This window comes from Schistocerca cancellata, chromosome 5 (assembly GCF_023864275.1).
Source record: "Schistocerca cancellata isolate TAMUIC-IGC-003103 chromosome 5, iqSchCanc2.1, whole genome shotgun sequence".
In the NCBI taxonomy this organism is placed as follows: Eukaryota; Metazoa; Arthropoda; class Insecta; order Orthoptera; family Acrididae; genus Schistocerca; species Schistocerca cancellata.
The window spans coordinates 456179659-456251747 of record NC_064630.1 but is presented as its reverse complement, the minus strand read 5'-3'; positions in this window follow the sequence as shown (position 1 = coordinate 456251747).

Genomic DNA, 72089 nt, shown 5'->3' with positions numbered 1-72089 from the left:
TAATACCTAGACAAAGACACGCACGGGGTCAGTAGGTAGATGACTGAAGATAAAAATTATCTGGTTAATTTGTACCGTTGTCAGGGACGTGAAGCTTTTCTTCCCGGTTTCGCATTACTTATACACTTACGGAACAAAACATTATGACTACCTGCTTAATAACTTGTTTTTACATCTTTGGAACGAAGTACAGGGTGATTATAAAAATGGCTCTGAGCACTATGGGACTCAACTGCTGAGGTCATTAGTCCCCTAGAACTTAGAACTAGTTAAACCTAACTAACCTAAGGACATCACAAACATCCATGCCCGAGGCAGGATTCGAACCTGCGACCGTAGCGGTCCTGCGGTTCCAGACTGCAGCGCCTTTAACCGCACGGCCACTTCGGCCGGCTGGTGATTATAATTAAAGTTAAACTTTCAAACCGCTGTAGTAATAACATCACTGGTCAAAATGACGTCAAATTGCAAGGGGATATTATTGGAGAAGCGGGAAAACGTATGGCAGAAGAAAATTAAATAGTCACAAAATGTAGCAATAAATGGCACTGTAAGCATCATATTTTAATAGTGCTCGACTAGAAATGATAAATGAATCTTACAACAATGCCTAAGGTGTACGTTTGACGTTAAACAAACTGCACTACTCAGTGTGCTTGGGTGCACAGGAGTGATACTGTTTGTTACGTAACCTTATCCACCACGGCAAGGTCGTATCACATCGGATGGGAAAAATCCGTTTTTAATTGTTCTGAGACCAAAAACTGCACAAAAAGCATCAATCAAAATCAGAATATTAATTTCCGTGTGACTGGCGCAAGACATGTTCCATAGGCTAGCCACTTCTTTGTGCAACAAGTTGAAATCGGGAAACAGCATGTTCCACAACTGATCGAAGTGACTCCGGGGTCATGTACAGAATGTGTTGCGCAGTGCGTGCCATCAATGCAGCTATGTTTGCAATAGGAACACTGAACGCAACATCTTTCAGATAGCCCTACAGCCAGAAGTCACACGGACTAGATCAGATGTTCGAGGCGGCCAGGCTGTAGGGGAAATGGTGGCTCATCATTCTAGCTTTTCCGAAATGGCGCTTCAGCAGCTGCTTAACTGGATTTCAATGTGCGGAGGTGCGCCATCTTGCTTGAAAATGATGCCGTAAAACCGCTCCACACAGTGACCTTTTCAGGATGAAGTGGTACTGGTTCATTTGCGTGTGGATTTTCCGCTGTACATTTTCGACAATTCTGTGAATTGGCATATCCTGTCAGATGGAAATGGGCTTCGTCTGTCCACAAAATCTTTCACGGCCAATTATTGTCCAATTCCATGCGAGCACGAAATTCTAAAGCAAAGGTCTCTCTCTTGCTGGCAGGTCAACAGGAAACAACTCGTGCACATGGGTAATTTTGAATGGATACCAAAGAAGGATGTTTCGTAGGATTTTACGCACCGTGCTCACGGGTCTGTCCAACGTTCGGGCAATTCTCCGTGCACTACACTTTTGCACACTACCGCTCCTGCATTGCTGTGGCCACCACTTCCACTGGCGTCGAATCAATTCGTTTCCTCCCTCTACCAGGCTTCACTCCAAAAAACCTGTCTTTTAGAATTTCCGAATCATTTTCTCCAGGCCCAGGGCAGTAATCGGACCAACGCCTTTTTTCAAACTCTTCGGTGTCCGGAACTTCTGCAGAGCGACGTGTGCACAGTCATCATTCTTGTAATACAGCTTTACAAGCAGAGCGCAATCCTGCGTTGAGGAAGTCATGGCGATTGTCGAATACGCGAAAGGAGGAAAAGCCGTGTACCGGGCGTGTTTATACCATCTGCAATGGGTTGTGCGCAAGGTGGGTGTGTTCATTTACGTATTCTGACACATACAGAGCCATCTATTGATCAACTTTCACACTATTTTTTCTTCCACCAGTGGTTTTAATTCTACAGCGTTTTGAAAGTCTAACTTCAATTATAATCATCCTCTACATCACCGATTCGGGGTCTCACAGATCCGGCAATTTGTTGGTATATTTGTGGAGGTATGTGGCATTAGATGTCTACGCACAAGTCATGTAATTCACGTATATAACGGGATAACGGGCTGCTGTTTTGCGAATGCCGTGATGGCCTCCAATAGCGATACAGACGGATTCCATTGGATTTACATCAGGCGAATTTCGACGCCGAGGCATCGACGTGAGTTCACTGTATCGCTCCTCAAACCACTGTAGCACGGTTCTGGCCCAGAGACACGGATAATTATACAGGTGAAAAATGACGTCACCGTCGGGGAATATATCGAGCACGAAGGGATGAGGCGACACCCCCGGGATAACAAGGCCGTCCAGCAGTGTTAGTGACGTCACACTAAGCGGCCAATAGCCGACGCAGCAGTCCACGGACACCTCCGTACAGACGCGCCTGATGCTAACGATCTTCTGTCCGTCATACAGAAAGGAGCGAACTATAATTCGAACCAAAGACCAAATTATATATATTCTTGTAAACAGCATAAAGGTTCATAACGAAATACCGATTACATATACGGGCAGGAATAAGTTTAATCGATTGAGGAACTTTGCCACTAGTTTATAATTGTCAGAACACTATTTAGCTTCAAAACTCATATACAGGTGGTGACAAATGCCAACTGACAGCAGGACTTAACATTTTCAAGCTATTACACTGAAAGTAAATTATCTTAAACACTGTCATACATAGCAAAACCCTCACAACTTTCGTTTACAATAAGGTAACAAGAGTTCGCTTTATCTCATAAAACACATGACTATTGTGAATTTACTCATATGTTCACGGTGACAGCTCTTTTCAAGAATTTTTACAAGTGTATCCCCAGTAATAAAGAATGGAAACAAAAGATAGATATCAAATATTCTCCTTTTAACATAGACATCACTGAACACAAAATTCTGTCTTGCACTGTGATACTAAGGGACTGCTCTTTCCTTTAAGAAAAACCTGACAATTTGAAGTTCACTCTGCTATTGAAGATACACTTCTTGAAACAATATTAGAATGTTATGAAAGGTAAGGAAATGAAAAACAACCAAGTGCATTACATGTAAGAATGTGAGCAAAAGGCTGATGCTCTCTTTACTTACCATTTTCAATCTCTCTTCAGCTTATTTCCTTTTCCACGTAGAAATCCCCAACTGCAAGTCTCATTATTGCTGTCTGTTAATAACAAAGTGCTTTTCTATTTAGAAAACCTGACAATTTGATGTTCATTCTGGTACTGAAGATAAACAATTTTCAGAGGAGTTCTAGAACTTATTCCTGCCCGTATATGTAATCGGTATTTCGTTATGAACCTTTATGCTGTTTACAAGAAGATATATAATTTGGTCTTTGGTTCGAATTATAGTTCGCTCCTTTCTGTATGACGGACAGAAGATCGTTAGCATCAGGCGCGTCTGTACGGAGGTGTCCGTGGACTGCTGCGTCGGCTATGGGCCGCTTAGTGTGACGTCACTAACACTGCTGGGCGGCCTTGTTATCCCGGGGGTGTCGGATGAGGTGTCAGCGTGTCTTCGATTACTACCGCAGGTCCCATGCAAGTGCAGGAGAACGTATCCCATAGCATAATATTGCTCTCACCAGCCTCGGTCCGTGGGGTGCTCGACGTTCCGAGCCGCCGTTCACGTAGATGAAGGCGTTTGTTCAAACGACCATCGACCTAGTGAAGCAAAAATGTGATTTACCCGAAGAGCCGACACGTTTCCACTGATCGACGGTCGAATGCCAATGCCCATGTGCCAACTTCGACCGTAACTGACTATCGTTGGGTCAACATGTGAACAAATAGGGGTGGTGTGCTGCGGAGCTCAATGTTCAACAATGTACGATGAACACGTGTTCTGAAATCCTTGTGCGCGCACCAGGATTGTGCTCTTTCGCCAGAGATACCACTTTACAGAGCAGACAAGCCTGCGAACCCCAAGTGCTGTGAAAGATCATGGACATCCAACCATGTAGCGCCTAGTGGTAGTTTCGCCGTCCTTTTACCTCTTTCACGACAGCAGCAAGTGAACATTCGACCAGCTTCGACGTTTTCGAGATACTAGTTCACAGCTTCTGCGAAATAATAATCTGCTCTTTGTCAAAGTCGCTTGTATCAATGTATATCCCCGGTTTCAGCCCATTTCTTCGCTAGGTTGATCCCCCGTCCGTGCCTGTGCGCCTTACGTCCTTTTGTTAGTGCGTCACGTGGCCGCAATGCCACCAGGCGAGATCCAGTGTCACGTTGGGCAGTGGTCATATTGTTTTTGCTCATCAGTTTGTAAATCAGTTTCCTTTCTTAGCAGACGTTAATATTTTGAAAGTAGATTTTGCTGGTTTATTCTTCAGAAATAAGAACTACTTTTCAGTCAGTATTGAAAGGAAAATTCTTCACTGACTTTTTAATCGATTAGTCAGTGCCTAAAAAATACTCTTATGACAGAAAACTCGCCCTAAATTTATAGCTGGTGATAAGGGTGGTCGATAGACTACAAGTAGTTAACTCTTTGAAACCCAAAGGAAGCCACACTGTTCTTACCTCTACCCCATACGCTTCTGTATTACTCCTAACTTCAAGGAAGAGATTTTCATTTATTAAAGTAAATCGAATATTAAAATGCAGATTAAGAAGGCTTCCATATGAAATTATGAATAACTAAGGAATAAGTGGTAAGTTATTTTCGAAAAAATTGAAGAAAATTGATGAATATTAACAGAGAACACTACAAAATTCAAACATCTAAGAGTATCTAGTATTCAGTAAGAGTTTGACGTCAAATTTCATTTCCATGAAATCGCTGTTAGATGTTAGTGCCCTTAATAAGACCATTTTCTTTACTAACAACATTATCTGAATTGGAAATAAGTAAATACATTAAAATGAAATTTGAAGCAACTAGTTTTCTTCTTTCCTTCAAGAGTAAACTCTCTTGTGGTGAACGTGTCAGACGTACCCACGTTCACACGCGTCATGAAAATGCATACAACGATGTCTAGATTTGTGGACGTACTTCCCAGCAGAGTAATAACACCGTCTCCTTTCCCTATAAAATCGTTGCCAAGAATGCTGAACTAAAATTCTGAACTAAAATGGAAATTACAAGCTTGTAAGCACGAAGCACTTCGTCGTAATGGTCATAGGTGCTCTGCTGAACTACTAGATGCAACGACGCTTCGGTATCTTTGGCATGATCGCATTCCTGCCTTCTTAACTCAACAAGAATGCTTAGTTTTTTAGATGCACTCGACCTACTTTCTCAATTGCCCGTGAGTTTGACGTCTAAGTTAGGTAGATGATTACCGTTCCATAAATTACATGCTATCGAAAAAGAATGAAGTAGCTATCTCTGAAACCATAACTCTTGACAAGATTAACATTTTCATCACAAATAAATTCACGTACAGCACTCAAAGTTATACTGAATGAGAAACAAACTTATTGTTACTATGTTACTATTAGCTTAAAGGTCATGCACACGTTAGACGAACATGGAGCCAACGCTACGTGACTGGGAGCAGTTTTCTGAAGCTATAACCTATGGTAACATTAACCTTATGAGCACAAATAGCTTTTATCAGATGCATCGTTCCACTTGATACTAGTGGCATATATTGTTGGAATTATAGGTCATAGACACCACTGACAGCGGACAAGGAGCCATCGGTACGTGTCTAGCTGCAGTTAGCTGTGACCCGTTTTGTATGCTGGAATGCAATAATCAAAGAAATGGGGAAGTCTAGAAAGAGACATGCAGTCAATACCGCGGTATTACTAGACATCCAAGAACTAGTAAATCCGTTGTATATCTTCACTGCAACAACGTAATACGGTGAACAATGTGATTACAGTTGACACGTAGATCACAGAAGAACAAACACTTTAAGCGTTGAAATACAAATTCTATATGTGAAAAAAGTGCCGATCCTTGATGTTATGATAATGGTAATAGAACGAACAGTAATACTATCCCCGTTGCCGATACACAGCTGTTCTCTAGAAACTCCTCTTAAAATCTCTGTGACGCTGCTAATTTTCAGCTTTCTGTCAGTTCAGCCACACATTTCTTACAGAGTTGGAGAGTAATGTCGTTAATCTTACTTTTTTAGTTAATTGTGGGATGCTTGACAACGAAAAGTGGCTGTTAAAAATATTTCTGTGCAAGTGACACAGTGTACACCTGAGACATTTCAGCGATACATCATAGCACATGGAGAGATCTCAGCAGTTATGCAGTCCAGTCCCATAAAAGAAAGACTGTTTAATATGTTAATAATCACGTTTCCAATAGTGGATTAATGCAGTACACTTGATTACGAATCCTATGACAGTAATCACGTTCCTTTTCCATCGTTAATTAACAAGTCGACAAACTTAAGAGGCAAACGTATGCAGTATTATCAGTTTTCCTCAGCTATCTGGATCACCGATGTGTGGCGTAGGTACAGGAACTTCGGATGGTGGCGGCGGATCGTTTTAAAACTTGTTTAGTAGGTCGCCTACCTGTCCATTTTTTCGCTAAAATTTCCATACTAAATTGCTGATGAACTAGATAACTGAAATTTTCAATAAAGCTCAGAACTGGTCGACAACGCAATACTGTGAGAGTAGAAGCACCTGCAGTAGAAGAGGGGCAGGGGTGGGAACGGGGCGACAAAGGAACTTAACACAGAGCACCGTCTGTCCAGTTGGAGTTTGTGCACGATGACTATGACAAGCAGGTTGCGTCAAAACCCCTACAGCCGATTTGTGCGTAAATTGCTCGCTGCAAAAAGAGTGTGCAACAACTCATTTGATTTACAGATGCACCATAGTAATGCCTGAAGGAATATATAGCAATCTGGACATACTTATTACTTGCGTAAGGGAAAAAATTATTGTGACTGCAAGACACCCCTAGCACCCCTACGACTGAGGGTGGGGTGAGAAAGGGTGGTATGAAGAGCAGTCAAATCAAAACCCGCCACAAAGAGACCACGGAATGGTTCCATTCAAAAGTGGTCACCGTACGCGTTAACCATTCAAAAGTAATAATTGCACGCGTTACAACATACACTACCCGATCAAAAGTATCCCGACACATCCTAAACCATAAGATTTTCATATTAGGTGCATTCTGCTGCCACATACTGCCAGGTACTCCATATCAGCGACCTCAGTAGGCGTTAGACATCGTGAGAGATCATAATGGGGCGCTCCGCGGAACTCACGGTGTCCGAGCGTGGTCAAGTGATTGGGTGTCACTTGTGTCGTAAGTCTGTACGCGAGATTTCTACACCCCTAAAAATATCCCCAGGTTCACTGTTTCCGATGACAGTGAAGTGGAAACGTGAAGGGATACGTACAGCACATAAGCGTGCAGGTCGACCTCGTCTGTTGACTGACAGAGACCGCCGACAGTTGAAGAGGGTCGTAATGTATAATAGGAAGACATCTGTCCAGACCATCACATAGGAATTCCAGACTACATCAGGAACCGCTGGAAGTACGATGACAGTTAGGCAGTAGGTGAGAAAACTTGTATTTCTTGGTCGAGCGGCTGATCATAAGCCGCACATCACGCCAGTAAATGCCAAACGACGCCTCGCTTGGTGTAAGGAGCGTAAACATTGGACGATTGAGCAGTGAAGAAACGTTTTGTGCAGTGACGAATCACGAGACATAATGTGGCGATCCGATGGCAGGGTGTGGGTATGGTTAATGACCGGTGAATGTCATCTGCCAGCGTGTGTAGTGCCAACAGTAATATTCGGAGGCGGTGGTGTTATGGTGTGGTCATATTTTTCACGGAGGGTCTTGCACCCCTTGTTGTTTTGTTTGGCACTATCACAGCGCAGGTCTACATTGATGTTTTAAGCATTGTCTTGCTTCCCACTGTTGAAGAGCGATTCGGGGATGGCGGTTGAATCTTTCAACACGATCGGGCACCTGTTCATAATGCACGGCCTGTGGCGGAGTGGTTACACGACAATAACATCCCTGTAATGGACTGGCCTGCACAGAGTCCTGACCTGAATCCTATAGAATACCTTTGGGAAGTTTTGGAACGCCGACTTCGTGCCAGGCCTCACCGACCAACATCGATACTTCTCACCAGTGCAGCACACCGTGAAGAATGGGCTGCCATTGCCCAAGAAACCTTCCAGCACCTGATTGAGCGTATGCCTGCGAGAATGGAAGGTGTCATCTAGGTTAAGGGTGGGCCAACACGATGTAGAATTCCAGCATTAGCGATGGAGGGTGCCATGAACATGTAAGTCATTTTCAGCCAGGCATTGATCGTGGCTCCCAATGTAGTAAATGCCTTAACGAGTGTGTTGATAACCTTTGAATGGAACCATTGCCTGGTCCCGTTATAGCGGGTGCTCAGTTTTCACTTGGCTGCATAACCTAGTGATCTCTGGAGCAATTTCAGCCAAATTTGGCATATACCGGACTCACTTTAGTACGCTTTTATTAACTCGCTCACTTATTTGTCTATCAGAGACAAATTTGAAACTACTTCACCGAGAGCCAGACTCTTGAGACTTTCAACACAGCTCACGATAACAATGCAATATTAACGCGCTTTCTTGTCTGGTGTATGGTGGAGGCTACTTTGTGTATCATTGCTATTTCTCCCCTTTCCCGTTCCAGTCACGAATAAGTCATAGGGAGAACGGATGCTGGTAAACCTCCTGGGAGCTCGAATCTCTCTCATTTTTACCTTCACTGTCTTTTGGCGACATATGCATAGGGGGAAGCAATATTTGCCGGACTGAGATGAACTGAAACAAAACTGAAATTAACGTAGTATTATATCATCCAGATATTCGAAATCGATTGAAAAAAATTCACGCAGACAAGATTAAATATCAGAAAATAATTATTTTTATTTAAATCTTTTGATGTAAGACACTTTTATATCGGGCTGTGAAGTATAAAATAACTGTCGCAGCCAAAAGCAGATTACTAACCATAAAGAAAATTCTGAAAATTTATCGTTGTGAATTTTTTAATAACTATGAAGGTTTACAATGCAAAATGTGGGGTGCATGCAATAGCGAATAGTTAGGTGAACTATTTATGCAACAATTATGAATTACGTGCACTCCACGTTTTCCGTTACAAACACTATAAGTATCTTCAGAGTTACGAAAAATTCAATCACATATTTTCGGAACCATATACGTGAGGTTGAGAATCTGTATTGTCCTAGGAGACTTTAATTTATTGTTTTTAGCGCGATATAAAAACTTGCAACGTTAAAAGTTTCTTTTTATTTAAATAGTTACTACTCACACACATTATTTCTTTTCGTCGGTACGTCATATCTCCAGCGTTTCTTAATCATAATTAATGATTGACGTATTATTTTCAATATTTAGTTCACCACTAACGATAAAAAATACGCGATTAATTTATAGTTCTTGTATTCGGTAAAAAACTTTACTTGGAAAACACTTTTGTAAATTCAATGTCAATCTATTGACGCTCTATTTAACTAACAAGCACTAGAGCTGTTGCAGTTGCTTAGATTCTTCACGCAAACCTAGTCTATAACGTTATTTCGATCACACAACTCGATGTAAAGAATTTCATCCATTTCTGTCTGTGATTCTTCTGTGACTGCACTACGGACTACTGACAATCTAATTTTATTATCATCCTCGATAGCGCTTGAGATTGTTTGCTTTCCGTAAATAAGCGTTGTGTGCTCCGCGTATAAACTGAAATACATCAACGTTCATCGTCATAAGATAGTACCGTTTACTTTAATGATTTAATTTATTAAAGTGTTAGTTCGCCCAGCGTTTTCAACGTTACATTACATGTCTCCTAAACTCAATATCATTAATCTACATATTTATGTATGTAACTTAATGCTGCATTACTTTACAGTGTTCGCAACGTTAGATTACACTTCTCCTAACATCAGTCTTTTTTATAATTACGATAGTTGTATCACCAAAATATTCAACGCCACATAAATCACTAAACAAAATGTTTCGTAATTTTATTCAAAGGCGATTCTAAGTCCAAAAAATTAAGATTGTGCAACAGTTAATCAGTATGTCGTTTCAAATATGGTACTTGGAGAGGCAAAGGCTTACGTTCTGAATCTGTGCAATTTTAAGCAATAAACAACGACAGGTTTACCAACTCACCAGTTGCTTTCAAAGGAAAATGCTATTGTGATGTTAATTTGAAATCTTCGACGGTACTCTAACATTAATTAATGTTACAGGAGTCGTGCAGAGTGGCCGCGTGGTATGAGGCGCCATGTCACGGATAGCGCGGCCCCTGCCGCCGGAGGTTCGAGTCCTCCCTCGGGCATGGGTGTGTGTGTGTGTTTTCCTTGGAGTAAGTTAATTTAAGTAGTGTCAGTCTCGATGAACTCAGCAGTTTGGTCCCTTAGGAATTCACATACATTCGAACATTTTGTTACAGAATTAGTGGTAACACATCTATCCCAGTACATTATTGCTGCTAAATCCACGGACTCCAATAATAGTGCTTATAGCCGCATTAACCTCACACCTTTTACTTTCGTCATATTTCCAAATTATAAGACAATAATTGCCAATAAAGATATCCTTTGCTATGGCCGTTGACAAAGCATCAGCTGAAACGCTTCAAAGGGCGGTTTGTATTTACCAGAAACTGTTGGTTTGCATGGACAGTTATACGTGGCTTTTTCACGACTTCACACTTTCTTTGATTTATTAACATTCTTTTCAAAGAAGTTTTAAATAACAGAGAGGTTTATGAAATAAAATTAGTCTGGCAAAGACAATATCTGCTATTTGTATGTTTACAATTAATCATATTGTACATAATGACGACGAATTTTTACAGTAAGACCAACATTTGTTACTACTGTTCAAAGTATAATACATTTTATTGGTAAATTCTTGCTTTTACTTATTTCTCCAAGACTAGGTTACCTATCGGCGGCTCATCAGGATAGACTGCGAGCTATTTGCATGAGTCAGTTAGTATAATTTACCTTAATTTTATCCATTTCTATCTGTGTTTCTTCCAAGACTCTACTACTTTTGTAAAATAAGGAATAACCGCCTTCAGTCAGAATCGAGATTTTATTGCAATGCATTTCTAGTCCTGCGCTCTGACCTTCAGGTGCTTTGACAGTCTACATACATTATTTTCTCCTCAATGAATTACTATGTAATCTTAATAGGACCGGAATTAAACTAAATCAGGAAAAAATAATAGATGTAGACTGTCAAAATATCTAAAGATGAACCCCAGAGCTCGAAATGTATCTTGTTGGCCGAGCGGTTCTAGGCGCTACAGTCTGGAACCGCGAGACCGCTATGGTCGCAGGTTCGAATCCTGCCTCGGGCATGGATGTGTGTGATGTCCTTAGGTTAGTTAGGTTTAAGTAGTTCTAAGTTCTAGGGGACTGATGACTATAGAAGTTAAGTCCCATAGTGCTCAGAGCCAATTGAACCATTTGTATCGTATACTGCAATAGAATCACGATTGTGACTGAGGGTGGTTGTTCTTTATTTTACGAAAGTTTCACTTATTCTGGTGACAGAAAGACCGGTAGAATGAAAAGGAGTCCGGTAACTCCACATTCAGTGGGCAGAAGAATTCTTTTACGTGATAATAGGAAAATTGTAACAGCCAGAATAACGGATCCACTTACTTAATTTGTAACTCTACTAATTGTTGATGAACACTACAGTCGCACTATGTACTGTAGGAGTACATTCCGGTACACATCAGCGTACAAGTCTCTCTACGAAGTACAGGTCGGTACTTCGCTGCCCACACTTCGCCGGCCTGACTACGAGGCTTGTGTAACTTTGGCGTCTCAGATGAGTACAGCCAACCCCCTGCCGTGCCATCACCGAACAACAAGAACAGCAACAACAAGTGACGAAGGCCGCTACAGGTCAGGAGAGCTCGCACCTACGGCAGCGTTCATCAGACGGCTCCATTGGAGGAATTGGCGGCCTCGGCGCGTGATGGCAGCGTTCGCGACAGACGGCCGGCCGCCATGAATAATGTAACAGGGCGGGCCGGTGGATGGCGTCTGAGGCGGGCGGGCGTGGGTGCTGGCCCCCCGCGGCAACGAGTCGCAGCTGGTAACACCAGCGCAGCACAGTGAGGCGCGCCACGCGCTAATGTCGCCAATTAAAGCGCGCTATTTCCATACGCGGCGCGCCGATACAATTGGGGCAGCGAGGCCTTGTTAAGCAGCCGATCGCGGTGGCCGCTGCTACGCTAGGGATGGCGGTTATAGCTGAAACAATCGGTTTTCGCTTATACCGGTTTTTATATTAAAAATAAAATACCAGTTTTTATACTAAAAATAAAACAGTCGCGGTAGCAAAATTATTTTTATTTAAAAATGACGCGTTTCACGGTGGTTAGGGAACATCAGATTATCTAAAAGGAAAAGGGGGATAATTAAATAAAAATGCAGTAAACACTACAACGTCTGCTTCTAAGCCGTGACAAAAATTTAATTAAAACCATAAGCAACTCTCACGTAAAACTATCAAATGAAGCTCATTGCACCGAGCTACAAAAGCTGTTCGTCAGCCACATACACATACACTATTGGCCATTAAAATTGCTACACCAAGAAGAAATGCAGATGATAAACGGGTATTCATTGGACAAATATATTATACTAGAGCTGACATGTGATTACATTTTCACGTAATTTGGATACATAGACCCTGAAAAATCAGTACCCAGAACAACCACATCTGGCCGTAACAACGACCTTCACACGCCTGGGGAATTGAGTCAAACAGAGCTTGGATGGCATGTACAGGTACAGCTGCCCATGCAGCTTCAACACGATACCGCAGTTCATCAAGAGTAGTGACTGGCGTATTGTGACGAGCCAGTTGCTCGGCCACCATTGATCAGACGTTTCCAATTGGTGGGAGATCTGGAGAATGTGCTGGCCAGGGCAGCAGTCGAACATATCCTGTATCCAGAAAGGCCCGTACAGGACCTGCAACATGCGGTCGTGCATTATCCTTCTGAAATGCAGGGATTCGCAGGGATCGGATGAAGGGTACAGCCACGGGTCATTACACATCTGAAATGTAATATCCACTGTTGACAGTGCCGTCAATGCGAACAAGAGGTGACCGAGACTTGTAACCAGTGGTACCCCACACCATCACGCCGGGTGACACGCCAGTATGGCGATGACGAATACTGTAAACAGAACCTGGATTCATCCGAAAAAATGACGTTTTGCCATTCGTGCACCCAGGTTCGTCGTTGAGTACACTATCGCAGGCGCTCCTGTCTGTTCAAATGGCTCTGAGCACCATGGGACTTAACATCTATGGTCATCAGTACCCTAGAACTTAGAACTACTTAAACCTAACTAACCTAAGGACGTCACACAACACCAAGTCATCACGAGGCAGAGAAAATCCCTGACCCCGCCGGCAATCGAACCCGGGAGGGGTTGTTTGGCGGAAGAGACCAAACTGAAGGGTCATCGGTCTCATCGGATTAGGGAAGGAAGTCGGCCGTGCCCTTTCAGAGGAACCATCCCAGCATTTGCCTGGAGCGATTTAGGGAAATCACGGAAAACCAAAATCAGGATGGCCGGACGCGGGATTGAACCGTCGTCCTCCCGAATGCGAGTCCAGTGTGCTACCACTGCGCCACCTCGCTCGGTTCGCTCCTGTCTGTGATGCAGCGTCAAAGATAACCGCAGCCATGGTGTCCGAGCTGATAGTCCATGCTGCTGCTAACGTCGTCGGACTGTTCGTGCAGATGGTTGTTGTCTTGGAAACATCCCCATCTGTTGATACAGGGATCGAGACGTGGCTGCACGATCTGTTACAGCCATGCGGATAAGATGCCTATCATCTCGACTGCTAGTGATACGAGGCCGTTGGGGTCCAGCACGGCGTTCCGTACTACCCTCCTGAACCCACCGATTCCATATTCTGCTAACAGTCATTGGATCTCGACCAAAGGGAGGACCAGTGTCGCGATACCGCAATCGCGATAGGCTACAATCCGACCTTTATCGAAGTCGGAAACGAGATGGTACCCATTTCTCCTCCTCACACGAGGCATCACAAGAGCGTGTCACTAGGCAACGCCGGTCAACTGCTGTTTGTGTATCAGAAATCGGTTGAAAGGTTTCCTCTTGTCAGGACGTTGTAGGTGTCGCCACTGGCGCCAACCCTATGTGAATGCTCTGAAAAGCTAATCATTTGCATATCACAGCATCTTCTTCCTGTCGGTTGAATTTCGCGTCTGTAGCACATCATCTTCGTGGTGTAGCCATTTTAATGGCCAGTAGTGTAAAACCGTCTCAATGAAAAGCCGGCTGTCGAGAATAACTAAAAGGAACTACATTTATACTCCGCAAGCCACCCAACGGTGTGTGGGAACCTAGACAGAATTTCGGAAACGTGATCTGACAAACTTATAAAGGAAACTAACTATGAATTACAGGCACTTTTCAAATGATATAGCAGCAAGTAGAGCATGGCGTCCAGCCACACGTACATGTTGTGTCTACTCGAATATGGCTGACGTAGATCTTTGGTAGTCTATGCAATGAGCTTCGTTTGACAGTTTTACGTATTGTTTACTATTTTAATTTAACTTTTGGCGCAGCTGGAACCGTGCCTCATTATGTTTACAGAATAGGTATTTAATGAGGCTTCTTTTTCTTTTCAGATAATCTGATGATGCCTAACGATAGCGAAACGTATTATTCGTAAATAAAAATAACTTTGGAACAGTGATTGTTTTATTTTCAATAAAACCAAGAAAACTAGATGCTGTATCAATCAGCCAAGGATGGAATGGAACGAATTATACTATTTTTTTTCATGTCCAATTTAACCTGACTGTTAAAATAGCTCAAAATAACCGGTTCTGACACAATTCATTTACCGCTTTGTGGCCGCCTGCTTAGCTGGGTGGCAACGTGCTTGCCTCCCGTGCAGTGGGCTCGGGTTCGATTCCCGGCCAGATTGGAAATTTTCTCCTATCGTGGAGTGGGTGTTGTGTTGTCCTTATTTTCATTCTATCCTCATCACCGGCGCGCAAATCACGCAATGTGGCGTCGACTGAAATAAGACTTGCATTTGGCGGCCGAAATTACCCAGACGGGGCCTCCCATCCCATAATGCCTTTCATTAATTTCTATTTTTTTAATTTCTTATTGCTGTTATTTCCAGAAATAAAGGTAGACATCGAACAAAGATTTAAAAAATTCTGTGAGACCCGCAGGATTTTGCATTACGCATTTCAAGTTACAAAGAAATCAAAATACAGAATAAAAAAAGAAATAAAAGCAAACTTAGATTATCCTTCGTTCACTGCTTTCCTCAAAAGGTAATTATGGGTTGAATGCTGCAAAAAGTTTACCAGTATTGTCCTATTGATCCTAATGTTTTAAATCTCTGCTAGAAAATCATGTTGTAGTCGGGGATCGTACCACTATTTGGATATTCTGAACAGCAAATGCTACAGCATGAAAACTGTGGTTGAAGAACTCTATTTTTCGACAATAAAACGGGAAAGTAGCCAGAGTTGCACATTTCACTTTTTTGATTTGCTTGATGTCTGTTTCGAGCTGGGGCCCATTTTCAAATCATTCAGATAGTGAAAATGATGTTTCCAAAAATCGAGAACCATGTCAAGATAAGTATATACGTATTCTGAAATGCAAATGAACAGTAACGGCGCATACCGATATCTGTATATTGACTATGTGGATGATATCAAAATCGTTCTCGGTCAAAAACTAGTCACAACTAAACAAAAAAAGTAAAATTTGCGACTTTAGTTGGTTTCCCGTTGTACTGATTATCTGAAGTTGCTTTTAACTTCTTATTATTCCCGTAAATTCCTTTATCTTTTATTATTCCATAGAAATGACTACCAAGTAATAAACCTTAGCGCAAATTTGTAGCGTTCTTTTCCTTTAAACATCACGACTGAAAAACCCAATTTTAGTCAAATATATATCATTACTTTTTAACGTGTGTTTGAATGCAATTAATGTTTTACTAACAAAACCAAAAATTCACTTCCAAAAATTCAGATGAGCATTTTAAATTGTAGGCGAAGTATAACATCCGTCAGGAATAATTACATAACAATACTTAATATTACAAAAAGATGTGTGTGAAATCTTATGGGACTTAACTGCTAAGGTCATCAGTCCCTAAGCTTACACACTACATAACCTAAATCATCCTAAGGACAAACACACACACCCATGCCCGAGGGAGGACTCTAACCGCTCCGGGACCAGCCGCACAATCCATGACTGTAGCGCCTCCGACCGCTCGGCTAATCCCGCGCGGTAGTTAAAATTACAATAATGAATTAATTAGATGGCCAATATTTATTGTCAAGTCTAGTGATAGAGCTCGTTTGTAATGTGTTGATCTGCAAGTTGACTCCTTTCATCAGATACAGACGATACAAATCCCTCAGAAGCCAAATAACGTCCTAGGTTAGGTGAGGTTGTTTAGGGGAAGAGACGAAACAGCGAGGTCATCGGTCTCACCGGATTAGGGAAGGATGGGGAAGGAAGTCGGCCGTGCCCTTTCAAAAGAACCATCCCAGCATTTGCCTGGAGTGATTTAGGGAAATCACGGAAAACCTAAATCAGGATAGCCAGACGTGGGATTGAACCGTCGTCCTCCCGAATGCGAGTCCAGAAAGAACGTCCTACCAAAACAACTATTTTCTTAAAAAAAGTTTTATTTGAAACCCAAAAATTCCAGCACCATTGCTATGACAAATTGGTATGCCAATGTTATACCCGGTTATCAGTGAAAAATGAATGTATCTGTTATAACTGAGAAAACACACATACGGAAAAATAATGTTACTCAGAATTAAAATACCGTTATCGGTTTTAACCGGTCGGTTTTTCCCATCCCCATGCTGCACGCGCTGGAAGCTGCCATGTGGCTGCAGGAATATATCGTGCGAGAATAACAGCGCTTTCTGGCCAGCAAGTATATCTTCTTTCCGTAGTTGTATACGAGGGATAATCAGAAAATTTTAATTATCACATCGGAAAAATAAAGTTCCGTAACGAATGTTTTGTATGTTTGCAGGTGCAGACCTGGTTTACACAAAAATCCCTGCGCCACGTTACCGTAGGACGCCACTAAGGCTAGTACAACAGAATGGTGCAGCTCATTCGCAAGACTTCATGTCTTTCGAAAGGTTGAGTTGCTTACAAATAATGTTCACCTACATATTGTGTACACCCCGTTACTATAAGGGGCGGCCAAAAAGTTCCTGTTTCAAGGCCGTACGGTCCAATCGAACAAAATGGTCGTTAGCATTCAGACGGTGCACATCCCCCTCAGACCGGAATCGTAGACCCTTCAAGGCCTTTTATAAGGGACAGAAGGAGGAATAATCGCATGAGAAGAGATAAGGATTGTAGGTATGAGGACGTACGTTATCGCCGCGCGGGGTAGCTGTACGGTGTTGGGCGCCTTGTCATGGTCTCCGTGCGGCTCCCCCCCCCCCTCTCCCCCCCGTCGGAGGATCGAGTCGTCCTTCGGGCATGGGTGTGTGTGATGTCCGTAGCATAAGTCAGTTTAAGTTAGATTAAGTAGTGTGTAGGCTGTGGGAACGATGACCTCAGTAGTTTGGTCCCATAAGACCTTACCACAAATTTACAAATTTTCCATGCGTTATCATGAAGCAACGGCACCCCTTGACGCACCACTCCACGCCGGTTGTTTACGACAGGCGTGCTGCCTCATACACATTCTTCATTCTCCGATGGATGTCTGCCGTTGCTTGTCCTTCGGCACGTTGGGCCTGTTTGACCGCATTTGGTAAGCGGACAACTATTAATTATGTGAGGGTTCTTCTTTAAAATTTGGACCCCCTTCCCCTTAGTGCGATTTTGTGAGACGTGGTGGATGCCCCCTCCTCACCCCCCCCCCCCCCCCGAAGTTTACAGTCGGGTAAGAAACACGTCTGTCTTAAACAATAAGTAAAATACCTTAGTAAAACCATGTTTTATTTATAAACCAGTTAAGCAGAGTTGATTCTGACCACTATGCGACTTAACTTCTGAGGTCATCAGTCGCCTAGAACTTAGAACTACTTAAACCTAACTAACTTAAGGACATCACACACATCCATGCCCGAAGCAGGATTCGAACCTGCGACCGTAGCGGTCGCTCGGCTCCAGACTGTAGCGCCTAGAACCGCACGGTCACTCAGGCCGGCTGTTAAGCAGAACTTTCAACATGTAATTAGAAATACTGATGTTGACCTGATAATCCTGAGCAGTGTTCGGGAGGACAGACAGACACACACCCAGACAGAGACAGACGAACAAAAAGTCTCCACGAAAATAGTATTAACCGTTTTGACATATCTCTAAAAACTGGTCTTTTATTGGTATGTTACATACATTAAATGTAGTTGAACGTTTGCTTACTTTGCAGAATAAAGACAACATTATTTTTTTCTTCCCTTCACCCGTGTGATTATTCAGTTTTGTAATGCTGTAATTAATATGATCACTAAGACAATTCTAGTCTGTGACCTTAGCTTTCGTCCACAAACGCTCAACAACTTGCTCGCACGAATGTTTCGACTCTTCGGCATGCCACTTAACAGACGCACGGTAAAAGTTTCGACACAAATTTGTGTTGGACACTCAGTTTTATACCCGTTGCAGAATATCACGATTGACTCAACGACTGGTAGTGGTTTCGACCAGTGTGATACAGGACTCCCCGAATGAAATCCAACACTTGTATGGCACTTGTTTCAAATCGCTGAATTCCGACCATACGCATGTGTAATGCATTCAGTTCAGAGAGGCCACAGAGCTTGATGCGAGCTTTAATATTGCCTATACTGGGGATTAATTACATAAAACATAATTTTATCCGTTACAATAATAGGAATAATAGTGCATTCTCTAAATTAAAAAGTTAATACGAGATTTTCTTTGCCCCTACCCTATCCCCCCCCCCCTACCATACGCGATTTGGTGAGATTTTGCCAGACACCCCCATTCTGAGCTCACGTAATTAATGGACGTCCTCTAATAACGTCACCATAATTTACGTCTCCGCATTTACCGCACGCACATCGGAAAGACGCTAATGCAACATTAATCTCTTGCTTACTTGTCGGTGCTTATATACCGGCATCGGAGTCGCGCTAAGTTGGATATATGCTGCATCAACGCTCTCAAACAGAATCCATTTGATCGCCCCTTGCGCTGATGTTTACTCAAGATTTAATTTTTGCCGGCCGCGGTGGTCTAGCGGTTCTGGCGCTGCAGTCCGGAACCGCGGGACTGCTACGGTCGCAGGTTCGAATCCTGCCTTGGGCATGGGTGTGTGTGATGTCCTTAGGTTAGTTAGGTTTAAGTAGTTCTAAGTTCTAGGGGACTTATGACCTAAGATGTTGAGTCCCATAGTGCTCAGAGCCATTTGAACCATTTTTTTTTTAATTTTTGTACGTCTACTTCAATCTGTAAGGTATTACACTGCTTTACAAAAACAGTGAAGCATCCACAAGACATGGTCGGGTTACACTGTAGCTTTGTACACCCACACACAACATCGGCAGGCATGTTAGTGATTAGAGTTGTAATTTTCTATGATAGCTGGAATGGCCGTCAGAATGCATTAGTGTTGTTCGTGGTTAGTGTTGCTAACACGCCTGGTACGGTCTCAAAGGGACGCGAATATCGTCAGATGTTGAGCGACTACTTTGAAGGACGAGGAGATGCCGCACAAGCCTGTCAGATAGCATTGTCAGCACCTGACAGTGTTTGAAAGAGGCCTCGTTGTAGGTCTCCATTTGGCCAGCTCGTTGAACCATGCAATACCCACATTTATGGGGCATTCAGAAGTGACAATGGCTCGATGTTGAACTCCAAGGGAAACTGGTGCCAGGCATACTCGCCGTCAGAGTTCCAATCGATTACGCGTAACCATGACGAGAAATGATCACCATATTGGGTACCAAAAGCAACCCAACGTTGAGTGTATCAATGACGGAGTGGCGCACCATGTTTACTTCGTAATTGTAGTCCGATGCCTAGGTTCCCATTAACACTACACCTGTGGCCCCGTTTGGAGTGGTAAGGCGACCAGGAAGCATGGACTGTTAGTGACTTCGTAATTGTCCAAGACCACCATTCGTAAATGCCAGTGTCACTTTCAATAAACCTCTATCCCATGGTTCAAATGGCTCTGAGCACTATGGGACTCAACTGCTGAGGTCATTAGTCCCCTAGAACTTAGAACTAGTTAAACCTAACTAACCTAAGGACATCACAAACATCCATGCCCGAGGCAGGATTCGAACCTGCGACCGTAGCGGTCTTGCGGTTCCAGACTGCAGCGCCTTTAACCGCACGGCCACTTCGGCCGGCTCTCTATCCCATTTCAACGATAATTACCCATATAGATAACATTATTAATCCCATGGCATTCAGCTATCCAGTTATTCACTTATAAATCATCTCGCTACCCTGCCTACATTATAAAGACCTAAGAGCTAGTTCTTTAATAAATGCAACAGAGCGTTGGTGTACGACCAACCGCCACGACACTGAAGTGAACCAGGTTAATAGCCTACGACCTACGTGGTACATTGCCCACACCAAGAGCGGACTGGTAAACTACTGATGCAGTCGTAGACAGTCCCCATCTGCTCCATCTTTGCTGCTCGGATTCTTCCCATCATGTAAATGTCGTGACTCCATCCTTATACTTTCCCTTTTCCTGTCTGCACACTAGAATAGCGGGCATTCTAATCGAAACGGGACAGATGAGAAAAAAGTAAACAAATTGTTCACTATTTCAGGAGTGATAGTCGTAACTATTAATACATTTATACCACTGTGAGACAAGTAGATCAATGCCTTCATGGAAAAGTGTTTGCCATTTCCTACGGAACCATTGTTGTCCTCAGGCGTGCACCAGCAAATCGAGACCACGAATGTCTCTGTTTAGGGCTCTATGGAAATCGTAAGCGGAGAGTCCGAGACTGTATGGAGGATTTGTAAAGTCTTTCCAGGGAAGCTGCTATAGTGTAGTCGATACAACCTTGGCAACACATCCCGCCGCGTAGTGACGGATGAAAACATTACCGCAGTGGAAGAGCCCTCAGGGACTGGGTGTTGTGTTGTCATATTCATCATCATTTCATCCCCATCGACGCGCAAGTTGCCGAAGTGGCGTCAAATCGAAAGACTAGCACCAGGCGAGCGGTCTACCCGACGGGAGGCCCTCGTCACAAGCCATTATTATTATTATTATTATTATTATTATTATTATTATTATAGCACACGATCATCTGCTACGATTCAATACACTGTTTGCAAGAAGAGCGCTACGAAACAGATGTCTGACTTGCATAACAATAATTAAAGTTTTCATTTCAGTCACCCTTGGAATTCCAACAAACACTCCTACAGGAACTAAATAAAAGCTGCATCTATGTCTATGTGTATTCCGAAGGTCACCTTAAGGTGCGTGGCGGACGGTGCTTTTCGTACCACTGTCTCTTCTCACCTCTCCTGTTTCGGTCGCGAATGGTTCCCGGAAGAACGGTTGTTGGAAAGCCCCCGTGTCAGTTCGAATCTAATTTAATCTTCATGCTATTTTCGCTAGGAACAATATTCAAATACTGGTAGAGCGAGAGCTTTGCGCGCTGCCTCCTTTCTGGTTGGACTACACTTAACGAGTATTCAGTCTGTCATCTGTCTTGCTGAGATGGTATGCACACTCCTAGTTCTTTTATGGACCCGGCCGCTTCCACTGACTATTCTTCAATTGTGCAATCATACAATAATTGGTCTTTCTGCCTATTTATGCCCAGTACGTCACATTTGTTTATGCTGAGCCCCAACTGCCAATCCCTGCACCAACCATCGAAACTCAGCTTTAAATTACGGTACAATTTTCAAGTAGTGAGACTTCTCTGTATGCAACAGTATTATCCGCTAAAATCTCATTGAACTTCTGACCTAATCCCCTAGTTCATACACTAAATAGCCAAAGAAACTGGTACACCTGCCTAATATCGTGTAGGGCCCCCGCGAGCACTCACGAGTGCCACAACACGACATGGCATGGACTCGACTAATGTCTGAAGTAGTGCTGGAGGAAATTGACACCATTAATCCTGCAGGGCTGTCCATAAATCCGTAAGAATACGAGGGGGTGGCGATCTCTTCTTTACAGCACGTTGCAAGGCATCCCACACATGCTCAATACTGTTCAAGCCTGGGGAGTTTGGTGGCCAGCAGAAGTGTTTAAACTGAGAAGAGAGTTCTTGGAGCCACTCTGTAGCAATTCTGTACATTTGAGGTGTCTCATTGTCCTGCTGGAATTCCCCAAAGTCGTCGGAATGCACAGTGCACATGTATGAATGCAGGTGATCAGACACATGCTAACGTACGTATCACCTGTCTGAGTCGTATCTAGACCTATCATGTGTCCCGTATCACTCCAACTGCATACTATTAGAGGGTCTCCATCAGCCTAAACAATGCCCTCCTCACATGCAGGGTCCATGGATTTGTATGGATTCATGAGGTTGTCTCCATACCTTTTACACGTCCATCCGCTCTTCACAATTTAAAATGAGATTTGTACCTTCAGATAACATGTTTCCAGTCATCAACAGTCCAAAGCCGACTGGATTTGTATGGATTCATGAGGTTGTCTCCATACCTGTTACACGTCCATCCGCTCTTCACAATTTAAAACGAGATTTGCACCTTCAGATAACATGTTTCCAGTCATCAAAAGTTCAATGCCGACGGGCCCAGGTGAGGCGTAAAGCTTTGCGTCATGCAGTCATCAAGGCTACACGAGCGGACCTTCGGATCTGAAAAACCATATCAATGATGTTTCGTTGAATGGTTCGCGCGCTGACACTTGTTGATGGCCGAATATTGAAATCTGCAGCTATTTTCGGAAGGGTTGCAGTCCTGTCACGTTGAATGAATCTCTTCAGTCGTCGTGGGTCCCGTTCTTGCAGGAACTGTTTCCGGCCACAGCGATGGTGGAGATTTTATGTTTTCCAGCTTTCTGACACTCTTGAAATAGTCATACGGGAAAATTCCGACTTCATCAAAAAATGGCTCTGAGCACTATGGGACTTAACAAATAAATGGTTCAAATGGCTCTGAGCACCATGGGACTCAACATCTTAGGTCATAAGTCCCCTAGAACTTAGAACTACTTAAACCTAACTAACCTAAGGCCATCACACACATCCATGCCCGAGACAGGATTCGAACCTGCGACCGTAGCGGTCGTGCGGTTCCAGACTGTAGCGCCTTTAACCGCTCGGCCACACCGGCCGGCCTACTTCATTGCTACCTCGGAGATACTGTGTCCCAACGCTCGTGCTCCGACTTTAACACCATGCTGAGAGTCACTTAAATCTTGATAGCCTGCCGTTGTAGCAGCAGTAACCGATATAACAACTGTGCCGGACACTTGTCTTACAAAGGAGTTGCCGACAGCAGCGCCGTATTCTTCCTGTTTACATATCCCTGTATTTGAATATGCATGCCTGCACTAGTTTCTTTGGTGCTTCAGTGTATATGCATTGCGAAACTAATGATTCTACAACACTGTTTTGGGATATCCCCCAATGACACATCTGAAGACGTCTCTCTGGTGAGAATCTCGTACATACTGTGTCTTCTCTGTTAGTCTCTAATGTAGCCACACAGCTGTTCTGTATGCTCTTATTTTTTTCACTCAACTGCAACGCAGAGCTGTATCGAAAGACCTCGGGAAGTCCAGGATCACGGCATCAACCTGGGCGGCGGTAGTATCTATTGCGTTCTTGGTCTCACGGCTCTTTCAAACTTATTACAATAGATGTCAATCGTTGATAACACAAAATATGTAGTGACGCTTTTGGTAGCTGATAAAGAATTTTGTGATTGCTGAGTATCCGAGTGATGTCAGAAACGTGAGAGGATATTTCCGTGCAATTTTCTAGGACGACGGGAAAGGGAAATTCTGTGGAGAGTCTAGGCAAATACAGTCGTATAATAAGGCCGCGGTGGGAGTTGCCTCTCCTGGCCGAAACGTTCCTCGCTCGCCTTTTCACTCGGCCGAAATAAGCCCGCAGCAAGCGTCTGCTTTGCCAAGTGCCCCAGGGTGAAGCTCTCCCGACTCGGTGGTGCGCTGCTGCCTTGTTCGCTTTCCTACTCACAGTTTGGCCACTCACCCCCTTACTGCCTGGCGCCCCCCACCCACGGGACGGCAGCAGTTCGGCGGAGCCCTTTGCTCCGTGTCTTATGTCCTCGGTGTAGCGACCTCCTCGTATGTTGATTTTTCCGTGTGCCAACAGGGATTGAAATGGTTTAATACCGTGTCTCTTGCCAGGGAACACTGCCTCCGGCGAGAATGTCGAAGTTATAAACGGAAATTCTTCAGCAATGGAAGCAGAGGTAAGTAAAACTGACTTCCTGAGTGAAAAAGACCTGTTGACACTGTTTTAATTAAATGCTTATTTATTCAGCGGGAGGTTAATTTGCTTTTACGCTAATTGGACGGAAAGGCAGATTACTTTCGTCAGGGTTTTAAACACGACAGCTTTAAAATGTAGTGACAGAAGAGGTAGGCAACCTTGCTATTCCACAAAAATGTTCGCTGAGAGTAAATAACCTCTGTTCTGGCTCAACGGATTTGTGAATAGAATGATAGCTACACAGTTTTGTCGAAAACTGGTATTTTGAGACCGCAGATGTGTACTAAATGAAAACTGATTCTTAGAAAGAAGAAAACAGCAGCCTGTCATTGTTAATAATGCTATTTATTTACACAAATAACGTCGTTACCGGTTTCGAAAACGCAGGTTCATCTTCAAATGGGCGTTCAGCTTTTGATTACATTCATTGTTTCCATTTTTAATTAAATTCTGAAATTAAACTTTCAACTAGCTATGACATGTTAATATACTGTAATTTTCACTATCGCAAAATATATGTAGATTTGTTTGTCATCATTTAATTCCTTTCCTGCTGCATACCAAGGTATTTACGTAATACCTATTAAAGTAATATTTTCTTTGGTCTTTAACTGTTATTTTGATTGCAATCAGTGCATATTCCATGTAAATTGCGTGCAATGAAACGTTAATAGACTTTAAATATAATGCTGGCACATCAGCGTACATATTGTACCACCTTCAATCGAGCAGTTCTATGGCACTGTATTGTCTGTGATATTGCCATCTTTGTATACAGTCTTCCATGTGACAAAAAATATTTCTTGTGTGTGTGTGTGTGTGTGTGTGTGTGTGTGTGTGTGTGTGTGTGTGTGTGTGTGGCGCTCTGCCCTATGTCCGTACTTATGAGTCAATCAAGTCCTTCATATATTTTTAATTATGTAGTGAACAAGAACAGTCAACATTGCAACATCATGACGCGAGGGTTCAGACGTAAGTAAAATAAAATTTAAACATTTCTGCGTTACAGATTTCTTTACATCGATTTCGTTCGTTATTAGGGACACTTACACAAAAATAGACCGTTTCTCACAGAGTGCAGGGGCACCATCACCCCACGTAACTTTCACCGCAAGCTAGAAAAGCAGCAGACAACTGAAGTGAACAACAAATGTAATTTAAAGGTGAACAACCGCTGCAAGATAGATCTGTCGGTTCGAAACTTGTAACGGAGGTATTTGTGTAAATAAATAGTATTATTAACAGTGCCGGGTTGCTGTTATCTTTTTTGTAAGATAACAGTACCATGTGAACAGCACAAGTGGTGTGTACATGGTAGTTATGGACAACATGCAAGACTAAAGTATGAATGGCCAATACTGAGTAAAACTCGAACAGAAAAGTTAAAACTCCGAAACCAAACGAACTTTAAGGATACCACGACAGCCGTTACTTTAGCTGGATTTATCAAACCGAGGCCGGTTTTCATTCTGTGTGAACATACCAGGTGAGCTGCAGTTCAACGAGTTATTATATTACATTGATACTTGTTCCATAGATCATGCATGTGACATTTCGTAAAGATCTAGAAAGTGTCAGTTTAACATAAGTTTTCTTTAGACAATTTATTTTTTTACAGTTACTATTTCATACCTAAAAATTCATCCATCTAGTAGAAGGAGTTGTCATTCATAAATTCTTTTTAATTTTTTTAAATGTTGGTTGGTTGTCTATCAGCTATTTGGAAAATGACCCAAGATTTTTGTGGCAGCATAATTCACCCCTTTCTATGCCAAAGTCAGATCTGACCTAGAACAGTGAAGATAATCCTTCCTTCCAATTATTGTAGCTATGCAGTTCGCCAATATTTTTGAATTGGGTTGGGTTATTAATAACAAATTTCATAAGTGAATGTATATATTGGGAAGGTACTGTGAATGTCCTGGCCGCGCGGGATTAGCCGAGCGGTGTAGGGCGCTGCAGTCACGGACTGTGCGGCTGGTCCCGGGGGAGGATCGAGTCCTCCCTCAAGCATGGGTGTGTGTGTTTGTCCTTAGGATAATTTAGATTAAGTAGTATGTAAGCTTAGGGACTCATGGCCTTAGCAGTTAAGTCCCATAAGATTTCATACACATTTGAAAATTTTTTTTTTATGTCCTGAGTATCTTAAATGAAAAACTGCAAGGTGATCTTGGGTTCTGATTACATGCTTTTGTGCAATGAGTATTTTTTTTCTAATGATGAATTATCCCAAAATATGATGATATATGAAAGCAGAGAATGAAAAAAGGCATAGTAGGCTAATTTACTGATATGTTTGTCACCAAGAATTTGAAGTAACCCTAACAGCATAAGTAGCTGAAACTAACCGTTTCAGCAGATCATCAATGTGTTTCTTCTAATTCAATTTCTCAACAATGCACACACCCAAAAATTTTAAATATTCTGCCTTCTCAACAGACAAATGTCTATATACACATACACACAAGCCCAACTTGAAAGTCAAATTTAAAATTACCTAATACGCTAATTACCATACGCATGCGCCAAAGAAATGAATTAAACAGTTGACAGATATTTGTAAAAGTACGTGGTCGAGACTAAAATCCAAAATTGCAATATTGCAAAGTTGCGGCGCTTACATCCGGAAAAATGAAACTTTCTTTAAAAGCAAATTTATGAAATCAAAATACAGTTGAATGTCAATCCTTTTACGTATAAGTAGTGGTATCTTTCAAGGGTAACATCACTCGATGTAGCCGGCCGGAATAGCCGAGCGGTTCTAGGTGCTTCAGTCTGGAACCGCGCGACCGCTACGGTCACAGGTTCGAATCCTGCATCAGGCATGGATGTGTGCGATGTCCTTAGTTTAGTTAGGTTTAAGTAGTTCTAGGTTCTAGGGGACTGATGACCTCAGATGTTAAGTCGCATAGTGCTCAGAGCCATTTGAATTACTCTATGTAGCCCCCTTCAGCCGCAGTGACCTTCTCCAATCTTGTCCTGAAGTGATCGGAAGCACTCTTTGAAACAGCGCTGTGCGTATTCGCGAGTGAATGAAAATGCTTCGACAGCAGTGCATAGAGATGCGACGTTAGGGTGCCTCGTCTTAATGGTAACTCTTTCGATTACGCTCCAAATATACACTCCTGGAAATTGAAATAAGAACACCGTGAATTCATTGTCCCAGGAAGGGGAAACTTTATTGACACATTCCTGGGGTCAGATACATCACATGATCACACTGACAGAACCACAGGCACATAGACACAGGCAACAGAGCATGCACAATGTCGGCACTAGTACAGTGTATATCCACCTTTCGCAGCAATGCAGGCTGCTATTCTCCCATGGAGACGATCGTAGAGATGCTGGATGTAGTCCTGTGGAACGGCTTGCCATGCCATTTCCACCTGGCGCCTCAGTTGGACCAGCGTTCGTGCTGGACGTGCAGACCGTGTGAGACGACGCTTCATCCAGTCCCAAACATGCTCAATGGGGGACAGATCCGGAGATCTTGCTGGCGAGGGTAGTTGACTTACACCTTCTAGAGCACGTTGGGTGGCATGGGATACATGCGGACGTGCATTGTCCTGTTGGAACAGCAAGTTACCTTGCCGGTCTAGGAATGGTAGAACGATGGGTTCGATGACGGTTTGGATGTACCGTGCACTATTCAGTGTCCCCTCGACGATCACCAGTGGTGTACGGCCAGTGTAGGAGATCGCTCCCCACACCATGATGCCGGGTGTTGGCCCTGTGTGCCTCGGTCGTATGCAGTCCTGATTGTGGCGCTCACCTGCACGGCGCCAAACACGCATACGACCATCATTGGCACCAAGGCAGAAGCGACTCTCATCGCTGAAGACGACACGTCTCCATTCGTCCCTCCATTCACGCCTGTCGCGACACCACTGGAGGCGGGCTGCACGATGTTGGGGCGTGAGCGGAAGACGGCCTAATGGTGTGCGGGACCGTAGCCCAGCTTCATGGAGACGGTTGCGAATGGTCCTCGCCGATACCCCAGGAGCAACAGTGTCCCTAATTTGCTGGGAAATGGCGGTGCGGTCCCCTACGGCACTGCGTAGGATCCTACGGTCTTGGCGTGCATCCGTGCGTCGCTGCGGTCCGGTCCCAGGTCGACGGGCACGTGCACCTTCCGCCGACCACTGGCGACAACATCGATGTACTGTGGAGACCTCACGCCCCACGTGTTGAGCAATTCGGCGGTACGTCCACCCGACCTCCCGCATGCCCACTATACGCCCTCGCTCAAAGTCCGTCAACTGCACATACGGTTCACGTCCACGCTGTCGCGGCATGCTACCAGTGTTAAAGACTGCGATGGAGCTCCGTATGCCACGGCAAACTGGCTGACACTGACGGCGGCGGTGCACAAATGCTGCGCAGCTAGCGCCATTCGACGGCCAACACCGCGGTTCCTGGTGTGTCCGTGCGTGTGATCATTGCTTGTACAGCCCTCTCGCAGTGTCCGGAGCAAGTATGGTGGGTCTGACACACCGGTGACAATGTGTTCTTTTTTCCATTTCCAAGAGTGTAGTATTCGAAGTAGTTCAAATCCGGGCTATTCGGGGGCCAGAACTCCTTTGACCAGAACATGTCAATGTTATCTGAGAGCCAGTTTTAGACTAATTGTCTCGTTTGAGGCCCTCCTGTGCTATTCTACGCATTGTTCGCTCTCTGACATTCAATACTAACTTCAATATCCTCAGCGATTGCCCCGGTTCCTCCGAAGACGGCGCCTGAACCTTTTCGATGACTGCCGCAGTTCGTGACACGCGTTTCCTCGAATGAAGTTTCCTCGCCGGGTAATCGTAACCTTCCCGAGACTTCTCCGAACCATTACACTTGGCCACAGTATCATAAATCGTTTGTCTCGGGTACCCGAAGAGTCCAACTAACTCATGCACATAAATTAAGGATAATGCCGATATATGGTGGTAGGCGGTTTGCGGGTTGAAATCACCTCGGGGTATAACCATGCACTGCATTTGATCTGTCGCACGGTGAAGTTGGCAGCAGTCCACATACGCAGAGCTGTGTTGGTGTATGTCAAAGCACGGCGCACCGAGTAAGTGTGCAGACGTTTTCAGACGTGCTAATGGTGACGATGTGTTGAAAATGGCTCAAATAACACAGATTGATGTTGTTATGAGGGGTAGAATACAAGGGCGACTGGAGGCTGGTCAAACACAGCAGGTCGTAGCACGGACCCTCCGTGTGCCACATAGTGTGATCTCAAGATTATGGCAACGATTCCAGCAGACAGGAAACTTGCCCACGCGCTACAGTACGGGACGTCCACAGTGTACACCACCACAAGAAGACCGATATCTCACCATCAGAGCCCGCAGACGGCCACGGAGTACTGCAGATAGCCTTGCTCGGGACCTTACGGCAGCCACTGGAACATTTGTCTCCAGACAGTCTACAGACGACTGAACAGACATGGTTTATTCGCCCGGAGACCTGCAAGGTGCATTCCACTGACCCCTGGTCACAGGAGAGCCCGTAAAGCCAGGTGTCAAGAACACAGTACATGGTCATTGGAACAGTGGTCCCAGGTTATGTTCATGGACGAGTCCAGGTATAGTCTGAACAGTGATTCTCGCCGGGTTTTCATCTGGCGTGAACCAGGAACTAGATACCAACCACTTAAATGTCCTTGAAAGGGACCTGTATGGAGGTCGTGGTTTGATGGTGTGGGGTGGGATTATGATTGGTGCACGTACACCCCTGCATGTCTTTGACAGAGGAATTGTAACTAGTCAGGTGTATCGGGACGTCATTTTGCACCAGTATGTCCGCCTTTTCAGGGGTGCAGTGGGTCCCACCTTCCTCCTGATGGATGATACCGCACGGCCCCACCAACCTGTCATCGTGGAGGAGTACCTTGAAACGGAAGATACCAGGTGAATGGAGTGGCCTGCCTGTTCTCCAGACCCAAATCCCATCGAGCACGTCTGGGATGCTCTCGGTCGACATATCGCTGCCCTTCAAACTCCTAGGACACTCCAGGAGCTCCGACAGGCACTGGTGCAGGAATGGGAGGCTGTAACCCAACAGCTGCTCGACCACCTGATCCGGAGTGTGCCAACGCATTGTGCGGCTTGTGTACGTGTGCATGGTGATCATATCCCATACTGATGTCGGGGTACATGAGCAGGAAACAGTGGCGTTTTGTAGCATTTGTGTTCCGGGATGGTTTTCTCAACTTACCATCAATACCGTGGACTCACAGATCTGTGTCGTGTGTGTTCCCCATGTGCCTATGCTATTAGCGCCAGTTTTGTGTAGTGTCATGTTGAGTGGCACAACATTCTGTAATCATCCTTAATTTATGAGCATGAGTGTATTTCAGTGGGCGAACGCCCAGCGCGAAGACTTTCTATAGTCACAACTCTTCGGCTTTACTCCCTCGGTTACTTTTAGGATCTGATGCCTATGGCTTTCAAGAACATCAATTAAGTCCTCCAGCGGAACTATGTCATGGCGGGAAAGTCAAATTGAAATTCGTTCGGATTTAAGCGCCGCATCCTGTATTTCGCAGAGACAGCGTGTCAATAGCATTCCCAGTCTAACCATTATTCTGCATGTCTAGAGGAATCTAACTACATGCCCTTCGTGACTCTTGGTTTTACTTCAACATGTATGTTAATAAGTAAGTCGAAAATTACAGTAGGTAGAGCCATTCATTTTTCGATCGTAGCCTTAGTCACTCTCAAGTACACACTTGCAAAGACGGTCGAAACGTCGGTTGTATATTTGTTTTAACGTTTTGTAATGACGCAACTTAACAAATAAAACCATTCTGTTTCAACATAACTGTTCGTTGTTGCGAACCTATGTACGAACGTTGTGCAAAAATATAAAAACGCCGCGAGAGCTGCATACATGAACCGAAAACCAAATAATTTCAAAACAGCATGATAAGGCGTTAACAGCGGTCTATTTTTTATGATCAGTGAAAAAAAAAAGAAAAAAAAAACCGAAAGAGAGACAATCAAGACAGTTTAAACGGCCATCTTCAGATTATGATCAACAAAGTTATGAAGGTGACCGTTACTTAAGGAAGTCAGCCTTTATATAACACATACAAAGACCAGGAATATAATAGCGTGAAATTTGGCTGGAGCTTTACATATTGTACCAACGAAAGGGTAACCGTATACGTTCAAATGGCTCTGGGCACTATGGGACTTAACTGCTGAGGTCATCAGTCCCCTAGAACATAAACCTAATTAACCTAGGGACATCACACACATCCATGCCCGAGGCAGGATTCGAACCTGCGACCGTAGCAGTCGCGCGGTTCCAGACTGTAGCGCCTAGAATCGCTAGGCCACACCGGCCGGCTAACCGTATACGTGTCGGGGTCAGAAATCACAGAATGTTGAACGTGTTAGGCAAGCCAGAAAGCCTGAAAAGGCTAAGACTACAAATAATGGGGGTCAGTGAAGTGAAATGGAAAGAAGGCAAGGTTTTCTGGTCAGGTGAGTACAAGGTAACATCGACAGCGGCAGAAAATGTTATAACGGAAGTAGAATTCGTTATGAATAGGAAGTTAGGGTGGAGAGTGTGTTACTGTGAACGGTTCAGTGATAGGGTTGTTCTCATCAGAATCGACGGCAAACTAACAACGACAACGATAGTTCACGTCTACATGCCGTCGTCGCAAGCTGAAGATGAAAAGGTAGAGAAAGGTTATGAGGATACTGACGGAGAGTTTAGTACGTAAAGAGAGATGAAAATCTAATAGTGATCGGGGACTGGAATGCAATCGTAGGAGTTGAAGAAAGGCTCACGGGAGAATATGGGTTTGGTAATAAGAATGAGAGGGGAGGGAGACTAATTGATGTCTGTAATAAATTTCAGCTAGTTATAGCGAGTACTCTGTTCAATACTCACAAAAAGAGGAGGTATACTTGGAAAAGGTCAGGAGATAGGGGAAGATTTCAATTATATTAAATCATCCTCAGACAGAGATTCCGAAATCAGATACTGGATTGTAAATACATCCAGGAGCAGATATAGATTCAAATCACTATGAAGTAGTGACGAAGAGCAGGCTGAAGTTAAAGAGATTAGTAAGAAAGAATCAATACACAAAGAAATGGGATACGTAGGTACTAAGGAATGACGAGATATGGCGCCTTTACCTTTCCTAAAACCAAAGTGATCGTCATCGAGCAGATTCACAATTTTCTCTTCCATTCTTGTGTACATTATTTTTGTCAGCAACTTGGATGGATGGGCTGTTGAGCTTATTGTGAAATAATTCTCGCAAATGTCGGCTCTTGTGGTCTTCGGAATTGTACTAATGATGTTTTTTTTCGAAAGTCTGATGGTATATCACCAGTCTCAAACATTCTACAAACCAACGTGAACAGTCGCGTTGTTGGCACTATCTTCAGTGACTTTAGAAATTCAGATCGAATGTCATCTATCCCTTCTGTCTTATTTGATCTTAAGTCTTTAAAATTGTAATACTGGATGTCCCGTCTTTTCCTTATCGACTACCGTTTGTTTCTCCATCACGTCCTATCCCTCATAGAAGCCCGCAATGTACTTGAGCCGTAGTAAAATTACTGTTTTGAAAAGCGCGCCGCAGCGTGTAGCGTAAAGCAGTCGCTCTCCATTTCTGGCGGTGGCGCCGCTGTGGCAATCGCAGATTTGGTGTCTCGCTCTGGTGGGAAAGCGGAAAGGTTGCCTGTTCACGTGCATTTAAGGGGCGCTATGAACTCTATAGGTGAGTGGGTCATTCGAAGCGAGTCTAGTCAGTTGGTCAGCCGGCTCAGTGTAGGGCAGTCAGTGTCTGTCTGTCGTCGAAGTGCGAGTATGTCTGCCGTTTGGATCAAACTTTAAGCCAGAAAATGAGAGTCTTGCCACTCCACCAGTAACAGAACTCAGCTAGTGGTCGCCTGGTCGGGGCTGAGTACCTGCATATGAGTCTGCGTGTTAGGCCGCCAGTCTGTTCGAGTTGCTCACGGTCATTGGTTGGACTGGTCGGTTGGTTGGTCGCGCACTGAGACACGACATGACTTGTCCGCCTTGAGCGCCGGCGTATGTGGGATCCCCACGTGAGTCCAGTGGGCAGCGCCGTATAGAAATGGGTAGTGGTTCACAAGAGAGCAACAGGAGCGGAACCACGACATCGGGCTGGCCGGGGCGAGCTGCGACGCCATGGGACGGGAGATCGGCGCGCCTTCCTGCGTCTGTTGAAGCGTCTGGTAGCGGACGGTTCGGGAGAGCGTTGGGGGTGCTACCCCAGGTCTTCGCCAGAAATCGCAGTTTATTAGAAGTTAAGTGATTGGAGATATGTCGTTTCATTTACTTGTTAAATTCTACTTGTTTTCTTGGGGAGCTCGTCCCACCATTCTTCTCCATTTGCCACCCGCGTGAAGGTGGTTACTGTGAATCTGTGAATTGGGTGGTCCGTTTTTCCCTTGTGGAACTGGGGAGGTTTAGAGCGATCTGCGGTTCGGGTTGTTTAGTAACCCCCCCCCCCCCCCCCCCCACCCGGTCAACCTGCCATACGTTAATAGTTGCCTCTGTCATGTTTGTCGGATTCGGTGTTAACGAATTTATTACTTAAAGGCCGAATTCTTGAAAAATGTTTCTATCTTGCTTATCATCTTGCGAGGTGGTATATGTGTAATGTAGAGCATGTTGTACATTTTATGTAAGTCTGCATTTTATGGGTTTTATGTAAATAGTCGTTTTAGGTTATAAGCTTGCCACCCTTCCACCGTAAGAGTCCTTTAAAAAAAATATTGCACTTTCGGTGGCAGATAATTTGAGGGTTGTACAATTTCCATTCCTCTTACTGGGTGCATAGTTTACATGTTTGTATGAGTTGTTAAAATTTTTGTTTAAAGTAATCTGGTGTGTTGCAGATTTGCACCAGTGTAGTCTTTCAGAGGTTGTTGTGATCGGTCGTGACTACGGCCGTGTTGAGAGGGAGCAGGCAAGCTTCTCAGCCCGAAGGCTCCTACTGTTAATATTGTTCTTGATTCTAAATAAAACTGTTACTTGATATTTCGAGTGTGCTTTTCTGCTAATAATTTTAAATTTGTTTTGAAAAAGCTTTTAGAAATAAATTCACTTTTGTTAAAGGTAAATTTCCATCAGTTACTTCATGGGAACTACTTCCACGCTCACCTAGTGTGATAAATGTCCAAATGTTCTTGATGAATCGCCAGTAAATAAAGTAATTCTTTAAGAAAAGATTTTGAAAGTAAATTCACTGTTCATTAATCTTTTCACATATTCGCTCTCTTCTCTGCGTTTAACAGTGACATTCCCATCGCAAGCTCAACGTTACCGCCTTTGCTGTTAAGTTCACTGTGAGTATTTTCTATATGCTGAACCTGTGCTTCCGAGAACAGTTCATTTTCGATTTCTTCACATTTTTCAAGCAGTGGTTTCACCTTAGCGTCTCTGCACTTCCTATTTATTTCACTATTAAGTGAGTTTTATTTCTGTATTCATGAATTTACCTGCACATCCTTGTAAGTCCTCCTTCCGTTGAACAGTTGCAGTCTAGATATACGGTGCATAATGCGGGATTAACACTGTAGTTCTGCAGCTATGCAATGAACACAGGTAATCATCACTAGTTTCACCATGTTTCTTAATAAGAACTGATAAAAGAGAAACCATTAAGGCACTCTTTGTTGGATACGAACATGAATCTACTCTCATTATGAGGCTAGAAGCGGGTACTTAAACCATGACGAATTCCAAGTTCTTGGAATTGTTACACTATCCCACGAAGAGGCCTCAGAGGTCCGTGCGCGGTAGCTTAGGATGTGCATAGGGGAGCAGTGCGGTTAAGGCTTGCCCGCCGAGTTCTCGGGAACGTCGCTAGCAAGTGGCGTGTGGGAGCGAGTGTTCTCTCCCGTGCTGCACGGGAAGGAAGACAGAGGCGCCGTGATGGAGCGCACCGCCGGGACCGCCCCGGCTGCGCGCCGTCCCGCCCTCCCCGAGCGGCCATTCCTGATGGTTATGACGGCGCACGCCACAACTCCGCTTTACAATAACGCGCAACTTGGCCTGCGAACTTACAGTTCCCCAAACTGCGTGGCTCTCGCCCGCCCACTGGCACGGATAATGCGGCCAGAACGCAGTCGGGGCCAGGGCGAGAGGTTACTTCCAACGAAAGTGCTGTTCCGCAGGTATCCGGCAAGTGAGAAACGGCGATGGAGGAGCTTAAATTTGGACCGCCAGCGTGGCCGGTCGTGGCGCGAAAGTTGGGCGAGCTGTCTAGATGATGTTAATTAACTTGGGCAAGGGGTAGAAAACACCTCCAGCCTTCTGATCTACCCAATTAATGACGCGAATAATGCTAATTGGCGTACGCAACGCAAGTTGTAATGGGTGTAACTGCAAATAATTGTATATGTGGTACGTCGATATGTGTGCCCATCAGTGTTCTTTTTTTATATATTTTTTCTGCATCAGTCTTCCCACTAACATGTCACACACTTTACAGCCTGATATTTTGTGAACAGTCATAACAGCACCCTTAAATGGACTCTGTCTGTCAGTATAGCCAACTATTTTGCGTCCACACTTCAACACCTGACATGCTGCCCGGAGTAAAGATAAGTGCTAATATCTTGCTCTTGCCATATTTTCTTGGTGGTATTAAAGCACCTAAAAAAGTACTACTCCTAACAGCAATAATTATTAGTCAGCAAATGAAGTAAATACTGATGTTGTTCAGTACACTGTTCGTAGTCATCAATAAAAATGTCTGCGCTTATACCCGTGACACCCTGAACAGTTCTGTGCCTTTTCACTCTAACGAGAATTCTGGGATACGTGGAAGATGCGCGACGACATTTATTCGTTCTTAACCAGACAGGAAAAATTCTGTACTTGCTTGTGAATGTATATGACGCTCCACGCTAAACATACGCCAGTAATGGCACAATTGTTGTATTGTTCTCTAGTTCAAAGACTGGTCTGATCTAGCTCTTTATTATATCCTCCGTTACCATACTGAACATTCTGTGATGTCTCAGCATGCATCAAATCAATCGATTCCTTCTTTTGACCAAGTAATGTCAGAAATTTCTCCACAGCTGCCATATTGTTGATACAGCGTAGCAGAGAGGGCACTAGACTATAGAGATTAACAACCAATATTCATACACTACTGGCCATTAAAATTGCTACACCAAGAAGAAATGCAGATGATAAATGGGTATTCATTGGACACATATATATTATACTAGAACTGACTTATGATTACATTTTCACGCAATTTGAGTGCATAGATCCTGAGATATCAGTACCCAAAACAACCACCTCTGGCCGTAGTAACGGCCTTGATGCGGCTGGGCATTGAGTCAAACAGAGCTTGGATGGCGTGTACAGGTACAGCTGCCCATGCAGCTTCAACAGAATACCACAGTTCATCAAGAGTAGTGACTGGCGTATTGTGCCGAGCCCGTTGCTCGCCCACCATTGACCAGACGTTTCCAATTGGTGAGAGATCTGGAGAATGTGCTGGCCAGGGCAGCAGTCGAACATTTCCTGTATCCAGAAAGGCCCGTACAGGACCTGCAACACGCGGTCGTGCATTATCCTGCTGAAATGTAGGGTTTCGCAAGGATCGAATGAAGGGTAGAGCCACGGGTCGTAACACATCTGAAATGTAACGTTCGCTGTTCAACGTGCCGTCAATGCGAACAAGAGGTGACCGAAACTGTAACCAATGGCACACCATACCATCACGCCGGGTGATACGCCAGTATGGCGATGACGAATACACGCTTCCAAAGTGCGTTCACCCCGATGTCGCCAAACACGGATGCGACCATCATGATGCTGTACACAGAACCTGGATTCATCACAAAGAATGACGTTTTGCAGTTCGTGCACCCAGGTTCGTCGTTGAGTACACCACTCAGGTGCCCCTGTCTGTGATGCAGCGTCAAGGGTAACCGCAGCCATGGTCTCCGAGCTGATAGTCCCTGCTGCTGCAAATGTCGTCGAACTGTTCGTGCAGATGGTTCTTGTCTTGCAAACGTCCCCATCTGCTGACTCACGGATCGAGACGTGGCTGCACGATCCGTTAGAGCCATGCGGATAAGATGCCTGTCATCTCGACTGCTAGTTATACGAGGCCGTTGGGATCCAGCACGGCGTTCCGTATAACCCTCCTGAACCCACCGATTCCATATTCTGCTAACAGTCATTGGATATCGACAAATGCGAGCAGCAATGTCGCTATACGATAAACCGCAATCGCGTTAGGCTACAATCCGACCTTATCAAAGTCGGAAATGTGATGGTACCCATTTCTCCTCCTTACACGAGGCATCACAACAACGTCTCACCAGGCAACGCCGGTCAACTGCTGTTTGTGTATGAGAAATCGGTTGGAAACTTTCCTCATGTCAGCACGTTGTAGGTGTCACCACCGGCGCCAACCTTGTGTGAATGCTCTGAAAAGCTAATCATTTGCATATCACAGCATCCATCTTCCTGTCGGTTAATTTTCGCATCTGTAGCACGTAATCTTCGTGGTGTAGCATTTTTAATGGCCAGTAGTGTATACAAAGGGTGTTTCAAAGTGTTTGCATCAAATGTGTACGAGTGATTGGTCACGTCATGGGGAACAACTTTTGTTAGAGACGAAATGTTCGCTGACGTTTCCTGGCGACGATAAGAGTTCTTTAGGATTTTCCGGCCCTGGGACGACCTTTGATCGAACTTCAATCAGGTGTGCTGCATATTACCTACTCCAGTACTTTGATAGAACGATTTTCGACAAGAATTAGTGTCTCTAAGTGGAAAAAGATATTTTAGAAGCGAGGCAGGGACTTAATTGGGCCCAGCGTGATCTCTTTGGCGCGAAGGAGACGATTGGATCATACAGTAGTCTCAGAAGGAATGGCCAATACTCAGGTATATGACAGGAACTATCAATCGAAACAAAGAACTCCAGTAAATATTGATTCTAAAATGATTCCTTAAGAGCTATGAGCACTTCTTCGTCTTTGATACTGTGAAATAAGTCTCTTATACTGTTAGCTCTTTGCTTTCCATATCGAGAGGCGTTAGTGTGGTCCATAGCAAGAAATTATCGTCCAGAAAACATGGGCTCTGTGGTTATGACTACTTGGTCATCTTCCCTACTATGGAAAATATCTTCTAGTGAACAAGTGCTCATAAAGCTGCATTTTAGAGTCCATGTTTAGGAGACAATTTTTTCTCGTTTTGGTCTACCATACCTCCTCCCAAAATACGAAAAACAAAGATCTTGCAGTAGAACACATTTGTTTTGCAGTACTGAGGATGAAGAAGTGCTCGTAACTCTTGAAATACGCATTTTAGAGCTCGCATTTACTAGAAAGTTTTGCTTCGAATGACCATTTGTGTCATACCCCTGAATATTGAAAAATTCCCCTTGGGATATAATGTAGGCAACACACACAGTATACTCCTGTCGCAGATTGCCTATGCGCTCCCGCCTTTCAGAGTGACAACCAATAAAACAGAATGCCTAGCATCGCCGGAAACGGTCGGTGAGCATTTTGTCTCTGACAAAAGTGGTAGCCCATGACATGATACACGACCTCTAGACACTCCACTTGTAACTACTACATTCTTTTTCATTCTATAGCTCACTTCTTTTTTGAGAGGAAAACATGTTTCTGTTTGTCTGCCATACATTTCGGTTTACTTACCTACAAGTTGTGTAATCCAGTTTAATGTAACTTGACTGTGGCTTCACTTAACGAACTCCAATTATACTTAACATTGTTGTAATTGTTAATGGCTTCAACCCGAAATCATGAATGTAATACACAAAATAAATTAATTTTTAAATTTTGTGCATGGCTGGAGCAGCAATCGTAGAATGAAATCTTCCAGCATAAATGTTAAATGGCGAATCAGTTGCAAATCGGAAGGTTTATTATAACCCCTTTACCATGGTTTCAACGTTCATGAAAACGTCTCCTTCGAAAGGAAAATATGGCCAACTAGATTACATGCTGTGTCAGAGGTACGTTAAAACATAGCCGAAAGGCTTCGTCAGATATAAAATTTCACATTCATACTATTTCTACAAGAAGACAAAATAAAGAAATTTTTAAAGTCAGATGGTGAAAATATCACTCAAACAAAATAATTCAAAGATAAATCACCCCTATGCGTTTGACGTAAGGGCTTTGAAACAGGCTGTACATTTGTTGACTAGACCAATTTCGACATTTACGTCATTCTGATAATCCCTTAGCCGATGGCTAATTCAGGACGTAGAAGGACCATTCATCTCCTCAGGTTCCCTAGTGTCCTTGTAACGTATACGCAATCTGAACTATCAGTAAAAGGAGTCTAACCTGCACAGTACTGTGTGCGTGTTGTATGAGTGTCAGTTTCACCGTCATTTAAGCCCTCAACAGATCTTTACATGAAAAACTTGAAACAAACATTTGGATAAGCTATCTGACGGCGTTTTTGAACAAGATTTTACAAGTGATACGGAATCTGACTTGTGCAACGGAATTTATTGGACTAGAGTACGTGACCTGTTGTGGTGTGTCAGTATCTCAGTTTTGCCCCTAAGTTTTACACTCATCTCTTTAGACAACTCCCTTTTTCCATGTGGTTCAAAGCAATGCTCAGCAGTATGCAGAATCAGCGGCTAAAGCTTATTGTTACTAAGAATTAATTGAATAAAAAGGAGTTTGCTTGAGCCCTGTTAACTACTAAATAACTTTTGAGAAGGAAGATTATTAATTATGTCTTCTTAAAACTTCAGAATCGTCATGAACAAGTAATAACAATGACAATGACATATTACATATGTGTCAATAATGCCTGAGTGCCAGATTAACAAATTATTTCCATTTCAAAGTTACATTAATACTTAATAACCACAGTATATTATTTAGATGGGGAGAATAATTCTTATTTGGAGGATAAGGAGGTTTCTTTCACTGACAAGCAGAACATGGGATTACTGCAAACTCGGACTAACGAACAGAGCCTAACCCTGCAACTGCCTTTGCACTATGCTTGCGAATTTTATCAAGAATACCGTCTTCAAGCGTAGTTAAGCCATATAAATGGAATCAGGCCTTGAGAGTGATAAGATCTGCCACCAACGACGTAAGGGCAGCGTGACACGTCTTCTGTCTCAGAGCTCTCGACCGACACTACTACGTCCACTCTTGCAGACAGACCTCGACTCACAATAATGCTTAGAATCGCGCTCCCATATTTTGCCCTCAGATTGTTACTATCGATTCTGAGTGCTTACGCAATGCAAAGAACAGCGTTAAGTTGGATATATTGTTTTATGTAATGGAGAGTTCTGACACACACCTTACAGACTTTAGTAGGAGACATGAAGAGATGAACGATCCTACTACGTCCTGACGCAGCCATCGGCTAAAGAAAACTGAGAATGACATAAACGTATGTGTGTGAGTATATATATATATATATATATATATATATACACTCCTGGAAATGGAAAAAAGAACACATTGACACCGGTGTGTCAGACCCACCATACTTGCTCCGGACACTGCGAGAGGGCTGTACAAGCAATGATCACACGCACGGCACAGCGGACACACCAGGAACCGCGGTGTTGGCCGTCGAATGGCGCTAGCTGCGCAGCATTTGTGCACCGCCGCCGGCAGTGTCAGCCAGTTTGCCGTGGCATACGGAGCTCCATCGCAGTCTTTAACACTGGTAGCATGCCGCGACAGCGTGGACGTGAACCGTATGTGCAGCTGACGGACTTTGAGCGAGGGCGTATAGTGGGCATGCGGGAGGCCGGGTGGACGTACCGCCGAATTGCTCAACACGTGGGGCGTGAGGTCTCCACAGTACATCGATGTTGTCGCCAGTGGTCGGCGGAAGGTGCACGTGCCCGTCGACCTGGGACCGGACCGCAGCGACGCACGGATGCACGCCAAGACCGTAGGATCCTACGCAGTGCCGTAGGGGACCGCACCGCCACTTCCCAGCAAATTAGGGACACTGTTGCTCTTGGGGTATCGGCGAGGACCATTCGCAACCGTCTCCATGAAGCTGGGCTACGGTCCCGCACACCGTTAGGCCGTCTTCCGCTCACGCCCCAACATCGTGCAGCCCGCCTCCAGTGGTGTCGCGACAGGCGTGAATGGAGGGACGAATGGAGACGTGTCGTCTTCAGCGATGAGAGTCGCTTCTGCCTTGGTGCCAATGATGGTCGTATGCGTGTTTGGCGCCGTGCAGGTGAGCGCCACAATCAGGACTGCATACGACCGAGGCACACAGGGCCAACACCCGGCATCATGGTGTGGGAAGCGATCTCCTACTCTGGCCGTACACCACTGGTGATCGTCGAGGGGACACTGAATAGTGCACGGTACATCCAAACCGTCATCGAACCCATCGTTCTACCATTCCTAGACCGGCAAGGGAACTTGCTGTTCCAACAGGACAATGCACGTCGGCATGTATCCCGTGCCACCCAACGTGCTCTAGAAGGTGTAAGTCAACTACCCTGGCCAGCAAGATCTCCGGATCTGTCCCCCATTGAGCATGTGTGGGACTGGATGAAGCGTCGTCTCACGCGGTCTGCACGTCCAGCACGAACGCTGGTCCAACTGAGGCGCCAGGTGGAAATGGCATGGCAAGCCGTTCCACAGAACTACATCCAGCATCTCTACGATCGTCTTCATGGGAGAATAGCAGCCTGCATTGCTGCGAAAGGTGGATATACACTGTACTAGTGCCGACATTGTGCATGCTCTGTTGCCTGTGTCTATGTGCCTGTGGTTCTGTCAGTGTGATCATGTGATGTATCTGACCCCAGGAATGTGTCAATAAAGTTTCCCCTTCCTGGGACAATGAATTCACGGTGTTCTTATTTCAATTTCCAGGAGTGTATATAGAGAGAGAGAGAGAGAGAGAGAGAGAGAGAGAGAGAGATGGCTCTGAGCACTATGGGACTTAACATCTGAGGTCATCAGTCCCCTAGAACGTAGAACTAATTAAACCTAACTAACCTCTAAGGACATCACACACATCCATGCCCGAGGCAGGATTCGAACCTGCGACCGCAGCGGTCGCGCGGTTCCAGACTGAAGCGCCTAGAACCGCTCGACCACTTCGGCCGGCTAGAGAGAGAGAGAGAGAAACCATTGACTGTTAACCTCCGTAGTCTCATAAATTTCTTTTCCCCAGTTCCATTCCGCACGGCTTCATTAGTTATCCTATGTATCTCACTGATCACTATGATTATTCGTTACCACGACATTTCAAAAGCTTTTGCTCTCTTCTTGTCTGAGCTGCTTATGCAAAGCTGCACCACAGCCCGACGCCGCGTGATAACAGCAGTGAATGCGGTATCTCCATACATTTTCGCAGATGTATAGGTGAAGTAATCTATTACTACATACGTCATCTGATGACAGGCTTGGAAATGTTTCGGAATTTATATTGCAGAAAAGGAAAAAAACTGACCGAAGGAAATTCGATCATGTTGGATCCTAACTTTCTATAAGACAGAAATGGTCATTCGGAGCAAAAAAATTCTATTTATACACAGTTAACATGTGAGATTAAATGAACTACAGTTGAAAGGTACTTAGAGTTTAAGTAAACAATAGTAAATAATAATCATTTAGGTGAATTATCCCAGTATTTATAAGTCAGAAGACTTACCTGTTGCACGATCTCTTATTGATTCATGTTGTCAACATAAAATTAGACTAAGTGCATGTAATTCGTGAAGTATATATAAAAGCGATACTTATCAGACTGATAATTCTCAATTCAGACTAGCAGGAGATTCGTTGATCATTACTTACAACCATCACGTGTCTGCGTCATTTGAACTTACCTGCAACAAACAAAGGTAGGAAAAATTATGTTAGGGTTTTGTTTAAGGGAGAAAATACCAGCTTTTATCATCCATATTTCTAAGCAAAGCGTTCATTAAAAATTGTAACCAATATTCTCTGTAGTCCATAATAATTTCTGATTCATAATTTTCAGTTCAAACACACCTACAACAAGGTTTACATACATGCTCAATATCTGGCTCTGTTTAACATACTAATTTTATGATTTATTGATGTATACCAAAATAGCTATTGTGTCAGAGGTGGTGGTGGTGGTGCGACAGACACGTTTTGTACACTCTGCCTCCGCTCAATTGTTTATAAATCGCAATAAAAAAAGACGAAAAGTAAAAAAGGCTCTGACCTTGAGGATGATTGTACAAGGACGTGTGCTTTATTTAGGCACTAAGAACGCCCTTTTCTCTATACGCAACTTATTTATTGACGGAACTAATTACTCAGGAGATGAAATAAATGCCATCATCGTATGGTGAGACTGGAGATCTATTATCATTGGTATTCATGCTAATTATCATTCAGAAAATTCTTGTTCTGACCCTTAAAAAGAATTTTTACTTGGTAGAGTATTTTTTGACAGTCTGTAGAAGGTGTTCTAGAAACTGCAATTTCAATGACTATTTTGATCCAGCTGATTCCTACTGGCTACTTGAAAATCACCAATACCAATTATTAGCCGACCAGCTGGGGCACTCATTACATTGCATGGAGCTGAATTCCAGTTACCAAGAATAATAAAGAGGGTTACTTTGAGAGAGGACAAGTTACTCTCTCACCTATTTTTCACGAAGATTTTGTTACAGCGTTATGTAACTTGAGTGAGACTCTAGACAGGTAACGGCCTGAGCAGGCATTCACGGAGCCTGGTAGGGCACTAAAAGCATGAGATATTTTTGTGGTTCTTAGTTTGTAGAAACGGCATGTTGGAAGCTGAAAGCAAGTGGCGGCGAGCCCATCCCTTAGTAAATCTTGCCGGACAGGCCCACAACTGCACAGCGCAGACAGAGCACCAAGTACCCCCTAGTCGAGACATGTCTCCAGCAAGACAATGCCGCTACACCTACATTGGCGCCAGCTGAAGGCTGAGCTGGGAGCAATGGGCAGAAGGGACATGTCTACACAGTGGAGTCGTAAACAGAGCATTGTGTGCAGCACCACGCCTAATAAAGGTTCACAAGTTTTCGTGTTCGCTGATACTGCAAATAGGCCTATGACCCACTCCCATCGGCCGCCTCGGTGGTATAAGAAACTCAGGCGTCTGAGAAACGTTTAGAGATAGAATCTTTATGACACCTCATATCTAGGACTAACATGCTCCAAGGAACAGGCGATTTAGATAAAGATCTTTAAGATTGTATCTGTTCGCTTGTTGCTGCGGGAAGCGACACGACTTCGGAGAAAAACATCTTCTACCTCCGCGAAAAATTAAAAAGGCCAGTAATTGGCCGTTTCTTTTTTTTCAGAGGCGCAGGTTTCTTAACTCTAGGGCTGGTTCGACATTAGTTTGTGCTGTCGTGTAGGAGGGGAGATTTAGTGCCTCTAAAGAGCTGTGATTGACTCCAGACGGGGTGATGGCAGTGTCGTTCGTGCACATTGCGGAAAAACTGATTTATTTTGTTCTGAAGAGGTGCGAGGCACTTGGTTTCTGGACTTCGGTTTGGAAACAACTTCTGGCCGAAGCTCTGGCATGTGTGGTTGGTGCTTTGGACTTGTCCTGAGACTGACTTCACTTGCAAGTAGTTAGACTGGGGAGCCTGTGGTGAAATTATTACTGTACTGACAGTGTGACTTCAAATGCTTCGGACTACTCGTTTGCCGAGAGCACACTTATTCTTTTTTGGTTTACCAGTCTTGATGCTTGGCATCCTTGTGTGCTCTGTCGTATGAGTGAGCCAAATTAGTCCTCGATACGTCCAGCAAACGGGTGTGTCATACACTGAAATCTACCGTGATTTCAGAGCTCTGGTAGAGAGTAAATTGCGATCCGTCTGCCCGATCGCTAGATCATGAGATTTTTCTTTCTTTCGTGGCCGCGATCGATTAACAGGTGCCGCCTTACGCCTTGTCTCTGCCACACACATCTCGCCAGCTGCAAGTTACATCGCTGCACGAAGTAAACATGGTAACGTACTGCTGCTCCGGCATTGTCGGGGTCTAAAATCCCAATAGCCACTTGCTCTCAGCTACAACAATATAAACTTCTGTAGATTTGAACAGTCAAAGTCTGCTCTGCGTCAGATTAATTCAGATTGCGTTATCAACATTTTTAGGGCCAGTGTACTTGACTCGTTTCTGCCACCCAGGATCCTTGTCCATTGTGGTCTTAAGCCACCTGTTAGCTGTATACGATATTCTATCATAACGTGTTTAGCATAGACCTTGTTTGTCTTTGTTTTTGGGCAAAATAAATGTTATCAGTAAACTAGATTTTGCATACATGTTGAATCATTTTTTTTATATAGCCCCAAAACGTGTTAACTTTCATTGGGGCGCCCCATGCCAGGATAACTTCCAACTTCGTAACAAAAACAGTTAATTGTGTGCAAGGTAGGGTTGTTTTTTAAAACAAATAGAACTGCCCGAGCAGTGTACGTCACTGTTCGGGATATTTCGGGTTCAGTTCTATCTTTCGATTAGCCTGCAACCTAGTGACTGTTGCTCGTAGAGTAATACGTCCACGACTAGTCGTAGTGTTTTTAACGTGCTATGGGTTTTAACAGTAAAAACAATTTCGACGGTGCAGGTCATGTGTAACAACGACAAATAATAAATAAGTAAGAGATTTCAATCATTCTGTCCAATTCTCGAGTCTTCGCTCGTCCTGCGTTTTACTGACGTCTGGCGGTATTACGTATCTTGATGGCTGCTCTTGTTGTTGTAATTTATTCTCACGATAATAACTAGTCAGTTTATCACCATAAATTTCGTTTGATTATTTTTTTCCTTGTTCCATCCAATTTTGCAATCTTGTTTACAGACTGTTTTGTAACGCTCTTACGTGCTATTATGATAGTATTTATACAGAGACTGAAATACTGTTTTGCAGCCCACTTGGTAAATCGTTACTCTCTCATAAACTGAACTTGGTTCAGTCAAGCATTTTTTTGGTGAACCAAAATTTCGGTTTTGCTTATTTCGTTTACTTGACAGTCAGCGTGCATGCTTATGTATGCATACATACCAGTGCTGTATGAGAACGTTACTGCAAATTTATTTCCAATAAGAGTTTGTCCAGAGGTAAGATTTAATGTAATTTCCTTCTCAGTTTCACAAAATCATCAAATTTTAAGCAGAGTCTTAGCTCATCGTTTTGGCTAGTTCGTAGCTTCTCGCGTATCACTTGTACGCTGCAACAAAAGGCGTTTTACGATCTTGATTTCAACAGGTGCAACTCAGTTGCTATGCGACATAATATTCGTCGAGAGTGCGCCACAACATTTCCTACAGCTCAAAGCATTCAATGGTGGCATCATAAGGGCATGCGGATTTTTAAACGCACCACTACCATAGTGGATCTGTAGATCTCTCGTTACGTTATTCTTACGTAGCAGTTAGTGAAAAATGTCCCTTTACCTCCTTTTGGGTCCGTACTTTTTACAGGTGAGCCTCAATAATTATTTTCATCTTCAGGATTGGTCAAGGAATATAGGAAAAAGGTACAAAAATACTTCACTTATATTTATTGAAAACTATTTTTTTTTCTCCAGTCATTCGGCGTGTCCGTCAGAATTACCAACACTCAAACAAAAAATATAAACAAACAGAGGTCCTGTAAAACTGAACAGAAGCTTATAAAAAAGGTATTATAAGAAATAAAAATCCCAGACTTAGAGTAATGAGTTCCCACAATACAAATTAGTGTACTGCAGTCAGATGTGGAATGAACGAAAGCAGCTTTTATCTTCATTTAAGCATAAATTCACTTGGCATTTTTCACACATCGTAAATCATTTACAGTTGGAAGTTTAAACTTACTTCACTTCCTGTTTTAATAGCGTTTCTATTTTGTATAGCGTATTTATGTGTCTGGTATGAAACTGCTGATACGAATATGTACGTAAGAATGATTCGATACCACCTCTTTTCTGCGTTCTGTTGATGGTTGAACCGCTGCTATGAGCTATGTTGTTAACTGGTATCGTATTCATCGTTTTTGTACAACGGAACTTGTTTTCTGCTGTAGTTTCCTATGGAAAAATGTTAAACAATTATTTTAGAGTTTGAAGTTTGATTTTGTAGACAATTGTCAGAAAATTTACTTTGGGTTTTGTGGCTGTAGAGAGGCTACGCTGAACGAATTAGCACAACTGTTAACATCTCTTCGTCATTTCAAGATCAAAATATGACTGTCGGAAAAATGTTCAAAAGCCGTAGACTCTAGTTTCAAATACTTCCAATGTACCAACTAAAAGCATTTCTTCCCATTCTACTGGAAAAACACTGGAACAATAATTGCTTTAATTCGTCCTTGGTTGCTATAATCTAGTTATTAATCTAATCTTAACTTCGCCATTCCCACGGAAGCCATATGTATGGGGTTGCATTATATTGCTAGGTTCTTCACTCACTACTGTACTTTGGAATTTTGTAACGTCATATTCACGTTATAGTAGCGTTTATCATCAAGCGTCTAAGATTTCAGCACCTCTGTGGACCCAAGTCTACCGTCTGCTCTATCTACAAATACATAGTTCCTTTTCATATACCTAAAACCTGTTACATCCAGTCAGGTAAGATCTAGTTTCTGTGGCACTGTTTTTTTTTAAAAAAAAACATATGTAACAGCAATAATTTTGATGAACTTAGTTCATATCGTTCCGAAAACATTTGTTACGGTGCTAGATTCACTTACTTTCAACATCCGAACCCATTAGTTACCGGCGTACGGAGTATCAAAAAGAGAGCGTGCTGTGCGTGGTTTCGTGAAGTGCTCCGGTGACAGAACGCACTTAACAAGATCAGTGGTCTCCATCGTAACATATTTCACTTTATGAGTAAAGTTCTGACGTTACCAGCATTTCGCTATGGACAGTGAAATAAATGTTACCCTTACAAAAAACAAAAAGTGTCTGTCAGTCCCTTTCCTTCGGAAGTCACTTCCGAAAACGCAACCGTTCTTTGCCAAAGCGCTCGGTTGCCCGTCGCGTGCGATTGCCACATTACGCATGCGGATGGACTGTATCAATACGCCGGAAACGCCGATCTTTATTTTATTAGAGGCGGTGATTTTTCCCGTCACGGCACGCGGCGCACAAAATGGTAAGCAGTCTTCTCTTCCCGGAATTGTTCGGGCGAACGTAAATTTCGTTTGAAGCGATAATCCCTCGAGCCGTTCCTCCGACGTCTTCTTCCTTCCCTCCCTTATCAAAAGAGAACTCATGCTACTTCTCGAGTGGCGCCGTGTATAAGGGCGATTAAGTGTTTTCAGTTTACATTTTGAAGACTTTACAATGACATTCGATGTGTTACATTAAAGAAGGATGGTTTGTGTGAATTTTAAGAAGATGATGATTATTATGATAACTGTGATAGTGATGGTTGGTTGACTTATGGAAAGGCTCTGCGCACAAGGCTTAAAACTAGATTGGAGGAGCGACTAACGTTGAGTACATTTGTCGTGAGATGTTGCGTAGTTTTCAGTTTTCCTGTACGATGATGCAACTAAGAATGTTTTTATGAAATAATTTATACTGCAACAGAAACTTGTTAATTATATTTTATCAGCAGGGCGCATTTCGGTAGCATGCTGCGATCATCAGGGGCATTTCCATTGTAGTTAACATAAAATGATGATGATTTCCTTAGCTGTTTGTTTCAGTTAGGTTATGGTTCGAAAATTAATTCTGTTCAGGAACATAAATGTGTTATCGTGTGTGATAAGCGTGGTTAGTAATTTTGTTAGTGCATTCCCTTACATTTTTGTTGGTAATTTCGTTGTGTAGCGCACAGATCATAGTAACACCACAGCTTAACACATTAACAAGCGTTTGTTTACATGAATAGAAAGATTCTTAAAAACTAAGATAAAATAATTTCTGTTGCTAAAACAGTACTATACAGTGAAGATCAAACATTTATATGTATAAGGGTTTATGTCACGGCAAATATTAGGTGAGTAGTTGCTAAACACGATATTTTTAAAAAATCGGCAATAGCCACCGGTACAAAGAAAGGACACCCATTCCATGATATTGCGCATGATCTTCATATGTTTCATAAAATGGACAAAGGACACCGAATGAATTTATATGAAGCACTGGCAGTATTCATTCATGGCACAGTATGTGGAGACATGTTACTAAATAATAACTTGGAACTCAAAATATTAACTTCTTTTAAAATTTCTTCAACGTTGAACGCCTATCTCATGGTAAAAAAAATCGTTTTTAGCAACTACTCACCTAATACATTTGTCATAACATTAACACCTCTAGCAATAAACATTTAATCTTCTCTGTACACTTCTGTTTTAGCAACAGAAACTAGTTTATCTTAGATTTTAAGACTCTTCAGACTGATGTAAGGAAATAATTGTTAAAGAATTGGGTTTGTAGTGTAATTGTTACTGTGTTCTGTGTGCCACACTACGAAATTACCAACAAGGATGTAAGCAAATTAACTAACAAAAGCACATAATCATTCTTATCACATAATGTACACACGATAAGATGTTTAGCTTTCTGAAAAAGCGTCTTTTTCGACACAAAAAGTCACTGACACCTACGGCAAAGGAAACTAGCCTCATTTCATATTAAGTACAAAGTAAAATAACTGTAACTGCTCCTTATGATGGCAGCATGCTGTCGAAACTAATAAAATATGAATAACAAGTGAGTGTTGCATTATATATTACTTCATACAAATCTTACACTTAAGTCGTAGCCTTCAAATAACAACCATATAACATGGATAAATTCAGGTAAACTATCAATGTTACCTAAATAATTGTTGATAAGATAAGGGAATAGTATAGCTGGAAAAAGGATCCCGAATCAGAGTTTGGGAAACAGAAGAGTAGAAGGAACCTTGACGTCGGGAAGAAAGAAAGGATTCTATGAGATCTAGAACTAGGAAGAAGGATGATTAAAGTTTAACGTCGCGTTATTAAACGCGAAGGGGGAGTGAAAATGGCAGTGTACATTTAAAACTAACTAACCAGACACATTAAGAGATTTAAGGAAACCACGGAAAACCTAAATAACAGGCCGGAGTTTTAATATACCGGCCTCCAGAATGCTAGTGCATCTTTTTCCATCGTGTCACCTCACTCGGTAAAATGTCGGCGAATATGGAGACAGATTTACGATCATATACATGCAGAAATTTTAATAATCCTGGGTAGCTAGAATGCTGTAGTAGAGGAAAAAGGCAGAAAACCGAGTAATGGCAGAATATGGACTCGGTAGTAGAATGAGAGAGAAGAAAGGCTAATTGAGCTGTGCAATAAGTCTCAGCTAGAACGACGATACACTGTTCGAAAATTTGGAGATATACTTGGAAAAGGGATATATACTTAGAAAAGGCGTACAGGCACTGGATTGTAAGACGTACTCAAGGGCATTTATGGACTCACTCCATAATAATGATGAACAGACTGAATATGTGAACCGTCCGGAACAATCAAGTGGAAAGAAGTGCGATACTGAAGTGTTGAGCAGTGATTAGATGCACATGAAGTTCTCTAAGGCAGCAGATGTTGCAATAATGAACACCACAATATGCAAATTGCTTGAACAACAGTGGACATACCTTAAAAGGACAATCACAGAAGTCAGACACCAAAAGTTTACTGCGAAGCAGCCTTGAATAGTAGAAGAAATACTTCAATTGATCGACAAAAGAAGGAAGTATAAATAGGTGCTGGTACGAACAGGAAATGTAAGTAATTTAGGAACTAAAGAAATGGAAAGTGCTACGGAACGAAGGCGCAATGGCTACAGAAGAAATGTCAAGAAATAAAAAAAAAGTTCATGGAAAGGGCTGACTCAGCATAAAGAGAAATCAGAAGACCCTATGATGCAATTAAAAGCAAAGGTGTCACCATAAGAGTGCAGGACGAGTGGATGGGTGGAAAGAGTACAACAACGTCATGGAAAAACAAATGGAAGTCAGTATTTAACACATAGAGAACCCAGTATTCGAAACGGAACATAACAGAACTTTGGAAGACTTGCGATCAAATATGGCGTTACGCATAAATAACATTCCTTCCAAATATATGAAATCTTTGAGGACAGTGGCAACCAAACAACTGTTCAAGTTCGATACGATATTTCAGTGCCTTTGTTGTTAAGAAGAATGGTGCAATGTTCATTCGGACATGCACGCATGCATGTCCCTAACAACACAAGCACTGCAATATTATTTATATCCGCCGAAAGCAGGCAGCGACAGTAATAAGTGTCATCCCTGAACTGTAATTACATAATGTGTGTACGAGTATAAGCTGTGACGTATGATTGTCTGGGTGTGGCCGGGAGTCGTACACGGTTAATGCGATCACTCGCGTAAAACGGGTTCGAGGCCCGGTCCGGCACAAATGTTCATTGTCGTTATTCCCTTCTACAACCGGTGGTTGTCCGCATTCGCATGTGCGAGTACATTTCATGTATAGCTATTCATGTCGGTTGTAGGCCTAGAAAAATCGTTTGACAATATAAAATGGTGCAAGAACGAAATTTTCCGGAAAACAGTTGAGAGTTGCAGGAAGTGGCAGTAGTACACAACGTGGACAAAAATCAAGAACGAAAAATAACAGTGGAGGATCTAGAACGAAGAGCTCTAACTAGGAGGGTGTAAGATAATAATTCGCTCATGTTGTTCAAGCTATACACTGAGGCAAATAAAGATTTGGGAATGTGCCAAATCTCACGGTGAAAGGATATCAGTACATGATTCGCTGATGACATTGCTGTCCTCATTGAAAATGGGGAATAATTGCATGACTTCTTGAATGAAATTTTAATGAACATGCAGTATGGGCTGAGCCTAAATCGAGGAAAGATGAAAGTAAGGAACGAAACAGGAGTGAGACTGATTGATTGATGACAAACTTATCAAAACTACGGTGAAGGAATTCTGATACCTTGGAAACAAAATAACTCTTGACGACAATGACTCATAAGACACTTTTTGAAACGGCGGTCTGCCTTAACTTGAGCAGAGATGTCAAGAATGTAGCTGTATGACGCAACACTATACATTAACATTAGGATGCATATACAGGGCCTCCGAGGCCCTTGTATATCTTCATTTTTAAAAAATTCTGTAATTTTTTGTTTGATTTCAAACTGCTTCCCAGTACTCTTTCACTAACACTGTAACATTCCTCCTATGAAGTCTGAACGAGATACCTTTTTAAGTTTTTTTTTTTTTAATTCAATACGTTTACCCATACATCGTGAATGCATAAGCAGGGTTTCAGAAGCCCTCACACATTTATAAATGTTCTTTAGCCTATATTGTCTTCAACATTTGTTTGGGAGCAGTTATTAAATCAACAATAACTGTAGTGGTATTTCCAGCAACAGGAGTGCCAACAGCAGCAGTAGCTGTAGTAGTAATAGTATAACTAAAAAATAACACACACTACTTTCAAATATTGGCGATGTCGGTGTATTATTGATCTTTTTGCTATGAAATGTTTTATTATTGCATAGTACTGTTATCCTGTGCTGCTCTTGTCAGCCTCATCGTTACTATAGTTTGTTTGTTGGCAAGGCCCATATTGTTACGAGTATGACTTGTTTAGTGCTGCACAAGCTGCTGTTCGAGAGACACGCCTTTTGCTATGGCTTCGACACGCAAAGCGAGAGAGTCAGTACGTGCAAATGAAGTTAATTTTGAAAGTGTTGTGGCTCAGTGGTTTGAAGATGATGATTCTTGCGAGGAAGGAAATATTTTTGAAGATGCAAGTAGTAAAGAATCAGCCCATGAACCTGCAAATGTGAATATTGAGGCAGATGACAGTCCTTCCGATAATATTACTTCATCAGAGTCTGAAAATGGAGAACCACCACAAAAAAGGTGTAGAAGACCACACATACATTGGTCGGAGTGGAACGATTTGGAAATTAGATACTCCTGCAACCTTTCGTACGCCAGTCCATAACATCGTAAAGAAGGCACCTGGTCCAGCACTTGGTTTGAAAACCTGTAAACCTAAGGATGCCTGGTACTATTTCATTCCCAAGGAAATACTAGAGGAAATCATCAACTGCACAAATATTGAAGGCAGAAGAGTGGCTGCTATACCTGGTAAAACGTGAAAAAACGTTTCGCTTGCTGAAATGGAGGGTTTTCTTGGTCTTTTACTGCTTTCTGGTGTTGAGAAGAGTTGGAATGTCCCTATTAGAGAATTATTCTTGGATGAAAAGGCAAATCCTACATATAAGGCCACCATGTCAGTAAATAGATTCGAGGATATACGGAGAATGATTAGATTTGATGACAGGCGTACCCGTGAAGCTCGATCTGCAGATGACAAACTTGTAGCTGTTCGCTATGTATGGGAACTATTTCTTGACAAGTGTAGAAATAGAATGATTCCCAATGATTCGCCCACAGTTGACGAACAGCTAGTCCCATTCCGTGGTAGATGCAGCTTCACCCAGTGTATGCCCTCTACACCAGCCAAGTATGGAATAAAAATATTTTGGTTATGTGGTGCTACATCTGCATCTGCTTTAGACGGAATTGCTTACACGGGAAGGAAGCTCCATGAACCTGTTCAGAAAAATCTTAGATTGAACGTGGTGAAAGATCTTGCTAAAAGCATTGAAGGATCATAAAAAAGTATTACTTTTGACACTTCTTTATTACTGTGCAGCTGGCAGAAGAGATGCTTCAGAAGCAAATTACAGTGATGGGAACAATCAAACAAAATAAACCAGAAATTCCTAATGAGATGAAACCATCTGCCTCAAGAGCGATTCATTCCTCTTCGTTTGTATGTAGAGGTGACATTACAATGGTGAGTTATGTTCCCAAAAAGAAAAAGTCTGTAGTTCTCATTAGCACAATGCATCACGACAGAAACATTGATGAAACTCAAGCAAAAAAGAAACTAGATATAATAAAGTTCTATAACTCTAAGAAGGTTGGAGTAGATCAAATGGACCAGAAAATTCGTTATTACACTTACAAGAGACAAACAAGGAAATGGCCATTTGCATTATGGATGAATATGATGGACGTCGCAGCAATGAACAGTGAAATTTTATTTTCCGCCCAACATCTGACATGCCATATTGGAAGAAGTGATAAAAGGCGTTTGTTCCTAAGAGATTTAGCAGAGGAAATGGTAAGACCACTAATGGAACTTCGTATTCAGATCCCTAATCTTCCAAAGAAAACCATTGATGCCATGCAAAGATGTGGTGTTCAAAAAGATGTCATATTGCCGAACCAACTACATGTTTCAGGAAAAAGAAGAAGAAGCAATTATTGTCTATATAATAAACACAGGGAAAGTGCTATGACATGCATTAAGTGCAGAACCAACATTTGTAAGGAACATAGTGGCGTTCTTTGTGCTTCTTGTTTGTCACATGTTGAAAACTAAGAAAAATGCAATTTTATATGAACAATGAATAATAACTCTTTGTAAAAATATTGCCTATATACATAATATTGTGAATAATGAGTATCTTTTAATTGAAGAAATTGGTTGTAATAATGTCATAAAATGTAAACTGCAACCTATAAGTGAATTAATAAAATTATTTGTATATGTAGTATGTAAATGGATGTAACTAATAAAAATTCACTCTTAGAGTCTTTTAAAAAAATTAATAAAATGTTAATCAGGCCCACCAGATCCTGTTACTGTATCTTAAGAATCTTTCAATATGACAATAAATTTGACAGAAATAAATTTAACTCCAAAAAATTATCATATGAAAAGAGGAAAACTTTAAATTAGGGCAGGGCCTTGGAGGCCCTGCATATGCATTCATGTGTGTTTTCGGCACCATGCATCCTAGGGTTAAGGCATTTTACATGATGCTCTAGTGATTGGCAATGTGGGACGCCTGTCAGCAAATATAATTTTTAACAACAATTGATTTATTGATTTCAGACATGTTCAGAATTTAAGTAATTATTTCACGCCTCCTGAGCAACTTTACGTTGCAGCTAAAGCACGTATGAAGGAGACTAGGTGAGAAAAAGAGGGTATTTCTAGCCAAACTGAATGAGCTGATATCAAAGGTCGACTGTATGAGGAACCCAGCATGTGGAAAACAATAACAAGAGGGACAGGTTTATAGGGTGTAGGCGTGCTGATAAGAGTGATTTCCACAGAATCGGTGAAGAGCGGAAGATATCATCTATAAGAAGAAAGTAGTCGATGACAGAACATGTGTTACGACATCAACGAAAAACTTCCATGGTACTTGAGGGAGCTATACAGGGTAAAAATTATGCAGAAAGACAGAGACTGGAATATCCCTAAATAAGAACAGACGATGCTCAGTGCAAATACTACCCTACGCTGAAGATGTTGACAGAGAATTGAAATTTGTAGCAGATCGCATACAACCACTCAGAATACTGATAGAATCTTTTTTGGAAAAAAGATGGTTTGATGCAGCCCGCCAGGCTGATCTAGACTGTTCGATCCTCTTTACTAGTGCATTCTTATTATAACCTTCATCTATTTGAACCTGCTTACTGTTGTCACTCTTCGGTCTCCCTCTACAGTTTTCACTCCCAACACTTCCCTAATGTACCAGGCTGCTCATTCCTTGCGTGTCCCATCAACCGATCCCATCTATTAGTGAAGTTGTGGCATGTAGTTGTTATCATCCCAAAACTGTTAAAAACTTCTTCATTAGTTATATGATCTACTCACGTAATCTTCAACGTTCTTCGGTAGTACCATACTTACAAAGCTTTTGGTTGTTCGTGTCAGAAGTGTTTATCGTTTACGTTTCATTTCCTGCAAGGCTAGAACTTAAAACTCCTTCAGAAACAAGTTCCTAACACTTAAAATTTTATTCGATGTTAACATATTCCTCTTTTTAACAGAAACTCTTTTTTTGCCATCAGCAGTCTGTATTTGATATACTTTTCACGTTATCCGTTGTTAGTTACTTTACTTCTCAAATAAAAAAAGCGATTCACTACTATTAGCGTCTGCTTTCCTTATCTAATTCCCTCAGCATCACCAGATTTCATTCTACAACATTCGGTTGCCGTTGTTTCACTCTTGTTGATAATAAACTTTTAATTTGTTTTCAAGTCATTATCGATTCCATTCGACCGATTCCAGGTCCTTTCCCATCTGACAGAATTACGTCATCGCCCAACCACAAAGCTTTTACTACTTCTCTCTGAACTTAAATTCACTTTCCAAATTTCTCCTAGGTTCATTCCACTGCTTGTACATATTGAATAAACATATCTCACTCCCTTCTTAAATATTGCCACCCTTGCATACACTTCGACTCCTTCCTGTACAAGTTGTAGATAACCATTGTTAATTGCATTTTATCGCTGCTACCTTCAGGATTCAGTGTATTTTCCACTAAACATTGTCAAAATCCTGTGCCATGTATTGTCACTGAATCCTCATTTACTGTCATAGTAATGAAGCGTAAATAAGGTGGTGCATCTCATAACCCCCCCCCCCCCCCCTTCCCTAGTACTTCGATAAGACAAACATCTTTGCAATATTACGTACTGCCACTTGTTTCACTGCTCAAAGTCCATTTCGCCTCTGATTTCACTGTGGGAGTTTATTTACATAAAATATTTTGTAACTGTCAGATAAAATATATAAACTGGTATCAGTCAACGTGTTGTTTCACATACTGAGAAAAATATATAACCTTAGAGTAAGCTAGGATAGGCGCTCCATAAGCAATACAACACATTATTTTGCGAAAGCAGGTCAGTTTTATTCCCAATTATTTTGACTAAGAAACCCTATTTTTCAATATAATCTCGTTCAATACGACGACCTTGCACCACGTTACTGGGAGGCCGTATATGCCTGCGAGTTACCGCCCTACTGGTCGACGTCGGAGCCAAAGCTTTACTGTATCAATAATGTCTCCATTACCCACGTACTGCTTCCCGCGGAATGCATCCTTCACTGGGCCAAATAGATGGCTGTCGAAAGGTGCGAGATCCAAGCTGTATTACGGATGAGGAAGAACAATCCAATGAAGTATTACGAGCTTCTCTCGAGTCAGCAATAAGCGTGAGGCCACGTGGGAGATAGGGACATTTTGGTGCGACCTTGTTGCGATGATGACATACGCCTCGCTCAACGACTCAGCGTGCTTTTGTTCACTGCCGGGTCTCCACAGACAATCTGAAAGCGTCTATGAATATCTCTGATGGTCTAATTTCCCTTGTAAAACAATAAACTGGTAGCCAAGATCGCAGGAATTATTTTTATTCCATGATTACCGGTTTCGGCGAAACTAAAGCCGCCACCATCGGATCTAGGGAGGACAGAAAACACTATAAAGTTGTGCTTGGATTCCACTTATATATGTACACATATAAATTTAGTTACATATCTTACGACACATACAGGCTACAACATCTAGCCAAACAATGGTGATATTAATAATTGCCTATAACGCGCAGGCCTTACAAAATTGTCGTAAGTAGCACATAGGCCTCAAAGAGAGATGACATTATAAATGTTGTGTGTCTCCATCACATACAAGCGCAAGCTAGGTACTACCGCAACTCCGGCTCTGTTCTTACACTACAGGCCGCGTCGCGAGATGGCTCTAGCAGAAGAGGAGCCAATGAATGTCACAGCTCGGGTCATAACAGGCTCTGCGTGTGTGGTAAGACTACGTCATTAGGGCTTGTACATAATTCTAGAGATTACTGTATCACGTAAACATATACAAAATTTATGAAAGCTGCAGACCTACACAACTGCTATCTGCCTGGTCCCCTATACGACATATCGAAAAGCAAATCCACATTTCATGAGAACTGCGGAATTACACTAATGTACGTCTGTCTGGTCCTATGCGTAATAAGATACGATCATACACAGATATTTTAAACCCATAAAATATCTATGTATGATCGTATCTTATTACGCATAGGACCAGACAGACGTACATTTTTGTAATTCCGCAGTTCTCATGAAATTTGCATTTGCTTTTCAATATGTCGTATATGCGACCAGGCAGATGTACAGTTGTCTAGGTCTGCAGCTTTCATAAATTTTGTATATGTTTACGTGATACAGTAATCTCTAGAATTATGTACAAGCCCTAATGACGTAGTCTTACCACACACGCAGAGCCTGTTATGACCCGAGCTGTGACATTCATTGGCTCCTCTTCTGCTAGAGCCATCTCGCGACGCGGCCTGTAGAGTAAGAACAGAGACGGAGTTGCAGTAGTACCTAGCTTGCGCTTGTATGTGATGGAGACACTTAACTTTTATAATGTCATCTCTCTTGGACGCCTATGTGCTGCTTACGACAATTTTGTAAGGCCTGCGTGTTATAGGTAACTATTAATATCACCATTGTTTGCCTTGACGTTGTAACCTGTGTGTTTCCTAAGGTACGTAACTAAATTTATATGTATACATGTTATATAAGTGGAATCCAAGCACACCTTAATAATGTTTTCTGTCCTCCCTAGATCCGATTATGGCGGCTTTAGTTTCGCCGAAACCGGTAATCATGGAATAAAAAGAATACCTGCGATCTTGGCTACCAGTTTATTGTTTTACAAGCATCTAGATCGCTCCCACATGAGCACAATGTGCTCCTTACAAAATAGTACACATTCTAATTTTCCGCCAGAAGAAACTCAATGACAGCTCTCTGTTTGTAACTCACCTCCGTTTTAGATGCCATTTTGAAGGCTACGTATAGCACCGCCACCTATCGTAACTTGTAAGAGGCCCGAGCAGATGCAATTTCGATGTATTGCTCATGCGCTGCCTGCGATATGCAAGGTCTCTGACCAGAGAGCAGTGTTGACTGCAGTAGGAACTGTGTAGCTGTAGCAGTATGTTGTTGCTAGTCTGGAGTCTGCTCTGGTCTGGTCTGGTGTATCGTGTTGGCTGGCCCGGTCGCGGTGCAGCGATGCCGGAGCCTGAGCATTATTGTATAAGGTAAAAAGCAGCCTCGCGCATATGTAGTAATGTTATCTCAACTCCCATGTAAATGTTTTAAAAATCTCGTAATAATAATCTTTCTCATAAAAAGAAACTTTTAACAACCATTCATTTCAATTTAAAGAATTTACTGATTTCTCCAATCCATGATCATCCCGATTGTTGCAAAAGAAAAATCAGTTGCTTTCTTTCATAAATGACAGATAGGTCGTCCAGCATTGCACAGAGCTGTGCCGGAAAAATTTATTGTAAGAGCAGATATATCCGGCGACTTCATTGAGGTAAGAATTTTTCCTTTTTTTATTCAGAATGATCTTTCAGGGCCATGACGCAGCACTGCTGTCGTCCAAAATTTACCAGGTTAAATTCACAGTGAATTATTGAAAAGTCATAAGTGAGTGACAATTTAATTGAGAGGTTAGTTACATTGTTTTATTACTGAATTTATTTTTTTATTGGGACGTTACAGTGAATGTGAACGACATAATTATAATTTTTACTGTTGAGAGGTTTAGGAATTTGTCTGTTGTGAGGTTACGCTAAATGTGAATGAATTTTGAGCTTAGATTAAATCAGAAAGAATTTTGTGTGGAGGTTAAATGTGAATGAATTTCTGTAGGGAGGTTATAAATGGGAACGCATTTTGTGGGGAGGTTACACTAAATTAGAATCTTATTCATATTATTTTTTTTTTTTTTTTTTTGTGGGGAGGTTACAAATTTCATGAAACGATAGAGGCTGAAGTGGGAATCATCCCTGATGTCCCACAACAAATTCCGAATTTTTGCAACTGAAACTGGTTGAGAAAAAAATGTGTTACATTACTTATCGAACGCCCCTCGTAGTAATCGTTTTTCAGTAGCAACAGATTTGGATCGATACTGGAAGTTTTTATGCGTGCGCCGCTGCGTGTATTAGCTGATAAGAGAACCGAGCTTTCTCGTTATTGCAGCGGACTCCCGGGGTGCGGTGCAAGGCGTCTCGGAGACACCTCCCACTCCCGCGGCGAGACCGCCGCGAAAGGCACAATAACGCCGACGAGCGCGGTTCCTGCCAACAGTCAAAACAGGGGCAGCGGGAACAAAGGTTAGATCAATAGCTGCCGGTATTCAGGTCGTGTATTGAAGGGAAGATTGAGTCCACGGATGTAGGGGCATCGATCTGGCACGCAGGTGGCAGCCCTGGTGCCTCACCCCAGAGTCCTGTAGGGAACAGAGTATTCTCGCGGGGGACCGGGCCGCTTTCGCCGCCTTACCTCTGCCCTTCGCAACGGGACACAGCGCGTCAGTCCTCGATTCCTATGAATTTCAACCCTCTGTCTCCTGCATACCAATAGGGCGGCACACAGGAGGGAATTGTCGTCTCCACCTGTCCCCGTCAGGGACAATACCCTTTGTTTCCTGGAGCTCTTTCACCGCTTTATCTGAAGCTATACATCTACTTCGTATTTCACATACCTCAGACGTCTGCAGTGTAATCCATCATTTATTCATGTAATACATTTCTGTATCTCAGCTACGTCTCTTCGGGTCTCTTCAATGCGCAGACAATGAGACGCGACTATCCTGTACATGTTCAAATCCTGGCCATAGCACAGATTAGGTACAAACTGCCATTCATGTGTACTTCTAATGCGTATATCAAACGAAACATATTCCCTATACTACATTTGCAAACGTTCTGTCCTCTTAGGTCCTTAACGTTTCTCATGCGAGTTTCACTTCTATTTAATGCTTTACTCCGGACAAATAGCTTCAGAAATGATTTTCGAACACTTAAATTTGCATTCGTTGTTACCAAATTTCTCTTTTTCAGGAACGCTTGTTTTGCTACTGCCAATCCGTATTTTATATCCTCTTTTGTTCGGCTACCATCAGCTATTTTGTCACTGCCATTAGAGTGATACGGAAAACAACTATTGACACAGACCCCATTTGCGCGGAAGGAAAGAAGGAGGGCCTCTGCTGTGCTGTCCGAGTTTAGGGGGAATACCAGGGGCTGAGGCGTCATTTGGAGACGTTTTAGGGCAGTCTTTGCAGATGTGGAAAGTCATATGTCAGGGTGACAGAGCGGTTAGAGCATGTTCCTAGTGAGCAGGAGGCGCGGGTTCGATGCCCGGTCTTGCAAATTTTCATTCGACGCTTCAGTCTTCACATATACTTCACAGTTGTCTGAAACTTGCAAAGGTCTCTGGAACCGTATACGAGGGTCGTTCCGAAAATAATGCATCCTAAGTTTCTCCTGGCATATACAACTTTCAAATAGCTTCCGGGAATTCAGCCAGGTAACACTTCCAGCGACCGCCGATATTTCGGCGGGAGAACCGTCGCCATTTTCAAGGCAAACTGCATCGAACAGGCGACGTACATGCAAATTTAAAACCTCGGTTCTCGGACTGATCTAATCTTCCCTACAGAAGATAACACACACACTCAACCTATTTCTTCAGATGTGTTAACGATACCTTTGTTGTTTAGCCTCATGGTAAGGAGAATTTCAGTGCCTTTCTAGAACATCTGAACTCGATCCACACGAACATTCGTTTTACTATGGAGGTGGAAGAGGATGGTTGCCTTCCCTTCCTTGACGTGTTGGTTAGGAGGAAGGATGATGGATCATTGGGATATGCAGTCTATAGGAAACGTATTCACACCGACTTGTACTTACAGGCTAATAGTTGTCACCATCCGGCTCAGCGTGAAGGGGTACTTCGTATCTTGGTAAACAGGGTACATGTCGTTTCCGACGCTGAGACTTTACCAGCTGTGCTGTCCGATCTGGAAGTTACGTTTCGTCAAAATGGTTATAGTAATAGACAAATTGAACATGCCTTGCGCTATCGACCCGCTGTAACTCGGGTGACTGATGATAATTCTGAGTCGACACCTAAGTCTACTGCCTTTTTTCCTTACGTAGGAAACACTTCCAACAAGATCGGTAGTATTTTACGGAAATATGATGTGAAATGTATTATCCGACCTCCATCTAAAATTAGAGTGTTTTTGAGAACTGTTAAGGATGATCTTGGTCTGCGTAGGGCGGGTGTATATCGCATTCCTTGTAGCTGCCGGTTGGCATATATTGGTCAGACTATCAGGACTGTGGAGGACCGATGTACTGAGGCATAAACGATACACACGATTACAGCAGCCAAGTAGATCTGCTACTGACGAACATTGCTTGGATACTGATTAACGCCGGAAATGCGTATCCTCCTATTTCCATCTATTGTACTATAAATTTGTTTTCCTTATTTTTGTTACCTGAATATATGACATTTCTGCGTCTTTACATATTGTAATTGTTTTACTATTTGTATATATATATTTATGCATTTATGTCGATGTATAATTGGTTTGTTTCGTAAATATTATTTGTATTTTTACGCTGGGTCTTGCCTAGGGAAAACTGCTATCGAACGATTACATCGATAGGTCGTGTGAAGAATCAAAGTGTGTAGGATCTTTGGTAGTGTTAACTCTGCCGCGTGGAGCGCGGGCAGGGAGAGTCTGGCTGGAGTAGCAAGTGGAGCAGGTGTGTTCTGTGAAGCTCCCGCGAGTTGCCGCGCTTTTGGGGTTTGGCAGCATGTAATTGCGCTCGACTTGCGATGATAGTTCTGACATGGTGTCGCGGACGGGAAGCATTAGCTGGCGCACATCAAGAGCCCGTTTCGTCTCGTGACCGTGTCGAGAAGAAGGCGCGCCAACATCCAGCTTCTGCAACAGCGACGGCCGACAATGAGTGGCTGTCGCCACCTCCTCGATCGACGGCTTCAAACCTTCAATCAACCAACAAGGAAGACTGGAAGCACGTAAAGTTTTAGAACTGTATGGCAGACCTCAGCTTTTCAAACTTTTAAAATTGTTGCATCACAAAATTACAGCAACTTAGCATGATCCTTTGTTGCTCATTGTCCCAATTGCATTGCCAAGCAGGGTCCCTTCCTTTACCGGAATGAACCAGAGTGTCGTTGAAATTCAAACGCCAGCATTAAAGTAATATTATAGCATTTCACTGCTTTAATTTCAAAGTTCAGTTAAAGTATTCATAGCTGGCTACAATATTTAGATTACACAAGCACAAATTAAGAGTGCGAGTTTTGTTACCGTATTTTAGCTTACCTGTGACTACAGCTCAGCTTGGTACGTACTAAATTTTACTATTGTTAATTGTTCAGAATCATTTAATTCAAGTTCAAAGTTAAATCCCTTATTTCTAAATTGCGTAGATTCAAGTAGCTTTTGAAATGATTGTTGAGGTAGTCCAAGACTAACCGTATTTTACTGAATTTCGATGTGCTTCAGAAAGAAAGCTCACTATTAACTTCAGTCACTAAATTAACTTTCGATTTTTCGGTTTTATTAATTCTTTTGCTAAATTAAGTCAGAGTGTAGCGAAATTTATTATTTCTGACAAACTTTCAGTTTTCACACTACACGTGTCAACCTTCAGTTGCCACGCTTCTAGTGCAAATTATATGTGTAATAATCTTTCTTTTTCAGTTACTATAGTAATTGTCCTTAGGACTGGCGACCGTAATTTCCCCCAAATCTCAAATATCTAATTACCGCTAGTTGATTGTTAACGTAACGGCCGCACATTTACTGTCTTTATTAACTTTACCCCTATTTCAATATTAATTTCCACCAGTTTCATTAGCATTTTTCCTTTCATTTAGATGTAACCCTTTCCTCCCTCTTTACCGACAAATTAACCTCGGTGACGATTGCTTTTCCCAAATTTCCATTAGGTACACGCGGTTTAATTTTTCACTGTCATTAAGGTCGATAAGTGAGGGGGAGGTTACACGTGGCGACCTGGTGACAGGACAATCTTCGAATTTGAGGTTGTTCTGGACACGAATTTTGCATTGTGCAAATCTCGTAACAAAGTACTGGTTACGAAATGGTCGATACGTCAGCGTGAATATTAGTGTGAGGAATCCTAATTAGATGTGAGATTTGGCATTTATATTGAAAATTATTAAAATGAGTGAAGGCAACAATTGCCAAAATTTGGTAGACTTGGATACGGAACAATCGGTCGAACAGTGGGAAACGTGCACCGCGGTACCCATTGTTCAGGGGCAGGCGGCTAGCATGAAAGACACGACCGCCGAAACGCAACAAAGAGCAGAAATGGAATTCCAAACTTTAGAAAATGTTTCGGAATCGGAAGTGAAAATCAAGTCTGAATCCCTTGATGACGAATACGGGGGGACAATTAAAGAGGAAGCCGCTACGGAAGTAAAACCGGTAGTTTCCGGGAATTTAACTGATTTATTGAATGTTTTGATTAACGAAATCAAGAGTCAATCGGCCAAGCAAGATGATCAGGCTGCCAAGCAAGAAGCTCAGGCTGCCAAGCAAGAAGCTCAGGCTGCCAAGCAAGAAGCTCAAGCTGCCAAGCAAGAAGCTCAGGCTGCCAAGCAAGAAGCTCAGTCTGAAAAAATTGAACGGATGCTAGACAATCAGAACAAAGCTATTAACGTTGTTAACAACAATGTTGGAGTTGTTAACACAAAAGTTGATAAAATCAAAGAAGATATTGTTGTGATTAATACCGAAATCGGTAATCTTAAACAGGAAATGATAGGCATTCAGGCGGAAATTGCGAGCATAAATACTCGTTTTTATTCCGAAATTAGCAGAATCGAGAAAAGTGTAGGAGAATCAGTTGCTCCGATCATCGAGAATAAGGTGACGGAACAAATTCAATTAGTGAAAAAAGAGGATCAAAAGAAGGTGGAAACTTGAAAGGCTTTAGTATCCGAAGTAGATACCAAAGTGACGAAGCAGGCTAATACCTGCGAAGAGAAAAAAAAAGGGAAGTAGAAACGCTTGCGACAACCACTTGCCAAGTAATTACGAGAGTGTCGGAATTAGTAAAGAAACTTGACGGAAAACAGAGCTATGTGCCAATCTATGCACATAGTTCGGAATTGTTGACGAAAGAGGAGCGGTTCGACCCCTTGAAAAAAGGCGGTATACACGCGACGGATTTCATTAAGAATTGTGAAAGAGTTTTACCCAGATCATGGACTAATGAGAGAAAAATTAATGCGATTATTGATGTGTTGGCTGGTGATGTCAAGCGTTGGGGCTTAAACCTCAACATTACGAACCTGACTTTTGACGAATTTAAAAATTTGTTTCTGGCTGAATACTGGTCAGAGCAAAAACAGCAAAGTGTCTGGCGTGAATTTGTCGTATCGAGGCCTTTCGATGCGAATTCGCGCGGCTCGATGAAGGAGTTTTGTGAGGGCTGGATCCGCAAGTTGGAATATTTGCGTGATCGCCGCACGGAATCCGAAATAGTCTGGGAACTCTACAAGAAGCTTCCAGATGATACAAAACGATACGTAGGAAGCAATTACAGGACAATCAATGATTTCCTGGAAAGAGTTGAGGACGAGGACTATTGGCGCAATAACCGCGACAGTGGTAGAGGCCGTGGTAACAACAACGGGTACCACAACAATGATAACTATGGGAATAATGCATACCGCAATCTTGGCAGCAATAACAATAGTGGTTCGGGCCGTAATGACAATCGGTACAATGCATATAATAACAGGAATGACGGAAACCAGTATCATACTAGCGGGATACGGGCTTCGCAGAATAGTAATAACGCCAGAAGGTGTGATCAGCCGCCTCAGCAGCATCCGGGGAGCGTATCTGCTGGGACGAGACAGGGAAACCATTAGCCGCGCCGGTGAGGGGCCGACCGGTCGTGGAGAAATTTTGGAGGCCCAATAACAGGAGAAAACCCAGGTGTCGTCGTTATGAAAATTCCGTATGGAATAATCAACGGCGGGAGAGTGTGCCAGTGTTAAGAGAAAGGAGTGTGCCCACAAGTAGTAGATCAGCTGTATACAACGGCAGGAGAAAATACATTCACTGTCAGTGAGAACAATTTAAGTAGTGTTCCGGGAATCGATTATAAAGTGGCAGCTGTAATACCCACAGCGGAACTGGAGATTGAGTTTAAAAATGATTCGCAAGTGTTGAGAGAAGATCAGATGTCGGATAAAACGTCCGTCATCGAGCGAGGGGATGCAGAGAGGGATGAGATCTGGTTAAGGCAGTTCGGTCGCTTATACGACGAACTAAGAGATTATAGGGGCCTGTATGGGAGAAGTGTTTATGGGGAGCGCGTGCAGGATTTTCCGCGTCTCGTCCCGCAGGAAGATAGTGTTTGTGAAATGATAGAAAGTTCTGGCCCTAACCGGCAGACTTTACTAGAAATAGTTGATGTTAATGGGGAGCACGAGCAAGATACGTCGTGTTTCGTCCCGCAGGAGTTGGATGTTGAAGTAGTAACGGAAAGTTCTGGCCCTAACCGGCAGACTTTACCGAAAGTTATAGTGATAGAAGTAGCCGACCCATCCGACGCAAACCTCCAGTTTAAACATTGCGAGAGTATTAAGGAGAAAAATTACGAAAATTTTAGTGATAGCCGGACACGATTGGTAGAAAAGCAGCATGTATGAGGTTAGAGCTGACATTATACGGTCAGACGATAGCAGTGTGGGTTGCGCAGATCTAGAGGAAGTAATTGCAGAAACTACTGGGCACATTCCTCCAGGTAGATTGGCAGATGAGATCAATCTGACCAAAGAGGAATCAACGAAGGTGACAATTAGTGAATTGATAGCAAAGCAACACTCACTAGTTGACGAGTTACAGGAAAAGATTTCTGTATTGGAGGCGAAGCTACAGACTAAGCCTCAGGACAAACGTGTTGAAATTAAAACTGTATGTGAACAGAGGCTGAAAAATCCGCCAGATAAGCCGGATTCAGGATCAAAGCCGGATGGTTTTTTCTGGAATGACCTGGATATAGACGAGGATTTACTGTGGGGAAATAAAGAAACAGTCGAGGACAAGTGTAGACAGATAGTAGTGTCTGCTAATATGCACGGCCTACAACTAAACGTGTTGATTGACACCGGTGCAGAATTGAGTGCTGTATCTGGAAAAATATTTCAGTTACTGAAAGACAGACCTGGCATCGTAGTTATGCCAGTAACAGGAGTGAAAATTATCGGTGCTACTGGGAAGGCCAGTAAACCGGTCACAAAACAGATTTTTGTCCACTTCGAGATATGTGGGGCACGATTTGAACAAGAGCTGGTCGTCGTGCCAGACTTGACTACGGAAGTAATTATCGGGTTAGATTGGCTATTAAAGTACCGTGCAGTGATTAACTGCGAAAGCAAAACTTTGACATGTATGTCACTAGATAAAACAATGGTATTTGGTTTTGACGAGGCAAGAGACGGTGTGCATAGGCAATACCAGCCTATAAACATTGTTAACTGGCCAGATGACATTGACGTAGGAATGAATTTGAACTGCCGTAACGTGAGGAATTTCGGCATTGACAAAAGTGTAGAAAGTGAATTGGAAGAGATAATCAAATTCCCTCCACGGATTGACATTAGTATAGGTGTGAAAAAAGATGGTTTGCGAGAAGTAATGAAGCTAAAATCCGATGCTCGCATACGTCGTCAAGACGCTAAAGCGCGTTTTGCTAAGTTTGCAATCGGAGACTTAGTACTTGTAAAAGCTCATGAGAAATCGAGCGAGATAGACAATGAAATCTCTAAATTTAAGTTTGTTTATAATGGACCATATAAAGTCATTGGTATACCTCACACAAATGCTTGTTGCTTAGAGTATCCAAGCTCTGGTAAAACGATTAGGTATACGGAATATTGTAGACTTGAAATTGTACCAACCTAGGATCGATTAATACCACACAATGGGTAATTTGTACAGTATGTAAATATAGAGTGTAAGATTTAAGGATGTGCCATGTTGCGATGCTTTGCCTGACCTAGAGATCATTAAAAAAGTTGTAATTAATAAGTAATTAATGTTGACTAAATGATTTAAGAGTAACTGATTAGTAATCATCTGAAAAATCCAAGCTGCTAGTTTAAGTTTTCAGCTGAGTCGCAGTAGATTAAGGAATGTAAATATGCTTTTGTAACTAGCTCTCAGATTTGATGAATGTGTGTTTTACTAGTCATTGCCGATGTACTTAGACGCTGTTTTAAGTTTCAGGCTAGTACCTGCGTGTGATGATGGACAGTGTTGAGTTATCCACTGTGATAGTGTTTATGGACTCCTTGAGATTACTTGGGAGTGAGTTTTTCCAAAAGAATTCAGTGAAACGGACGTTCTGGAAACGCCGTTACAAGGGCGAGTGAGATCAAGCGTGCCGCACAGGCGGGCGCAACAATACTGGCAAGGCGGAGCCGCTGTCGGCTCTTGTGCCGCTGTCGGCATTCTTTGTACTTGCGAGTACGGAAGGCGGAGTCGTTTTTCTTCCCAGACAGCTGAATTGAAAGAATTCTGTTGTCAATATTTATGTTTTTGTCGATCTGCTGTATATTATTTTCTTGTTAAGCGTTAAGTGCACACTCATGACAAGAATATTAATTATGAAAAGTTTATATAAAATACGTATTCTATGTAATTAATTATTATTTTGCGTATTTTGATATACCTGTTTTCTATGACCATGTAATCTGATTAATTTTGTAAATAGTATTCCATTTCTTGATAGTGTTACGAATTTGGACGATTTTGGAATAGCTAAACCATTTTCTATGTTTTCTATGAATTTTAATATGTTGTCAACCTGTTTTACTTTGTGCAAGATGACAGAGTGGAATAAGATTAGGAGTGTCTCCACTCAATTATTATCGTCTAAAAATTGGTTTACGGTTAATTAGACGAATGCTAAATTTTGTTGATGTTTTTAGCATATGCATTTCCGCTGTTTCTTTTTTGGGACATTTTCAGAGTCTGTTTAGGTTACACGAACATCCTCAGACAATGTCGGGCATGTGTAATGCCGGAAATGCATATCCTCCTATTTCCATCTATTGTACTATAAATTTGTTTTCCTTATTTTTGTTACCTGAATATATGACATATCTGTGTCTTTACATATTGTAATTGTTTTACTTTTTGTATATATATATATTTATGCATTTATGTCGATGTATAATTGGTTTGTTTCGTAAATATTATTTGTATTTTTACGCTGGGTCTTGCCTAGGGAAAACTGCTATCGAACGATTACATCGATAGGTCGTGTGAAGAATCAAAGTGTGTAGGATCTTTGGTAGTGTTAACTCTGCCGGGTGGAGCGCGGGCAGGGAGAGTCTGGCTGGAGTAGCAAGTGGAGCAGGTGTGTTCTGTGAAGCTCCCGCGAGTTGCCGCGCTTTCGGGGTTTGGCAGCATGTAATTGCGCTCGACTTGCGATGATAGTTCTGACATGGTGTCGCGGACGGGAAGCATTAGCTGGCGCACATCAAGAGCCCGTTTCATCTGGTGACCGTGTCGAGAAGAAGGCGCGCCAACATCCAGCTTCTGCAACAGCGACTGCCGACAATGAGTGACTGTCGCCACCTCCTCGATCGACGGCTTCAAACCTTCAATCAACCAACAAGGAAGACTGGAAGCACGTAAAGTTTTAGAACTGTATGGCAGACCTCAGCTTTTCAAATTTTTAAAATTGTTGCATCAAAAATTACAGCAACTTAGCATGATCCTTTGTTGCTCATTGTCCCAATTGCATTGCCAAGCAGGGTCCCTTCCTTTTCCGGAATGAACCAGAGTGTCATAGAAATTCAAACGCCAGCATTAAAGTAATATTATAGCATTTCACTGCTTTAATTTCAAAGTTCAGTTAAAGTATTCGTAGCTGGCTACAATATTTAGATTACACAAGCACAAATTAAGAGTGCGAGTTTTGTTACTGTATTTTAGCTTGCCTGTGACTGCAGCTCAGCTTGGTATGTACTAAATTTTACTATTGTTAATTGTTCAGAATCATTTAATTCAAGTTCAAAGTTAAATCCCTTATTTCTAAATTGCGTAGATTCAAGTAGCTTTTGAAATGATTGTTGAGGTAGTCCAGGACTAACCGTATTTTACTGAATTTCGATGTGCTTCAGAAAGAAAGCTCACTATTAACTTCAGTCACTAAATTAACTTTCGATTTTTCGGTTTTATTAATTCTTTTGCTAAATTAAGTCAGAGTGTAGCGAAATTTATTATTTCTGACAAACTTTCAGTTTTCACACTACACGTGTCAACCTTCAGTTGCCACGCTTCTAGTGCAAATTATATGTGTAATAATCTTTCTTTTTCAGTTACTATAGTAATTGTCCTTAGGACTGGCGACCGTAATTTCCCCCAAATCTCAAATATCTAATTACCGCTAGTTGATTGTTAACGTAACGGCCGCACATTTACTGTCTTTATTAACTTTACCCCTATTTCAAAATTAATTTCCACCAGTTTCATTAGCATTTTTCCTTTCATTTAGATGTAACCCTTTCCTCCCTCTTTACTGACAAATTAACCTCGGTGACGATTGCTTTTCCTAAATTTCCATTAGGTACACGCGGTTTAATTTTTCACTGTCATTAAGGTCGATAAGTGAGGGGGAGGTTACAACTGGTCACCCCATGTTATATAAGAACACCGAGATGTTGGCATGCACGTCTAGCTATTGGGACAGTGTTATTAAGGAGGCAGCTGAGATTAAATTAGTGAGCAACCTCTTCAACAGGGATGAAGGTTTTTGTTTAAGCTCTGTTTGGAATCCGCCTCTCTCCCTTGTCATAAAACAGAGGGACAGAACCACAGCTACCTCACATGCGAGTTCGTAGTGTCACTATCGATAGCTCTGACTTTGGTCATCTTTGGTGGCACTAGTGTTCTGTGTGTGTGCTATCTTCCCTGCATCAGTCCGAGAACCGAGGTTTTAAATTTGCATGTACGTCGCCTGCCGGTTGCAGTTTGCCTTGAAAATGGCGGGGTGTTCTCCCGCCGAAATATCGGCGGTCGCTGAAAGTGTTACCGGGCTGAATTCCTGGAAGTTATTTGAAAAATGACTCCTATTTTTCGAGGTGACTTCGGATGTCTATGGTATATGTCGTTGGTGCAGTGCTAATGCTTCTACCTTCCTTTTTCATTTTCCGGTCGTTCCGTTGTTCTGATTTAGTTGGCGCCGGCAGACGACTGTTGCAAAATAGTCTGATATGAACGAACGTATAAAAATGCGATGTATGATTGAATTACTCACTGCTCAAAAAATTGCACCGACTGAAACCGATCCATGCTTGCTAAAGGTTATGGAGACGATACAGTAGATGTCAGCAATGTGAGGCGATGAGTACAGCAATTTCAAGGTATCCATGACAAGCCACGTCTTAGCCGACCCTGGACAGCTGTCATCCCTCGCAATGAAGAGTATCTTGATCATTCATCGGTGTTGATCAGCGGATGACGACCAGAGAATTGTGTGCAAAGCTGAATGTCGGCTGTAATGACTTAGAAACAATGTTGGAACTTATTGGTTATCGCAAAGTCTGTGCGAGATGTGTCCCGCGGTTGCCTACAGAAGAACAAAAAACTCATCGACTGGACATATGTCGGGACCTGCTGGACCAACGTGAAGCTGAAGGTGACAATTTTCTGAGTAGCATCGTCACCGGAGATAAGACATGGTGTCACCACTATGAGCCAGACTCCTATAGACAATCCACGAAAAGGCAAAAAATGGCTCTGAGCACTATGGGACTC